Source organism: Prunus mume, linkage group LG3 (assembly GCF_029339155.1).
Source record: "Prunus mume cultivar Tortuosa linkage group LG3, ASM2933915v1, whole genome shotgun sequence".
NCBI lineage: Eukaryota > Viridiplantae > Streptophyta > Magnoliopsida > Rosales > Rosaceae > Prunus > Prunus mume.
The window spans coordinates 28,309,031-28,381,119 of record NC_142700.1 but is presented as its reverse complement, the minus strand read 5'-3'; the positions used below and the strand labels follow the sequence as shown (position 1 = coordinate 28,381,119).

The following is a 72,089-nucleotide window of genomic DNA, read 5'->3' as shown; positions in this document are numbered from 1 at the left end:
CTCACTTGTATTCTCCATCTTTATCCTTTATACTCTAGCACAAAAAATGTAATAAAAATAAAAATTGAAATGGTTATCAAACGGGGCCTAAGTTTTTCTATTTTTAATTTATTTTCTAAAGCATACAAATATATATATCTATGAGATAAATATTTCCCGATCAACATCTTAGATGGACTATTGTACCCTTGAAAATTAACAAAAAGAAAGACATTTAAGTACGAACCACAAATGTCATTGTTCATAAGTGACATGTAAACTACACAAGTCATTGTTAAAATTTATGAATTATTATGATCTAGTTGGTTGTTATAATTCATATATTGTCAAATAAAAAATGCTATGAACTTGGTGATCATAATAGAATATTTAAAAAGAATAAATTTAAGTGATTATGAGTAAAATAGAATAGAATAGAATATTCAAAAGAATAAAAAAATACGAATGCTACGAACTTTAAATTTATAAGTTTTTTATAATGAAACAGTACGTCGACTTCGAAACAAGCAGAGGAGTCATATTGTGGCCTTATTAAAACATTGCCTTAAAAAACCCCTAAATGAGAAAAATTCAGGTCAAGGAAAAAGAGTACCATGACTCCTCCCATAAAGGCAGAACAAAAGACTAGGTGTTCTCACAATCTATCGTCAAAGATGACCCTAACCAAGACAGAGCCACATCCTCCCACAAAAATTTAATCCCTTCTCTTTATCCAAATTTTGCCAACAAATGCGCCACCTGATTTCCTTGCCGTGGCTGGGACACAACATCCAAGACTACAGCATCTGCTATTAATCATCGCACATCTTCCACTATATTCCCAACATTACTCCACCATCCACCATTCCTTTAAGCATATACACCGTTTTCTGAGAGTTAGAAGCCAAAATAAAACTAGTATACACATAAGCAAACATGGTTTGTAACCCCTCTCTTATTGCTGCAAGCTCCGTCCCTAACACACTCAAACTCGGTGGACCATTGCAAGCAAACCCATAGATAAAACTTCTAGTAGAATCCCGAAGACACCCCCCAAGACCCTTGCTCCTTCCTTCCTTATCCAACGCACCTTCCTTCCTTGTTTGATCCACCGTACATGGCGAGGGACTCAATCGGTTTCAGCTCTAGTATTGCATGCTTTAAATTGCACATGCCACTCCAATGTTTTAAACACAAGATCCTCCATAAGGCCCAATAGTTTCCCATGTACAAGATCATTATGCAACTGTCAAACTCTCCATAAACAACAAGCAAAAATTTTCAGGTCGTGGGAAGAGAGAATCTCAGCTCACCGCTCAAAGAAATTAGTAAAAGAGCGCACCTTACCTAAATCTGAGAATGATGTACACCGCCAAAACTTGTTGCTATATTTACATCCCAAAGAGCATGCCCACTAAAGCAAACAGATTAGAGTATAAGCAACTCTTCGCCGGTATAAATTTTGGGCAGTCAGCAAAATGTCAGAGCATGCCCACTAAAGCAACAACTTCACTTTATTGGGCACCCCAACTTCCAAATAACCTTCCAAAAACCATGTTGAGGCTCCGAATTTGAAGCACCCACACCATCACCGCTGTTCTCCTCACACTGACGAAGAGCCACATGATACCTAGACTTCACAGTTTATTTACCATTTTTCAAAAATAACCAATAACTACCATCTTTCAAAGGGGCTGCGAAACCAAGATCAATACTTGCAATAGCATCACAATCCTCCTTACAAAAAGAAGTATCTAATAGAGGTAAATTCCAACTTCCTGAAGAAGTAAATAAATCTACAACCTTCGCATCCCAGTTTAACCCATTGTTCATCAACTTCTTGAAAGTAAACGGATTTGGTATCCATTTATTGTGAAAAAATCTGATTGAATTTCCATTCCCCACTCGCCCCACGAAACCATCATGAAGCACATCCCTACCCCATAAGAGAGCCCTCCAAATTAGAGAAGGAGAAGACCCCAATTCAGCTTGTAGGAAAGAACTAGTAGGAAAATATCTTGCTTTCTGTTTGAGCCTGGTCGAAATCCGACCATGCATCTTGGAAAACAAATAGGCCACAATGCAAATTGGCGGCTCAAGGTGCCTAACGGCCAAATCGAAACAAGAAGGCCGGACTTGGGGGGTCATCCTGCACCCTATCTCGTTTAATCTTCAGTAAAGTTTATAGCTTAAGATACATGATGTTCCATCATAATTCAAACTAAGATTTTAGAAGTTGAAACCTAACTTCCAACAATGACTTGAAAACATCTAACTTCCAAAGTCGAAACATCTAGAACTTCTGAAGTGGATCAAGGCCAAGTCATCTAATCAGACAAGGTCAAGTGCTCTGATCAGCCAAGATCAAGTCTCTGATCAGCCAAGGCCAAGTCATCTGATCAGCCAAGGCCAAGTCATCTGATCAACCAAGATCAAGTCCTCTGATCAACTAAGATCTTGGCCTTTGATCAGCCAAGTCAAACCCAACTCCAAGTTCGGTCAAGAAATTCTAAGTCATGAGCATCAATGAGTGTTTTAACCAAGATCAGAATTCCAAAAGTTACAATGTTTCACCAGATGTCAAGTTAAAGTCTCGAAGGTCCAAGCCGAAGGCACATATTAGAACCCATGATTTTCGGAGTTAGCGTGCACGTGATGGAGGGTTCATAAGGAAGGAAATCAAGGAGATTGACGATAATCTAGAGTATTCCAAAAGAAGAGAGGATCAAGCAATCCGAAGGTCTCCATCATTGTGATCCCATAGATTTGAAGGCTTCACAAGGAAAGGTTTTGAATGAAGTTGACCTTTGGACATTTAATAGCCAACCCATGGGCTGACGGATGCCTCTATATAAACCTCATCAGATGAAGGGAGAAGACACACAACATCAGACAGACAAATCCTATTTTTCGTCTCGCACTTTTCTTTTCCTAGACTTAGGATTTTACTTTTCATTCACTTAATGTAGCAAGTTCTTCCTTTTCTTAGTATAAATTTAAATTCTCGTTCAATTTATGTTTTCTTGTAATTTAAATTCAAGTTTATTTCAATTGCTTTATGTTTCATTGTTATCGCACTTTAATTAAGTTTAATTTCAAGTTCATTTTACTTTATCGTTCTTATCGCTTTCATTTCATTCTTCTTTACTTATCGCTTTGATTCATTTTATCGCACTTTAATTCTTGTCTTTTCGTTATTTATCTTTCGCACTTTATTTTATGCATTTGTCTTTAAATTATATTTAAGTTTAAGCACCTTTACTTTATGCACTTGTTCTCCGTTTCATTACGTTTCACCTTCCATCTACATCTCCACCCACTGTACATCATTTGGTCGCTCACATAAAGCCTTCACCCCGAGGTAGTGAAAGAACATAGGCCGTGAGAAGGTTCCTTACTCGGCTGAACAATCGTTTGATTAAAGTCAGATCTCGGACGCAACGCATCCATCTACTCACATTCCATTTAAGCCCAAATTTGGGGCTTGGTGGTGGCACACCCCGCATCCAAAAGAAGAAGGACCAAAAGTTCCTTCCGTCGGCCGCTGCCCAGGCAGAAAAGAGGGAAACACTTTCATCATCTGTGCGAGAAGAGAGGAAGGATCCTCTAGTAGTCTCAAAGACTGCTTGGCCACCATTGCTTTATTAAATGCTTCAAAATTCTTGAAACCAAGACCCCCAAATGACTTGGGTTGACAAAGTTCGCACCAAACCAGCAAGTGAATACTCCTCCTCCTAGATTTTCCCCACCAATATCAACTGATCATAGCTGACAAATCATGACAGAGTTGCTAGGGCAGTTTGAAAACACTCATAGTATATGTAGGTAGAGCTTGTGCCACAACCTTAATAAGCACCTCTTTTTCTGCTGCAGATAACAATTTCCCATTCCAAGTAGTAAGTCTTCTCCACAGATTCTCCCGAACAAATTGGAACATCTGGGTTTTATTTATCCTTGTCATCGTTGGCAAACCCAAATATTTTTCATGGAAAGCTATAATCTTTACTCCAAACAAATTCGAAATCAACTGTTTCATAATCGGATCAGTGTTAGGGCTAAAACGACTTATTAAAATTTATCTTCTCACTTGATGCCCTTTCATACAATTTGAGGATATGCAATAGATTAGAGCAATCAGATAAATGAGCGTTACAAAAAATAAGACTATCATTTGCAAAAAATAAGTGAGAAAGAGTAGGCGCTCCCTAGGGCAATAGACCGTCCTTTTATACATTTTCCTTGTAAAGCACGGGTAAGCAAAGTCGACAACCCTTTCGCACAAATTAAAAATAAATAAGGTGAAAGAGGGTCTCCTTGCCTCAACCCTCGAGAAGGGGTTATCATCCCTGAAGCAACACCTCTTACTTAGACAGAATACATAACAGTGTTTATATAATCCATTATTAACGCCACCCATCTAGCATTGAAACCCAAACATTGCGTCATTCTTTCCAGAAATAACCACTCCACACGATGATAAGCTTTTGATACATGTCCAATTTTAGCACCATCTTCTTCAGTCCACTCCTACCGCGACATTTAATTGCATGAATACTTTCAAAAGCCGCAATTATGTTATCTATTATCAACCAAGCGGAACAAAAGCACTTTGGTCATTGGAAATAATTGCTGGCATAATTTGTTTCATCCAGTTCACTAGAGTCTTTGAAATTATCTTATACAACACCATACATAAGTTGTTCGGTCTATACTCAGTCACCTATGCCGGAACACTCAGTCTTAGGGATAAGAGTCAGCAGGGTATGGTTTATTATGCACACTACCCCTTCCATTAAGTATATTCAAACAGAAATCAGTAACATCATCGCCAACTACCATCCAATATTTCTGATAAAATAATGCTAGCATACCATCCATCCTCGGGGACTTGGTGGGAAACATTTGCCCTAGTGCCTTCTCAAGCTCCTCTCGCTTGAAATGTAAAAGAAGTCGAGCATTCATCTCACTAGTTACAGCTAGTTGTACAACCTCCAGGATATCATCAAAGCCACATGAACCCATTGTCATGAACAAGCCCTGAAAATAATCGCAAAAAACATCTTGAATATCCTCCCTTGATGTATGCCACACCCCGCCCTCATCAAGAATCCCTTTGAGCCGATTAATATGTCCTTGCTATTTGGCTTGCCCATGGAAAAACTTTGTATTTCAATCTCCAATTTTTAACTAGGATATTCTTGATTTTTGCCTCCACATGACCTCCTTCTTCTTCAGCAAAAAATCCAACTCCCGAGATAAAAATCGATATTGATTATCAGTATCAGAATTAAAACTCCTTCGTTGTAGATCATCAATTTGACCTTGTACACGACGGATGTGTGAAGGAAGATACCCCCACACTGTCTTTATTCCATTGTTGTAGAGACTCTTGACAATCTTTCAACTTTTCCACCACAATCCCTATATTCCATGCCTATGCACTTATAATGGTTTCCTCACAACCTTCAACCGTAGACCATATCTCCTCAAACATAAAGCGTCGCTTTCCCGGCCTTGACTTGAAAGCTTCAAAAAGTGAGAATAAGGAGGTGATAAAAAATAATAGAGTTCAAGTGATGGGTATTGATCTCCGAAAATTGCAACCACAACTCTGCATTAGCCACCATTTGATCTAACCAAAGTTAAACCAAACCATCTCCCTGCCATCGGTTGGACCAAGTATACTTATATCCTTTAAAACCTACTATCGTTAGACCATAGCCGACGAGCATCTCCCCAAAATCCAGCATCTAAGCAGTTGGCCTATAACAACAGCCTAGATATTCATGAGCTTCAAGAATCTTGTTGAAATCACCTCCTACCAACCACGGACCCTTACCACCTTAAGCCAATCTTCTTAGTAGTTCCCAAGAATACTTCCTCAAACATGTTTCTGGATTCTCGTAAAAATTTGTAAAACAAAAACTAACTCGTTCCATACCACCAATGTAAGCATCAATGTGTCTAGCCGAAAAAGATCGGATGGTCACATCCACCCTATGCTGCCACAATAAGGATAAACAACCTAACCATCCATCTTGACTAACACTGAAACAACCTCCCAATCCTAACTGTCATCGCACCACCTCTATCTGACAAATTGTCTTCTTAGTTTCAGATAAGAACACAACCTAGGGCTTTTTATCTCTGAGAAGGAATCTTAGAGCACAGAGTGTTCGTGGATTGCCGAACCCATGAACATTCCAGCATAACAGCGTCATTGCTTGTGATGGGCCCTTAATCGGGACCTATCACGGTTTGTCCAACTATGCGAGACTTATTGATCAAATTACCCTCTCCACTTTTTTGTGAACCTCCTCTTTCTTTAGGGCTACCCCTAGCTCGAGCCCCTCTCACATGGAGCCACTTACCCTTTCGTTTATCCAGAGCGGCTGCATATCAGCACCCGCCTCCACCTCCACCATCTCCTTGATCACCACATGTTTACCTTTATTTCCAAATCCCTCATCTACATCTTCTTGACATTTATCCAACATCTTGTAGACGGCAGTAACTAGTACTTCACAAAACTGTACAGTTGATACTTCAGGGGCCAAGTTAATTGCAACCTCACTCCCTCCACCATTTGCCCTTCTCCGTTTCTTTGATAATGATCTTTTGGAAAAATCTTCCATATCATCTTCCTTTACCACATCCCTCCCCCCATCATCATGGACAGTGAAGGCAGTCTTGAAAGGCCTAACAACATCGGATTACCCACCCCTCTTATGCTCGAAACTGCACCCCTTATGGACGAGAGCCACCGAACTTGAGTTATCGTCACCCAAACTAAAACGTCTACCTTTTATTCCTTTCTCAGCAAAAATACTATAAACCTCCTTCACTGCTATTTTCCACTTCCCATATTGCTCAACCTCCAGCCCTCTTGATTTCAATGCACAATTGGTTCCCATGTGGTCAAGTCTTCCTAAAAAAAAAGAGAAAAATAGGAGTTGTTCATACTCAATTTCATATTGTTTTGCAAGTTTGTCCAGGGCTAGACGGAGCATCACACATCGCTTCAACAGTTCATTTATTTGCAAACTTACTTGAATAAGAAGGAAGCATCCTAAACAGTCCCCATTACGCCCCTGATCAACTATAATACAGGTGCCCAAAAAATTCCTATTTTCTCCTATTGCGGCGTAAAAAGAGTGGTGGAATCCGCCGAACCCTAATATAGAAACACTGGGTATCTAGTGGTACTAAGCCAGATCCACCCTACCATCCGTAGCCGCAAGTACCAGCAAAGCTCTGTCAAAACTCCAAGGGGATCCCTAAAAAAAAGTCCTGATTGAATTCATTTTTAAAAGAAAACAAAAACCATGACGCCTCATCCAAAGAAATCGCCGTAAAGTCTTCTCACGTATGCCAAATCTGTTTCAATGTCCCAAACAACACTTCCCCACCACAAAAAAGCGTTCCACCGTTAACGATGCTATCTCTTCAACCCCAACTTCAAGAGCTTCAGTGTCCAAAATTGCTAATGTTCTATGCATGCCAGAGACTATTTCATCAATTGCTTCCATCATACAATCAAGAATTTCGAACACCAAACTTGCAAAACTAGTGCCTAGATTGTGGAAAACCCTATGCAAATCAATTTTCCTATTCATAAAACACAAAAACTCTCCTTATCATGCTTCATAAGCAAGGAAGACTATGAAAAAACCTAGCATCTCCTATTGAAATACCGTTCCACTCCTGTCGAGGAGCCTCACTACCGTTCAGTTTTCTGTGTGTTTGGTTCCTTATACATGGATAGTTGCTTTGTTTTTATGTGTCCCTTGAAGCATATTTGACATGCTATCCAATCAATAAACATGTATTTTTCTTTTGTCGAGATCCACGAAAGGACTCTATTGTTGCTACAATTGAAGCTTCAGGCCAACCCATCAATTCCTTTTTCGACTTTTCTTCTTGTACCTACACAAACCAACCCATTAATCTTCTAAGCATGAGCATGGATGCTGCAAAAATAATTATATATGCAATTATCTCTCTTTAACAGCTACCTATACCACAATACCCACCGACATCCCAGCCATCACTCATTACTGCCCCATCTGCCTCATCCTTCTCTCTCCTCTATCTCTTCCCACTCTCTTCACCATCCACACCATAACAGCCATTGACCTCCCTCCCAGTCACCAAAAATTCAATTAAATCCACCTTGAAAAAAAATTTGAATCACAACTAGTCCTGCAAAACCCAAAAATTGAAAGATGAGATCTTCTCACTAGATTTGAGGTGTGGTGTTGAGTGGGCGTGCAAATTCGAAGGAAAATGAATTTCGACGAGGATGGGCAAGTTCGATCAACTAGCAGCTTTGATGAAAAGTCAAGGAGAGGCGGTGGGGAGTGTGGGTGGGTGTGGGTTGGGTTGCATTGGAGTGGGATGAGGAGGTAGGTGGGTATGAGTTTTGGGTTCAAACTTCAAACAAACCCCTTTCAGATTGAAGAAAGAGATAGGGGGAAGACATAAAAGGGAAGATAGAGAGAGATGAGGGGTTTTGGGTTCACTTTTCTCCTTGTACCTATACAAACCAACCCATCAATCTTTTAAGCATGAGCATGGATGCTGCAAAAATAATTACATATGCAATCCTCTCTCTTCAATAGCCACCCACACCACAATACCCGCCGACATCCTAGCCATCACTCATTACTACCCAATTTGCCTCATCTTTCTCTCTGCTCTATCTCTTTCCCCTCTCTTCAACAGCCATCCACACCACAACAGCTACTGACCTCCCTCCCAGCCATCACCAAAAATTCAATTAAATCCACCTTGAAAAAAAATTTGAATCACAACTAGTCCTGCAAAACCCAAAAATTGAAAGATGAGATCTTCTCACTAGATCAGAGGTGGTGATGTTGAGAGGGCATGCGAATTTGAAGGAAAACGGATTCCAAGGAGGATGGGCAAGTTCGATCAATTGGCGACTCAGATGAAAAATCAAGGAGAGGCGATGGGGAGTGTGGGTGGGTGTGGGTTGGGTTGCATTGGAGTGGGGAGGGTATGTGGGTGTGAGTTTTGGGTTCGAACAAACCCCCTTCAGATCGAGAAGAGAGAGAGAGAGAGAGAGAGAGAGAGAGAGAGAGAGAGAGAGAGAGAGAAGAGATAGAAAGGGAAGATAGAACCATTTAATTATTTTTTCTTTTGGTTCTTTTTTTTTTGCTTTGTTTTTTTAATTTAATAATTGTTTAAATGGTTAAGTTCCAATTTTGTCTCTACACACACCCAACACGTGTGTCTTAACTGACGGAGGAAGTAAAGTGTGATGACCAAAATCGAAAAAATTGAAACTTCGATGACCAAAATTAAATTCGACCCTAACCCCAATGATCAAAATTGTAATTACCCCTAATACCTCAAGCACAAGTGTGTGTGGTGTACACCAATCCCGAACATCCTACGGAGTCTTGTCTAAGTTTGTATGGTGATGGGGAAAAGATGGCTCAAGCAAACTATATGCAACAACAAAAGCCAAGAAACGACCTATTTTCTAATACATATAATACTGGATGCCGTTAACACCCTAACTTTAGATTTTAATAAGAATAACCAAAACGTGTAATCAGCCCCAGTTCAGCAAAATTAGTTTGTTCCTCAACAAAATGCACCAGCACCACCTCTTAGGCAAGGTAAGTCTTTAGAAGAGTTAATTAATTCTTTGACTTTTACCACTCAAGGTTTTATGTAGGAAACAAGGTAAACAAAAGCACAAATGTCCACAACAATCAAGAGTCTTGAAAACGAAGTTGGACAAATTGCAGCCTCCTTGAGTCAAATAGAGCCCGGGGAAGCTTCCGAGCCAATTAATTCCAAATTCTAATGGAGGCCATGAAATCACCAAGGTGATTGCTCGCCGAAGTGGAAAAGAGGTGGGAAATGATGACAAAGAGGAGGATGTGATCAATTTGACAAAGGTGGAGATAAATTCATTCAAAATTGTGGTTGCCTCCTCTCCCAATCCTACGGTCGCAAGTGACAACTCTAAGGTAAGTTCGCTTGTGAATCATTCGATTACTTCAAAAGTTCCCTTTCCTCATAGGTTTATGAATTCAAAGAAGGAGCAAGCTTCAAAGGACATGTTAGAGACTTTCCCAAAAGTTCGAGTGAACATTCTTTTGCTCGATGCAATCTAGCAAATTCCAAGCTATGCAAAGTTCCTCAAAGAACTTTGTACAAATAAGAGGAATTTCAAGGAGAATGAAACGGTGACCTTAAGTGAGGAAGTCTCTGTACTGTTGGGTACATTGCCTCCTAAACTAAAGGATCTAGGGAGTTTTACTATACCTTGTATAATTGGCAATAAAATGTTTGAACATGCTTTATTAGACTTAGGTGCTTCAATTAAGTTGATGCCGTTTTCTGTTTATGAATCTTTGAATTTAAGTGAGCTTTAGGAGACTTCTACGAACATACAACTAACGAAAAGTCTAGCTCATGACTTTAAAGAAGCGCTTCTTGGGAGGTAACCCAAGTTCCAAAAAAAAATTTATTTTGTTTTTTTGTTTGTTGTCTTGTTTAATTATTTGTTTTGGTTAATCATATTCCTTCTTTGTCTTAGGTTCGTTGGCATTCAAAGAAACAAGTTGTGGGTGCTTGAGTTTATCATGTTGTCTATCTTCTCTCACTTCGACAAATTCTACGCTTAGCTCATCCATACACCTACAAAAACCTAGGATGTTCTCACACCCTCTCTCTCTTTAATTGCTTTTGCATGACTTAGTTTTCTTAGTCCAATCTATTGCCCATAATGATTGAGTGATCGACTGCCACTTTACTCCCACATTGCAATATCAATGTTATAGTCCACCTTTTCAAGTTTCTGTTTCTCATTAAGATTAGCCTTTTGTCTTTACTTTTTAAACGTTTAGTTTTTATTTAATTAGTTTGTGTTTTATTTTTCATTTTCTCTTTATGAATTTTATATATAAAAAAAAGAAAAATTAAAGAAACCCAAAAATATGTTCTTTTATTTTGAGTCTTGTTTTTATTTGTTGTTAGTAGTCATTTCCTAGTTCTATGATGAGATTTGGTCTTTATTTTCAATTAACTTTCAAGAAACTGTGAGCATGTCATTAATTTTTTACATTATCTTTGTGTTAGCCATACTTTGATGACTAAACTTGGCAAATCATTTTGCATATAGCTGTGTTGATATGATTTTCGATTGGGGATTTCGCATTAATTAAATTTCCAAATAAGAATTAGTGTAACTCTCATTATGTGAGCTTTTGAGCCTATATGCTTTTCTTTCTTGAGCGTTACATGTTATTCTATAATTTTCTTGTCTACAAGTCGTTGTGATCTCATTGTTCTTTGTTTTGGTCAAGTACTTGAGGATATTCAAATTGTTTGCTAGAACTATTTTCATTATCTAGTAAAAGATATTACATCTACACATATACGATATACGTCACTTCATTTTTACTTATCTTGGGCAATGTGGGTTTTGGTACTACGTATGGTCAATATAATTCACCCATATTAGAGGTCTGGATGGTCCGACTCTATTACCAAATGACAACACATTTCTTAAAACATATATTGTTTGATTTGGACTCAGCTCTTGGGATTTGAAATACAAAATATATCTTACTATGAGTGGTCATTTTAGAAGATACTTGTGGCCAAATTGACAATTTTACCCCTCCCATAGACGTTCAAATTGAAGGAATTTGATGGAAGGATTGAATGTCATGAATAGGAGAGTTGGAAGACCAAAATAAAACTCTAGTATAAGTTTAAGGATTATTACGGTTTAAACCCCTAAAAATAAACAAATGTGGACAAGATTCAGTTAAACAAATATTAATTAAAGAAGTGAACACGGGCTTAGCAAAGTTGGTTAGAGCGGATGAGCTCTCTATTATGCACCCAACTTCGAATCCCTTATATGTAATTTAGATTAGATTAAAGTATAATATGGTTTGTATAAAAAAAAAATTAATTAAAGAAAAATAGTTATATCTTAGTTTTTTTTAGTACAAAAGATAGTCTAAATCAAAGGAGAGAGAGATTTCTCACACACACAATTATGATGCTATAGGGATTCAAACCTGAGACATTTGATATGAAAGTTAAGGCGCTTTCCCACTCGGTTAGACATCGTAGGCTATATCTTAGCTTGGGTGAGATTTTCATTTTTGTAAAAAAGTAATGTGAGTTTGTGTTTGTGCAAGAGGTCAAGAGCTCGTTTGGAACTGCTTTTCCAGAAAGGACTATAAGTGCTTTTAACAAAAACGCTTTTATTATAAAGTTGTTGAATATTTCATAAAGGGCAATGATTTCCTTCTATTTTATCCACTTACACTCCTTTTTATAAAGGAGTGTAAGTGGATAAAATAGAAAAAAAGAGTGAAATCACCACTCTTCATAAAAAATCAAAGAGCTTCCCAAAAAGCGCGTGGAAGTCTTGAAAAATCTTGACACACATGGCTAAAAGCACTTAAACTTTTTATCAAAGCGCCGTCAGAAACACTTTTTGCCCAACCAGAAGCCCTCCCTAACGTACCCCAAGTAATTTCAGCGTAATTAGGTGATACCGCGTCGGGTGCGATGAGTCAATATTTGAGGGGTGTCATTTGAACTCCCAACCAATGTACTAAAAACCCACCAAAAGAGGCAGGACTAAAGAGTAGCCTGTGTCTGTCTATACATACTAAGAGCGGGCAATTGGCAATCGGTGTCGTGCGGTGAAAGAAATGGCGGAAACATCATCGTCGTCGTCTTCAACAAAATCGGATGAAGAAAAAGTAGAGATGCTGGACCGCTTGCTCACACGTCTGGCTCTCTGCGACGACTCCAAGCTCCAACCCTTACTTTCCAAGCTTCTCCCCTTCACCGTTTCCTCTCTTTCTTCTAACTCCTCCGCCGTCCGCAACAAGGTCTGTTTTCTGATTGAGTTTGCTTCAATGAATTTCTTGAAGCTCCTGACAATAATTGCTACAAATATTAGTTTTACTTGTATATAGCTGAGTTTGGTAATTGGGTTTTCAATTCTATGAACTTAGGAATTAGGATACGGATTTAAATTTTGAAATTGGGGTTTTTTGTTACTTGGACAGGTTCTTGAGATATTGAGTCACGTGAACAAGAGAGTAAAGCATCAACCTGAGATTGCTTTACCCTTATCAGAGTTATGGAATATATATTCAGAAGCTAATGCTGCTTCAATGGTGAGGAATTTCTGCATCCTCTATATTGAGATGGCAATGGATCGTGCTGATACAAAGGTATCTATCTCCGTATTCTATATTCCATTTTTCTCCTCTCGTATGGCATGTTGGGTTTGTTTCAAATGACAGCTTTTGATGGTAAGACATCTTTCATGTTCTGTTATAGGAAAAAGAAAATTTGGCAGCTACACTGCTGTCCGGTGTTTCCAAACTCCCTCTTCAGCACCACGAAATTATACTCAGACTCGCTACCAAGGTATCTAAATGCATCATCTGCTTTTGACTGTCGTGTAGTTATCTAAGCCCCTTGTAGCTCAATTATGCTGTTTGAGCTCTGTCTGTTAGTTCTTAGTTAGTTGATGAGTGTGTTGGAAAGATATGCACATAATCCTTACTACTTGCAGAACATACTGGGCGTAATTTAAGAGGGATAATATGTTATGTTTTAGAAGAAACAGGAAGTTCACATAAATATATGGGGTTTATATCTTAGGCAACCAACTTTAATAGAAGTGAGTTCTGATTTTCTGTTGGCTAAGATTATACGTTGGGATTCAGAATCTTTTCATGTCAGGCTCTTACTTTCTTGGTGTGTTAAATCTTGATCGTTGGGCTGGAAGTAATATATCCAACGTGTTAGGCCAAATTAAGCTTTCAAATGATAAAAAATAATGAAAAGCATTAAAGAAAGAGGAGTGAAGTAGGTGAAATGGATGGGAAAATGGCCTCCCTTAAGTTAATAATGGGCACATAATAAGTGAGACTGTTTAAATCTGATGGTTCTTGGATGGGAAAAGCAAATCTCAATCCAAGGAATATTTTACAGATAGGAGTAGACATGACGTGTTTCTTAGAATTCTAAAAATAAGTTCATAATCTTGTTCCAGTGGATCATTAGTGAATTATTTAGCATTTTCTTGGTGTTCTGGTTCTGTCAAATGGAAACTTATTCAAGTTGAATGATAGAAAATGGTTTTATCAACCAGGATGTAGTTGGGATTTAGGCTTGTTAGAGTTGGGTATGCCAAAAAAAAAGTGTACATTTCGTATAGTGAATTGGAGAAGCTTTGAGACTTATCGAGCTATTAGTATCCAATTTATTTGACGCTCAATTTGTATATTGATATAATTTAAAACAACTAGTGAATTCATGTTGCATAATTTTGGGTTCTTTTGGGACATGAGTATGCATAACTATTGATTCTCATTTGATTACAGGTCATGGGTGAGTGTCACTCAAGTGGTGTAAATGATGAAGTTGCTGCAAAGTATAAAACGATATGTTATTCTCAGGACAGGAAGTTGTTTCTTGAATTTTGCCTTCATACAATTTTGTATCAACAATCATCTCAAAGGTGTGGAACTTGGTTTAGTACTGGAGCAGTATATAAATCTCACAGCATTTCTTTCTTCTCTTAGAACATTTCTTTTGTCATATCATACTTAAAGTACTCATGCTTCATAGCAGAGAATGCCCACCTGGACTTTCGATTGCTCAAACCCACCGTGTTACAGGGAAACAACCATTGAAAAGTGATATACTTCTAACAAGAAAGGTAAATCTAGTATGAGTTGGATTTTTTATTTTTTATTTTTTATTTTTTATTTTTAATCTTTGGATATTGTGGATTTTTTTTCCTCATAGGTAGTGTTTTACTGCCATTATTTTTTGGAGCTTATAGATGGTTTTTACTAATACTATATTTGTTCTGCGTGTTTTGGGTACGGGGGAGAAACTACAATACATTTGGTTCTTATCTCCTATTGTTTGGTGGGAGAGGAAAAGGATGATAGATAATATTAGAAAGTGTTGTTCCCTTATATGATTAGAAATAGGAGGAAAAGAAGAAAGGGGTAAATGTTTGATTTGATTTACTAAAATCCCTTTTCTTTTATTTTCACATATTTTTACTAGATTTGTAATCCTAAAATGGTTATGATGACAAAAACATTAAACATGCATCAAAACCTCTTCTGTTCTTTTCATTTCCAAAAGTATTTTTGTGGGCTGAAGGGAAAGGTTCCCCTCCCATCTCCTATATCCCCTCATACTTACAAATGTACGGAAGTACCCTCTTCCCCCTCCTCCTTTTTCGTTTTCCTTCCTTCACCTTTCTCTCCTCCTAAAGAGAGGGTCAATCTAAATTAGAACTTTTTTTTATTTTTTTTTATCACAGTTAATGCATATTCATGTGTATATGCATCCTTATTTTTGTCTATAACTACATTATTCACTTTGATTTTCTGCAAGCAGTTAGGGATCTTGAATGTTATTGAGGCCATGGAGCTGGCCCCTGAGCTTGTTTATCCTCTATATGTGGCTGCCTCTGTAGACTGGTACATTCTAATTTCCCCATTATTACTGAAATTTAGTCTTCTTATTTTGTTACGTATTTTATATGTGGATTTGTATTTTAATAATTGATTGATTCTAGTCAAGAGCCTGTTGTTAAGAAAGGGGAAGAGCTCCTAAAGAAGAAGGCTGCTGGAGCCAACTTAGATGATTCAGACCTCATAAACACACTTTTTTTGTTATTTAATGGTACACATTATAAAGCTCTTTTGTTCATTTTAATTCATTGACTGTGTTAGTAATTTATACATAGAGTAAGATTTTAATTCGTGGGTTCATTGTTCTATTGTTATTTCATTCTTGCAATAAATGGTTTACTGCCCTTCTATGGAGATAACCGTGTTCTACTCTACTACTGGTAGTCCTTATGATCAGAATACTAGCATACTGTGATGATATTTTATTGTTTCATGACCGTTTTAATTTTTACCTCTAAAAACTACAGTCTTGTTCTGAATATGGATTAACATGTATGTGGTTAAGATTATAGCTGCATTACTTAGCATATCTGACCTTGGATAGGTTGGATAACTTGCCTAGCTATCCTTTCTAGTGGGTTAGGGTTTAAGGAAAACTGGGTTTTGAAATATTGCGGTTTGAAGGGATAATAGGGTTTGGCTTTTAAGAGTATCTAGTGAAAAGATTTGAAGGACATTAAGAGTGCATGCCTCAAACCCAAGTAATGCAATATTCTGTTATCAGAAGCCTTACTTCTTGATTAATTTTGGGTTCTTAAGCTAGATGTTGTTTGTTGAATTAATTACTTGTCCACTTTACCGTACAGTTTCTTTTACATAATAAAATTTCTTCTTTTCGAATAAAAATTCTTAAAATGTGAAGAAACACTAGAAGAAATATTTTTCCAAACTTTGAGTTCAAAGAGCGAAACTTGGCTTCATAGTCATGTTGAGGTTCTGGGATGTTGTCACAAAGGGTTTTGTAATTGTGTATGTTTTTTAACTTGTAAATGAAATACAGCAAAGCATTTATACTGCCTTATTGTCATGCCTTCTTGCTTTCATAGTCATGTTAAAAGTTTCTATCACCACCTATACTTTGATGAAAGTTATGATTTTGTTTTACTTGATGGAAAAATTTGAGCACATCACTTATCCTTCCCCATTCAATGGGTAGTAAATATTAAAGGAATATTCTACTATGCTATTTGGCTTAATTTCACGTTTACCCCCCAAACAATTACACATCTCATTTTTTCCCTTGAAACATAATTTGCCTCACTTCACCCCTTCAACTTGTTCCTTGTTCAAACAGGATAAAACTGGATACAAGGGAAAGACAACAATAAAAAAAAGCCAGTTAAAGGTCTCTGGAACTACAATAGACATCAAACCCTATGCATTGTAATCAGATGTGATTATTTTCCTCAAATACTAGGAACTCTTGTGCTTTAGGGTTTTGTTTATTTTATTTTTATTTTTCCGGATTTCTCCTTTTAGAAAAAAAAATCTTGGCTCCAACGGTGGTTGGAGTAATATTCAGTCCTCATTTCTACAGTTTTTGTACTGTATTATCTCCATCAACATAAAATTTGGACTCTATTTATTTCTTTTGACAAGAATTAAATTTTGTTTTAACTTTTAACATTAAATTCATCATTTATAAAATAAATAACATTCAACTTATGTAGGTACTGCTGGAGCTCAAAATGTTGCTCCCGAATCTCGAGTCACTCCTGCAAATCCTGCTTTGAAAGCAAAACTTGTATCTATTTTCTGCCGGTCTATTACAGCAGCAAACAGTTTCCCTTCAACTTTGCAGTGCATTTTTGGTTGCATATATGGTATGCATATTATCTTCTTAGCATTAATTACACTTGAATTTCTATATATTTAACCCAAATTTCTATAATTAAATAGTTCTTGTGAGTGTTAAATAAGTATTCTATGAATATCTGGAGTGGACGATTTTGCTGAAATTTCAAGGAAATTGCAGTCATATGCCATGGTAGAGAGGTTTTTAGCAAAGGAGTCTAAGAATGTAGCAAGGTTGAGTGTTCCAAAAATCACACATGGCCAGTGGAGTCTTTCTCACATCAGAACCAACTCACTGTTCTCATCATCTAACTTTTATATGTGTCACGTCAGGCCCAATGGCTTATACCCCTCTCCAAAAGAAGAATTATTTCCATTTTATGTTATCTTAGTGTTGGGTATGCGATATAATACTCCACTGATTATTTATTTGATATGCTGTAATTTGGTACTTAATAGGAAGTGATACCACATCAAGGTTGAAGCAGTTGGGAATGGAATTCACCGTCTGGGTGTTTAAACATGTAAGGACCTTCTGATTTGGTTTTGGGTTGTGCTTTTTATTTTCGAACTTCTTTGTGACCTATGAAGGTGTTAAATACTTGCCGAGTGATGTTTAACACCTTATACAAGGGTTCCGCATACTTAACTTTGAACCCTTTCATGATTGGGTCCACTATAAGGGTTCCACATGTTAACTTTATGGTTGTTGTAGTAAGTAAATATAATGTGTTCAGCATTAAGGTTAGTTTTGTAAGTTGTCTCCTCTTTATTTATAGACCAAAAAGCTAAGTCATTTATTTAATTTTTTTTAGAAGAAAGGTAAATTATTTATTGAAAAGGAAATTACAATCTGTGGACAATCAGTCCACATCAACAGATATGAAACTAAAAGCACTCCTTTGACAAGAAGAGTCATTAAACATATGCTACAATGAGAGACAATTACGACTAAGCTACAGACCCAAGAATTTAACAATTCTAACCATCAACTCTAGCCAGGCCCCTTGCCAGTTCACTTTATGAGTATAAACAATGACTTAATCTTATACAATAATACTAGGGAGACTACATTTTGTACCACAATTTAATACCCTGTGATGTGGGCATTGAGGTTTACATGCCATGTCAATTTATGATTATATCTCAGTGGATATATCAATGTGGTACTAAAAAGTGGTACAAAAATGTGGCTACCCTAGCAATACTAAATCTTAAAATAAGGTTAAAAACCATCTTGGAGAGTGACCTGACATGGTGACTGGTAGAGGCTGGTATTACAATATTTTCCAGTTAATCAAATAATATGTTAATGATTCTTATACTTTAATAATTTATATAAATATATATGATGCAGGGATAGCACCAAATATTTTGTAGGTCCTGTGGTTAGTGTCTGCATACTTATGTTTGAGGCTTGGATCTCAAATTTGCAGAGACAAGATGACATGTGATACTAATTTTTCCATGCTAGTTAAATGAGCTCACAAGATTGCCTGAACTGGTCTAGGTTCAGTGTTCGTCCTGCTCCACTAGTGGTCAGAAGGGTTCAAAGTTGGTCAATTGTAAAATGGTTTAATGCAGAAGGATTTGGATCATGTTGATTGGGGTTTCCTAGACTTTGTTCTGGCTAGAAATTGTTTTGGGAGATCAAGGAGGACTCAACCAACTTTTTAGTTGTCATTAATGGTAGACCCGGGGGATAGTTTTGAAGTGTCACGGGCTTGGACAGGTAGACCCCCCTTTTGCTGTCTCTTTTGTGATTTAATGGTTGATCTCTTGACACTTCAGTAGGTTGGTGGGTTTGGCTAGTGAGTTCAATTTGATTCAGTGCTTTGAGGTTGGTGTGAAGTGAACTCAGTTGTCCCATCTTCTGTTTCCTAGATGACACCATTTATTCACTTCGGGATAATATGGTTAGATTTGTTAATCTGGTTGAGATTATTTTGTTATTTGGGATGGGTTTTGGTCTTTGGATAAACATGTCCAATAGTGGTTCGGTGGGTATTGATCATAGGATTGTGGAGTCCGAAATAGCTGGGCAGCCTTTGACTTATTTGAGGTTTCCTTTAGGTGGTAAGCTGTGTTCTTTGAGTTTTTGGGATCCTGTAGTGGAAAATTTCCTGAAGAAGCTGGATGAAGGAAGGCTTCTCTCTCTATAGGTGGTTGGCTTGTCTGGATTTAGTCAGTCTTAAGTAGTATTCATACTTCAACATATTTCATGGCTTGTAATGCTTTTGTGATTGATCACCGAAATTTGTTATTTTTCCATTATTTCTGTAGTGTTACTATTCAATTGACATTTGTTGTGCTTCACCTTTTATTTTATTTTATAGTTTTTATTTATTTATTTTAAAGATCTCTGTGTGCAGTCAAAGATTGATCAACTTAAACTCATGGGCCCTGTTATTCTGAGTGGAATTCTGAAGTCACTTGATACAGTTTCAAGTTCAGAATCAGGTTTGCTTCCTATGCAATGAACGTTCTTTAAACTTCTGTTCAGTTGCACCTTTTACAATTAGATGAAAATGGCAGAATTTCAATCTGATTGATATAGTGCACTAAATCTACCCAGATGTTACTGTGAGGGACTCCAAAACTTTTGCTTATCAAGCAATTGGGTTGCTTTCACAGCGTATGCCTCAACTTTTCAGGTTCAATATCTTCCTTTTTGTTTCTTCTGGTTCCAGTTTTTATATTCTTTGACTTTGTACATATTGTTCTTCTGATGTTCCTTTCATGCTTTGTATTAGATTTTATAGTGGAAAAATATTTGAATACATGTTTCCCTCCTTCCAGAGATAAGATTGACATGGCTGTGCGCCTTTTCGATGCATTGAAGGTGGAGACCCAGCATTTTCGCCTCAGTATTCAGGAAGCAACCAATTCCCTTGCCACTGCTTACAAGGTATGGCACATGTTTTCTACTGGTTGAAGCTATGATAATGTTTGTCTACTTCATGGAATCCTATTCATAAAGCTTTTGTTTGGCCCAGAATTTAGAAATACCAATTTGAACAAGTCGTTGAGTTAGGTTCATTTCCCCTTCTTTTTGATAAGGAACAAAAACCATTGATTTAGAAGCAAAAACAAAAAGAGGGCACAAGAAGTATGATCATTTTTTGTTTTGTATTGTTTTCCTTTCCACTCCTCTATGATATTCAATTGCAGGATGTGCTCATTTGGCATGGTTCATGGTTGTTCGTTGTATTCCTGAAAGAGTTGGGATACTCTGACTGCTTGTACTGCATTGTACTGTGAGAGTTATAAGCTTTGGGGAAAAAAGAGGGATATGGTGCTAGGGAGATGTCTGTGATGACATTTTTAGGTGGCATTGATCATATAAACAATGAAATAATAGAAAATACTTTGAGGGAGGAGTACTCACTCAACGTCTTTGGAGATTTTGCCCAGAAAGAAGGGCATTATGGCTTAAGGTAATAAAAGCAAATATGGGTTACCAGACAGATGTTGGGATGCTAACAGAGAGACGTTGGGATGCTAATATAGAGACTAAGGGGAACTTCTGGAATCCTTGGAAGGACATTTCTCAAGGATATAGATCATTTCAGAATATCTGGAAGTTGGTAGTTGGGAGAGGGCTTAAGGTGAGACTCTGCGGTGAAATTTGGATAGGGGAAAATTCATTGGAAAATGTTTTTCCAAGGTTACATAGGCTTACCAATGCATCATGGAATGTCCATTGCAAATTGAACAAATACATTCTCATTCCCTTTATAGCTGGGATTTTTGTTTTTGGAGAAATCTGAGAGAGAGAAATGGTGGATTCAATTCCCTGTGAAATGTTTTTCCAAGTGCTTTTACATGAACCTCTAATCACCAGATTGGAATCCCACCATGTCGCAGCAACATTAGCACAAATGTCAATGTTTGTTCAAACCAGTAGGACCGTAGAAACTGAAATTTTGGCAGTACTGGAGAGAAATTTTGTTGACACTTGCTGTCAGTGTTGTCAAAATGTTGTGAATATTGGAATGATATTCTCTTTTATTTGTATTTTTCTTCAGAATTGTTTTGGTTCTTATATAGATATAATACTTTAAGCTTTTCCAAATCTATTTCATTCCCAGTTTTATTTCACTTTCTCGCATTTGTTCTAATTACCAGTTCTGTATATTCAAATTATTGATACTGGTTGTTATCTGCCTTTAGGGAGCTCCATCAACAGTGTTGAAAGGATCTGGAGACACTTTTGCTGAAAAATTCTCAAGAGGTGTCATACTTTTGCTTTTTTTAGAGTATTGGCGGCACTAGTTTTCTTTCATTTATTTCCTTTCTTCATTTATTGGATTTGAATCTATTATTTAATTGGGTTTCATAAATTAATTTCCTAATGGAAGCCTGATTACGTGGTGCTTACTGTTCACCAGGAACAAAGCGAAGTACGATTCTGTGTAATGAGATGGGCAACTTCTTTATTTGATTTGCAACATTGCCCAAGTCGTTTTATTTGTATGCTTGGGGCAGCTGATGCTAAATTGGATATAAGGTATTGAAGTTTCCATTTTGCACTTATTATAGTATACTCAATACCGTCACATGCTGCAAGATGTATGTAAGGAGGAATCTATTGATCCTGCATCGGCATTTTAGCCTCTTTTTAATACATCAATCTTCATCTTATCTTTTCAATGTACTCTTAGGAATTTCTACTACTATTTATGTCGGTCAAAGACCTACGACCTCCCTCAATCATATTCTCTCTCTTTCTTTTGCCCATTAGATGCTGTAAAAAATAATGATTATAGGTTTCTTATTGGCTACTACCATTGGCCAACCAAATAGGCAATGGTTCCCTTGGTTTATGTTGCACACTACACAAATGTTAGTGTATTGTGCGCTTTGTCGGCTCAGCTCTAGTGTGCTACGAGCTTGAGCCTTTGTTTTCAATTGTCACTTAACAAGTTATATGAGGCTTGGTCAAAGGTTTTATTTATGTTATCGACATGATATATAACTTTTCCTTTAATGCAAGCCATTTGAATAAAAAATCTTAGTCCTGTTTCTTTTTGTTGGCATTTGGTCCTTCAGTGTAATATCGATTATATGTTAATGGACGGGACTCCAAAGAGGTGGTTATAGGTTAGATAAATGTGGTTTACCAGTGTAATTATGGTTTACATGTCAATGAGTGGGATTCTATAGAGGTGGTTAAAGCCTTTAATTTAAAGGTTGGATAAATCTTGTATACACCTGTGAAATTGGCAATTTTTTTATGGTTTTTATTTCTTTTATCTGCTTGGGTGGCTGGTTTTTTCCTGGTATCGTTTTGTTGGCCTTTTCTTCTGGTGAGTTTTATTGTTTGGTAAACCTCTATACTTGTGATATTATCTATCCCCATACTGGTGTGCGTTAGGATACATTGATGGAATGAGAGATTCAAAAGAAAAATCATATCATGCAACACTACACAATGGAGCAAAATAAATGGACAAAGAAAAATGGGGCTATGTTCAGCAAATTCCTGCCTGTGCCCGTTAGACATTTTTGTTCATCACTGTCATGACCAAGGAAGGTATTGGCCATGTGGGCACACCACTCATACAGCCAACACTACTCTAAAAGGGCTAGTTATAATAAGAGTCCAAGTATACAGGTGATGTGAGACTCAAAACTCTAGCATAACCCAGAGACTTCCCGATTTGAATCCCTGATGTTCTTATCAGGGGGCACAATCTAATCTCTGACAGGATCCAAACTTGTGTTGCAATGCCCTAAACCATAAACCCAAAATTTCAGACCTTCAAACCCCCCAACAAAGGTGAAGAAACAAACAGAGGACACCCATTAGGTATTTTTATTAATGGTTTTCCCACTTTCCTTTGCTGCCCTCCCTCCCTCCCTCCCTCCCTCATACATTTATCCTCTAAGCTAAAAGCCAAAAACTAAAGTGTTACCAATGGGCCCTTATTATATGTTACAACTAGGAGCGTGCTAACAGAATGGCACAATACCCATATAGGATTAGCCACTATTGAAGCTCCCATATCTTCCCAGTACATAACATGTGGAGTCACAATCCATGCCTGGACAATCCACACAAACTTGGGTGATGAGAAATATAATCGGTACAAGACACAGTTGAGTTAGATAGACATCAATCCAACACAAAGAAATCCCTTGTGTATCAACATCTCAAGGAACACACTCTCACAAATCACAATAGAGGTCTGGACTATTTCCTGCATTTTTTCAATGTAGCCAAACTACACAATTTATTAGGAGAAAGTCGTGGTGCTAATAGACTGCAACTCCAGGTCTTTCTTCTTTTATTGCCTTTGCCTTCCCAGCCTTTCCTTTCCAAGCTCTACCCAGAGCTTTGTTGAACAAAAATGTCTTGTACTTTTATTTTTCATGGAGTAAACTGCCATTTCCATTGAACTGCTCAGTTTTAAGCTGTGAATTGATTGTTGACTTCATGGTGAATAACACTGAGAATAATAAGGGGATGGGGATAGAAGTGCATGAGGTTTCTGTCTACCCTTTGGGCTTTCGTTTTGTCCGATTTCAGGGATGTACACTCTCCTCTATTTTGCTAGAATGGAAGGCAGCATATATGATAATTCCTTTGTTGTAGTCTTTGTCTTTGTCTTGTAATCAAATGTACTCTGTTTGTTGGTGGACTCCTTGTTCATATCTTTGTACTTTTCTTTTCTGTTATAAAATTTGTTTCTTCTCAGAAAAAGGAAAAAGATTAGGACTCTATTTGTGTCTTCGTATTTATGTAATTTTTTTATTGACACAATTTTACATTGCACCTTGTTTGTTCCTTTTTGAAGGGAGATAGCACTTGAAGGCCTTTTACTTGTTAAAGATGATGGGCAAAGTATGAGTCAGATGCAGGATCTGGTTTATCCAAAACTTGGAGTCATGCTAGATTTTATTCTTAGGCAGCAGCCAAACTTGTTAGAATCAGCTGAGATGAGGGAGCAGAAACTTCATTTTCCTTCAAAAACGTATCTAGTTATGATTGAATTTCTGTTGAAGTGCTTTGAGTCAGAATTGGAGCAAAGCATTTCTATTAAAGGATTATCTGATTTTCAGTCTTCAGTAGAAGCACTGTGTTTACTTCTAGAACATGCTATGGCCTTTGAAGGGTCTGTTGAGTTGCATGCCAGGGCTTCCAAGGCTTTAATTGCAATTGGATCTTGTATGCCCGAGGTTGTGACTGAAATTTTTCTTCTTATTTACTAGTGTGCTCTTTCGCTTCATGTTTGTGCATATCTGACAAATCTTACTTCTTTATAGCTGATAGCTTCACGCTATGCACAAAAGGTTTCATGGCTAAAGCAATTACTGAGTCATGTTGACTTGGATACCCGTGAAGCTGCAGCACGTTTACTTGGGTTTGCTTCTTCTGCTCTTGCTACGGCTGAATCATCTGCTCTTATCTCTGAGCTAATTGCCTCAGTTAGTGGAAGGCATAAGCTAAGGTTTGTAGCATATATCTTGCACAATGAAGGGTTCAACAAAATTGTCTTTCAATTATACTGTTTTCCTTGTGATGGTAATATAACCTCTCATTCTAGGGTTGGTTGAAATATTCTTCAGGTTTGAGGCTCAGCATGGAGCATTATGTGCAGTAGGATATGTAACTGCGGATTGTATGTCTCGAACACCTGCTGTAAGTTGTATAAGTTCTATTTTCTCTCTCATTATATATTTTAATTGTTTGATTAATATGTGGGCTTTCATTTAAAAAGTCTGTCGCCCCTTATTCTACAAAAAGTAATATAGAAAGATCCCACACTTCAAACATAAATATTCCTTTATTCCATTCATCCGTACTAATTCTTTCCCCAATAATATTTTTAGGGTTTGATGACATTCATCTCCTTGACTGTAATTAGTTGATCTAAGTTCAGCAATTAACCATTCACGTGAAATTTAGCATGAATGTTCTCCAATATTTATTGTTTGCTTTGTTTAGTTTTGTCTCTGATGTGGATCAGTTTTCAGTATCCTCATATTTTGAGGATTGGTCTTTTTCATGCAATTTTTTCTTATCGGGGTTCTGTTGCATTAATTTTTTCCTTGGTGTTCTTTTTTCTGTTTTTCTTTCTGTTTTTGTTGTTTTAAATGGGTGGTGTTGAACAAAAATTATTGTTTCCTGTGAAAGAAATGGTTCCCCTCTGATGTTGCAGACGTCTTACCAAATAATCTTGGGCTATTCTTTATCTTGGTGACCTTGCTTCAATTGAAAGTTAATGGTCACTAAAAATTTTCTTTCCTGTTCATATTTGTCTATAAATAATAAACTTGACTTGATTATGTTTTATTTCAGTTGGCTTTCTTCGCAATTTACTAGTGTCTTATTTTGATTCATTTTCTTTGCTCACAATTTACTTATGTCATTTTGTTGAACATTCATATTTCTGTAGATCCCAGACACACTGTTTCAAAGTACACTAAAGTGCCTTGTTGATGTTGCTAATAGTGAGACTGCAGCACTAGCCTCAGTGGCAATCCAAGCCTTAGGTCATATTGGGCTGATTGTTCCATTGCCTTCACTTATTATTGATTCGAATTCAGGTAACTCAATTGTTTTTGCACATTTCATGTACTGCCTTAACCAACTTATCATTTCTCTGCACCTTGGGTTGAGATTTTTACTAACCGAATCGTTAAACTGCAGTTGATATTCTGACGGTTCTACATGAGAAATTGAGAAAGCTACTCAGTGGTGATGATACTAAAGCAATTCAAAAAATTGTTATATCCATTGGCCATATGTGTGTAAAGGAAACTTCATCTTTGCGTCTAAATATTGCCCTCGACTTGAGTTTCAGTCTTTGCCGGTCCAAGGTTTGCGTGAAACTATTTTCTTATCAACTAATTTGCATGTATCCCGCATCGTACACTCTTGTGTTGGACCAAAATAAATCAAGGGTATGGGAAAATCTCTAATTCTTGCAACTCTTGATTTATACAGGTTGAGGATGTCCTCTTTGCTGCTGGCGAGGCTCTATCATTTCTGTGGGGTGGTGTTCCAGTGACTGCTGATTTGATTCTCAAAGCTAATTATTCACTTTCCATGGCTTCAAACTTTCTTATGGGAGATGTGAACTTATCTCTATCAAACAATAGCCATATTGAAACAAATGAAGCCGAGGAAGATCGTTATGCTATGGTTAGAGATGCAATTACTAAAAAGCTCTTTGATGATCTTCTATACAGCACAAGAAAAGAAGAACGTTGTGCTGGAACTGTTTGGTTATTATCAATTACAATGTATTGTGGCCATAACCCTGCTATTCAGAAAATGCTTCCCGACATTCAGGTTTGTCTTTGGTTCACTTGTAAAATTTTCCACTCGTATTTCTCTAGTTCCCTTTGTATTGGGTTCATTTTTTATTGTCACCATTGTTTGCAAATAGATGCGCAGTGGTTAATCAGAATCTCAGTGCATTATATTTTGGCACCTTGGAAGTTGTGGTTATCATTAAAAATTTATAAAGAACGGATTCCTCTTTTAAATGCTTAATTTCGAGTGATGGATGTTATAAATTGGAGTATTAGATTATAAATTTCCATATGCATGCAGGAGGCTTTTTCACATCTTCTCGGTGAACAAAATGAACTTACACAGGAGCTGGCCTCACAAGGGATGAGCATTGTGTATGAACTTGGTGATGCCTCAATGAAGGAAAACTTGGTGCATGCACTTGTTAACTCTCTAACTGGTTCAGGGAAGAGGAAAAGAGCTATCAAGGTGAGGTTCTGTCTCTCTCAGTCTGTCTGTGTGTCTCTCTGTCTGTCTGCCTCGCTCTCTCTCTCTCTCTCTCTCTCTCTCTCTCTCTCTCTCTCTCTCTCTCTCTCTCTCTCTGCATGTCTTTAAATTCTTAGGTTCTATCTATTTTTGTTATGTAGCTTGTTGAAGACTCTGAAGTGTTTCAAGAGGGAGTTATTGGTGAAGGTCTTAGTGGAGGGAAACTCAGCACGTATAAGGAGCTTTGCAACGTAGCGAATGAGATGGGACAGCCAGATCTAATTTATAAGTTTATGGATCTGGCTAATTATCAAGCTTCTTTAAATTCCAAGAGGGGTGCTGCCTTTGGATTTTCAAAGATAGCAAAGCAAGCAGGAGATGCTCTAAAACCACACCTACGTTCATTGATTCCAAGGCTTGTGCGGTACCAATACGATCCTGATAAAAATGTGCAGGTATTCATTCATTTACTTTCCTACATAAAGTAAGAAAGCAACACATTCTTAAACATTTATAAATTTGTAACTACTGTGTCATGTCTGCTACTTCTTCTCTGTCAAATGTTTTTTTCCTTTTCCTATTTCAATTGGTAATGTCGAAGTTCTGAAAGTTTCCATCTTTTCAATTAAGTTCATCTTTGCATTAACTTTCTCATTATTGCTTTCCTGTTATGTACTTAGGATGCTATGGCACACATATGGAAGTCACTTGTGGCAGATTCAAAGAAAACCATTGATGAAAACTTGGACCTTATTGTTGATGATTTGTTAATACAATGTGGATCCCGGCTTTGGCGCTCCCGTGAGTCATCCTGTCTTGCCCTTGCAGATATTATCCAGGGGCGAAAGTTTGATCAGGTGAGAAGCGTGTAATAGATCTCATGTTTTTGTGTTGGCAATTGAAACTCTGCAGTGTTAGTTGTAAGATGCTTCAAATTTCTCAGGAATAAAACTAGGGTGCATTTGAAATTTTTTAGATATAGATTCATCTGAGATTATCTCGTGCAAAGTAATGCAAGTCCGACTTTGCTCTACACCCATTTCCCAACACCTCCTTCCACCCCCTGGTATGGCAATCCCCTCAATGTCCTGTTCTGGAACTTAGCGCAGAGGGATCGTTCCTAGTAGATTATTAGATAGAATTAGATATTCATATTTCCTTGCCTTGGTTTGGCATTAATGTTGTTTTCTTTATGCTTTTGGTGGATTACTTGCGGTACAGTCCTGATGAAATAAAAATTCGTATTTTCATTTTCAGAAAAAAAAAAAAAAAAAAAAGCAATTACGTTTTGAAAATTCTCATGTCTGTATGTGTTTTGTTCATACACTCCCCTGGAACACGCCCTGCTTCTGTCCTGCTCTAGTATACTGTAGCCATATTTTGGTTTTCCCCTTCGGTCAAACCCTGGGTAGTAGCTTCTTTCCATCTCTGCTGTGTCATTGTTACTTTATTCTAAGATCAGTAAGCTTGCTGAGATTTTCCTTGTAATCCAACATTCTCGTGCTGTTATCTGTTTGTTATTTGGTAAAATCTTCTTTCTTTTCTTTTTCTTTACGCTTATTTTTTCTTTCTAAATTCTGGTACTCTAAGGTTGCAAAGCATTTAAGGAAATTATGGTCAGCAGCATTCCGTGCCATGGATGACATAAAGGAGACTGTTCGAAACTCTGGGGATAAGTTATGTCGTGCTTTAACTTCATTGACAGTGAGGCTTTCTGATGTCTCCCTAACTGGTGTATCAGAGGCACGCCAAACAATGGATATTGTTCTGCCATTTTTGCTTACAGAAGGAATACTAAGTAAAGTTGACAGTATCCGGAAAGCATCTATTGCAATTGTTATGAAGCTTGCAAAGGTTAGCATTGTGTTTATGTTTTTATAGGTGAAGAATAACTATGTACCCAATAAGGAATACTACCCATTACCATTGTGCTTTAGTTCATCCAATAATACGTAGTCATTTGCACAAAACATTATACATATTCACTGTTAGCACAACATTGGCCATGAAGTTTCTCTGGATACTTTAAAATTTCCAGAACAAGACCTAAAGTTGTCATCTTTTGCTAAATTAAAACATCCATTGATATTGACGTGTTTTCTCGTGAGTGGTTTGAAATTTGTGACTTTTTGTTTTCGCCTTATTTATAGGGTGCAGGGATTGCAATCCGTCCACATTTATCTGATTTAGTTTGCTGCATGCTGGAAAGTTTATCAAGCCTTGAGGACCAAGGGCTTAACTATGTTGAGGTTTGTCGAGATTTTATGTCCAGCTCGTGTTTAGTATTTAGCTCACACTTTCTTCCGACGCCTTTGCTAATTTTACTTTCCTGTTTCAGTTGCATGCAGCAAATGTTGGAATACAGACAGAGAAGCTTGAAAACTTGAGAATTTCAATTGCAAAAGGCTCTCCCATGTGGGAAACTCTTGATCTATGCATAAAAGTTGTGGATTCAGAAGCATTAGATCAATTGGTTCCTCGTCTTGCTCAGTTGGTTCGATCTGGAGTTGGCCTCAATACAAGGTTTGGTTTTGTTTTATTGTAATACAATAAATTAAGGAATAATGATTGGAATGACAGTTAGGCATAGTTTTCTTTGTAAAGATTAGATTATTCATTACTTGCAACATTGCATCTAATTCTAAAGTAGCAAATTTTACATTTCTTACCACCCTAAACCCTATATTGGTTTACTCCCAAAATATTAAGTCGTTAAGGTATGTGCCTACAGTTACCTTATATTTTAACAATGAGAAATGAAATGAAATGTTATACAGAGTTCCCCTTATGCTTTTTTATCTCCATGCAGTCTACACCTAAGAATATGTATGACTTTGTACTATGTGATTAAAAATAAAAAAATAAAAACAAAAAACAAAAAAGAAGTAGTATTACAAATATACATTATCTTTGATGGCAAGAATGATAAACTGAGAATCTTGCTTGGTGTCCGCGAGATATCTAAGAACTTTTTGGAAATTATATAACTGTTACTAATTCTCTGTATGGCCTTTATATTTTCTGTCACAGGGTTGGTATTGCCAGCTTTATTACATTACTAGTTCAAAAAGTTGGTGTTGAAATCAAACCATATACAAGCAGGCTACTGAGGCTATTGTTTCCGGTTGTCAAGGACGAAAAAAGTGCTGCATCAAAACGTGCCTTCGCCAGTGCTTGTGCAATTGTTTTAAAGCATGCAGCACCTACGCAGGCTGAAATGTTGATCGACGACAGTGCAGCTTTGCATAATGGCGATAAAAATGCTCAAGTTTCATGTGCAATTTTATTAAAAAGCTATTCATCCATGGCCTCAGATGTTGTGAGTGGATATCTTGCAGCAATTATTCCAGTTATTTTTATCTCAAGGTCTGAATCATACACTTGGCTCCTTTTCTGTTTTTCCTTTTCATTAAAGAAACATTTTTCAGAGCCTGTTATCATTTTAATGGTTGTATGTATAGTGTTAAACAATTGTGAGTTTACTAGCCAGAGATGAAGGCTGGGCTGCTATTTCATTGAGGATATGTTACTTATTAGGAATGGGGGAAGCCATGAATCAAGGAACTTAGATAGGGAATCAAGGAATTGAAATTGGATCAACTACTCCACCCTAGCTGATCCAATTATTGATTGTGATGGTATTTGATTATGAATTTTAACATGGAACCCACATAATTTTTGATTCCTTATGTGTTAGTAAACAGAGTTAAAATAAAGAATTGGAATAATCCCATACTGATTCCTGATAAGGAAACATGCTATAAAATGTTAAGATAAAGAAACCTGTTCAATTACAGTATAGGATTACCCCAAAAGTGTTGAATATATTCAGTTTCGTCCGCATAAACTATTAGCAACAGTGAGATTTACATAACAAAGATTTGATCAAACAATGAATTAAAAATTAATGAAACTCTACACCTTGTAATTTGCTCTATGTTACTCATCTTTCTTAAAACCATTATCCTGGGAAGTCCAAATCAAGGAGTCGGGCTTAAAGTATCTAACTTGGTCATCACTTAACTTTAGGTGAGAGTTTTTTATCGAGAATTTCTCACTAGTGATATCCCCATTGAATAAAAGTCTGATGACCATCATCATTAAACCACATAAAAGATATGTATTTAAATGAACTTGTATCCTTAGGAATCTAATGGTTCATATGCAGATTCGAGGATGACAAGTTTGTTTCTGGCCTGTTTGAAGAGTTGTGGGAAGAGCATACAAGTAGTGAAAGGGTAGCCCTCCAGTTGTACTTGGAAGAAATTGTTTCATTGATTTGTGAAGGCATTGGATCATCATCGTGGGCAAGTAAAAAGAAGGTATGTGCTATCTTTTTTCAATTTACACTTTAGTCATTGTAGGTCATATTCTTGAGATTATTCTTAGTGTGTCAATTCTCAACTTACAGTCAGCCCAGGCAATCTCCAAGCTCAGTGAGGTTTTAGGTGAATCCCTGTCTTCTCACTATCATGTCTTGCTCCAATCTCTTATGAAAGAGATTCCTGGTCGGTTATGGGAGGTAAGAATTTTTATTTGTGATCTTTAGTAAACAGATAGATAAAAAATTAAATAAGCAAAGTGTAGATCATCTGAATAAATTCCATTTTATTTAATGTGACAGGGAAAGGATGCTCTATTATATGCAATAGCTGCTCTTTCTGTGTCTTGCAATAAAGCAATTTCAAGTGATGATCCTGCCACTATGAATGAAATTTTGAGCGTAGTATCTTCTGCATGCACCAAAAAAGCAAAGAAATACCGTGAAGCAGCTCTCTCTTGTCTTGAACAGGTAAGCATTCCATCATAAATTGCTCCTTTTTGAGTTTTTATTTTCTGGGAAGTATATTGATCTTGCTGTAACCCTATTATCGATTGCATGTTCTTGTTATGCTTAAGAAAGTAGAAGTTCTGGTTCTATCGGCTTTTATTTGTTGATGGTTGTTGATTACGTGGGTATTGTGATTAATAATGTGGTTGGCCTATTTTTGGATTGTTGGATGGGTAAATATAAATAATATTATTTTTCAGGACAAGGAGGGAGACAGGAAAGATTTTTAGAGGAAGAATGAAGTGTTGCAATCCATATAGGCTACATTGTCAAAGAATTTTAGACAGTTTTCTTTTGGTTAAATTTTCGAAAGAAATAGGATGCCTGGGTTGCTGATGCATTAAAATTCTGATTGATTTTCCTCCCATCAATCAAATCATTCAAATATATGGATCATCAACATTCTTGTCAAACTAGTTTATTGTACAGAGTCTAGGTTCAGAAGTTAGAAACTACTTTATTGAAATCTAGATGACAAGAGTGCAAATGTCAATCTACAGTGTACTTCTTACTGATTGTCCTTGGCATTACCATGAAATCTATGCTTTGATTCATGTTACTTCTTTTACTGTTTTTAGGCTTCTGGAATATGATCTGCTTTTATTTGTACTTCTGTTCAGTTGCCATCATAATGGTCTTATTTTGACACATGTCCTGTAACCAAGTTTTCCTGCATGAATTTGTTTTCAGGTTGTAAAAGCCTTTGGTAATCAAGAGTTCTTTAATGTGGTTTTTCCGTTATTATATGAGATGTTCACTTCTGGCACTCTCACTCAGTCTGGGAAAGCAACTTTGGTTGTTGATGCTGCTAAAGCAGGTTGGTAGATAACACTTTTTCTTACTATATCTAAGAAGTTAATTTCTAATTTCTATAGTAAGTTAGATAAAGTATTGGGTATCAGTCCACTGCTACTGGTGTCCTATTGATATACATGGGATGCTTAGTGTCTGAGAATAAAAATGAAACTCACTTTATCAACATCAGTAAACTCTCATAACCTTGTTATAAAGTGATTTCTTTGGAATATTTAGTGCGGACCAGACCAGAAGGCAATTTTTATGAAGTTATATATTTGTGTTTATTGTTTTCTATGTTGTTGGTTGTGGTATGCCAAAAGATCGTAATAATGGCTTTGCTGTTACTATGTTGTATGGTGACATGACTCATGATGTTGTAGGTACTTGGCATGTTTATGGCTGACTTAAGGTACTATTTAGGAATCTCTTATTCTACTAGGAAGTGTAGAAAGTAGAGAGATTGGATTTAGTTATGTGTTGTCCTAACTTAGATTTTGAAAATTCTGCTGGATCCATCTATTTTTAGGCTAACAGTATGATCATATCTTTAATGCTGGTGCGATTGCCTTAAAATGTGTAGTGCACTTTTAAAAAATATGAAGTTAACTAGGGCTGCTGGTGTGTAATTGCTTGCTTGCCTTTTTTGAACATCCTTGTATAGCTATTTAACGCCTCTTATCAACAGAGAAGAATATACTGAATATAATCTAAAAAATAACGGTTTCTATACAGAAGAAGATCAAGTTGAAAAGTTTTCTGTTCCGCACAACAAAGTTTTGGACTGCATGACAGCCTGCATCCACGTGGCACATATAAATGATATTCTTGGGCAACAGAAGAACTTAATGCATGTGTTAATTGCCACCATGTCATCTGGACTTCCGTGGACAGGTACCCTCTTGTGGCCCTTTTCCCCCTTTTGTTTGTGTACTACTCTCTAAGATCTTGTATCTTGTTGATTGAACTTTCATGGCAGTCAAAATATCTGCACTTTCATCAACAAAGGAACTTTGTTCAAGGCTTCAGAAAGTTCTGGATGACTCTCAAGAATCTCCCGCAAATGCCAACATAATTTCTTTAGTTCAGGAGGTAATCAAAGTTTATTCATCATTATAATTTTTTATCAAACTTGCGTAACACGTTTTTTTACCTGTGTTCAGTTGTTTCTCTCAATGCCACCTCAAATAGTTGAATGCATAAGCACAGTTAAGGTTGCCCAGGTATGTTGCCTTTTTCCTTCTTTGGTATCCTGTGCACACCATTTTCTGTTCTACTGATTGTTCATTGGGTGACCTTATCTTATTCGTGTTCATGGTTTTGAAATAAAGCATCAGGAAACCAGATGTAAATGGTTCCTGATGATCCCTTTTACAGAAATCATCATAATACATACGTTTAATGAATACAAGTTACCAACAATAACCAATCAACGACATCCCCTTTGTAGCATCTACTTTCCTTTCCACAATATACGATCCAAACAATATTTTGGTGATAATGATATTTTGCAACATTACATGTGCCCTGTCCAAATTCAGCAACAAAGGTTATGACTTGTGAATAAAACAATAATTTCATTTTAATTTCATCTAGATCGTTGAAATTCATTTCAAACTGAATGAAGATATGTTTGTTGACCTGATCTTATTATATCACAATTAACGCACACTCATTCAAACTACCTGCACATTAGCCCAATTGTCCCTTTCACAGTTTTCACTTCCCCATCACCATTTTAGTTCTTGTTCGTCCAGAGGCAAATTTCTAACATACATTAGTTCTTGTTCTTCCTTAGGCAAAATTCTAGCATACATGGGCTCATATCATCTATACTATTATAGAAAGTCAACAGCTATTCTGGTTTCTCCTTGTTTTTTTTTCTTTTGTTTGTTTAATACAAGAGATATTGGGGGAGCGAGAAATTGAATCTAAGACCTCAGGTGCATGGGTAAATGCTTTTAACCACTTGAGATGCAAGCCCCTTGCTTTCTCCTTTTCTTCTCTACCTTCTCTATATCCCACCGATCCACTTTCAACTTTGTCTCATCTACTTTTTTTGATTAACTCTTATTTTAGCAACTAAAAGTTCTCCGAGTTATATCTAATTTTGAGCACAAGTTTATAAATAATGCAAGAGGAGAACTTATTTTCTTAGATTATAGACATTCTTGTCCTTCAGGTACTAGTTAATTTATCTTGAATTTTGTGTGCACAAATTCAGGTTCACGTCACTGCTTCAGAGTCCCTTCTTGTGATCATCAAGCTGTACCAAAAGCTCCAACCAATACGTTGTATAGATGTACAATTTAAGGATGAGCTTGTTCATCTGTACGAGGTAGAGAAGAACGGTGAAGCGAAGTCCTTGTTGAAAAAATGTATCGACACGCTTGAAAACCTAAAACAAGAGAGTGTTCAAGATGACTCAATGTGTATGTCATAAAATTTTAGAGCAACGATAGCCAATCCATAGTTGTGGCTGCATATTTTTATAGTGAGTGGATTAGGAGAAATGAAAGTTGAGTCCAATGTGTAAATTTTATCAAAACAAGGATATTGCATTTAACTCCGGAGAACGAGTTGATATTCCTTCTATGTTGCATTCCCGATTTATGCGGTAATCGTTTCAAAGTTAAACAATTTATCTTTTACAAATGCTCTTTTATGCAGGCTTTTATTTGTTTGACTGGTTGTAACCGAAAAAAATATATATTTCGGTATGGCCAAAAACAACCATGTCAAATAAAGATTATTAAAGGGAACTGATTTTCTCCCTTCTTTTTGGGTCCACTTACACTCTCTTATGTTATAGTAAAAAGTATTAAAAAAAATAAAAGAGTGTAAGTGGACAAAATGGGAGTAGGAAAATCAGCACCCATATTAAAATGCCTTAAAGTTTCAACAATCATATATTTTTTAGGACAAATGTTTCTTTGAGAGATGCACGGGCTTTAAGAAACTATAGAAATAAAAGATGAACTACCATTAGATTATGAGAGAAATTCGTTTTCAGCTAAAGAAAATTTTAGCTTTCGTAAAAGACCACAAACAAAATTAAAAAGAAAAAACTTTTCATCTTTAGAACTAAAGACATGCAGGTTCCTTCAACTAGAAAGCCAAGAGACAGCATGTGAAGGAATCTCTGCTAGCACAAAAGGCACTCTACCATCAGCTAAGCCATGCAAAGAAGTGCCATCAAACAAGCCATGCAACCAAGTGCCTTGTCCGTTTATTGTACATGCGAAACCTTTTCTCTGTTTTCATAAAGCCATGTGAGGTCATGTGAAGTATAAAGTCGTATAGGAGAGAGTGTGTGCAGACAAGAAAGACATCTCTTCAGCAGAAAGAATAGAGTCGGTAGAAGAAAGATATCTCTTCTCATCCCAGCCTTTCTCAAGAATGGAGTCGGTAAACTCATGTATATAGCTTGCAGCTCCGAAGAAGAGAAGTACACCAAAGAAGAAAAAATCTCAGTACTTCCTCCTTCAGTTTCCAATAAAACTCCCTTTGTTCATATACATTCTCTTATTCTCCATATACTTCAAGCATTGTTAAATACCACCAACGATAGATTAAGGGCAATGATTTCCCCACTCCTATTTCATCCACTTACACTCCTTTTTTAGTTATAAAAAAGGAGTGTAAGTGGATAAAATAGGAGAAAAAGGAGTGGGGAAATCACCACTCTAGATTAATATCCAGTGCATAGCAATTCCAGCAACAACAATTAAGTAAGTCTTTTTTCTCTTTTATTTCTAGTTTTCTTAGAAGACTTCTTGTCCAAAATAGGGATACACTTTTATAATTATGTTGTTATCTTGCTAAACTGACGATCAATACTTTGTTTGAGCACTTTGTCATTTTTGATATTTGCCATAACAATAATTGGAATGTCTGTCAAGAACCTCTGAGTTCAGAGGACCTTTGAGTTCTGGTCCATAGCCCTTTAAGTTGGCGTTTTTGTAGTTCCATGTTCTAGGCATGGTGTCTGGTTGTTATTTTGGCTTTTAGAAACCTTGACCGAGGCCTCGCTTAAAAAATGGTATCAAAGCTTTAGTTTAGCACCTTAATAATATAATTATATCAGTAAAGTACCTTGAGGACAAAAGTCAATCAACACAACTGATAAACACCAACGTTTTATAACCTGTTAAAATTTTGTTAATTACCAGAATTACCAGTTAAGAATAGTAAACCCTTTGCATGTTTGGCCCTTGGTGGACACCTATTAGAATAAAAGAAAGGTTACAAGAATTAAAGAAACAGAAAGCAGAATACCAAATAGAAATTAGAAATCTAGAAGAATTGATAAGATCACCAGAAGTAGATAATTATCCTAGAAGAAAATTAGAAGTACAGAATAGCATAACAAGAAATCAGTATCATTTAGAAGTTTGTAAAGAATCCATAGAAGCATTTCAAGAGCATTTAGGCATCTTAAAAGAAAAAGATAGACTTAGATAAATTTTAATTATATTATAGAGTACCTTAATTTAGAAATCAGTGAATGACAAAAGAAAAAATTAACTTTAGATAATAATACATTAGTTTGTTATTTTCCTCAAAGAGAACACAAACATCTTTTACATAGCAGTAATAATCCCTTAGAAAATAGTATTATTGACCTTTTAATTAGTGAAGCAGAAAGTGTAAAATTTGATCGTAACAAAATAATAGGATAATTCAACAGTTACTAGAATATTTTCAGAAAAATTCATTAAAAACAATTAGACAAAACTTATGGCCAGTTTGGCATTCTTTGTCTTTGTGAAAATAATTGTTGTCAGATTTGCTGTGAGAGAAATTAGCTGTGAGAGAAAGAAGTTTGGCATTTGATAAATTTTTTGTTAAAAGTGTTGTTGGTATTGATTTTACGCATAATCAAAAAATGATTGCCGCATAATCATTAAACCCAACGCCTCTTGAAATTGATTTCTGCATAATCAAAAAATGAAAGCACCTTATTAACGCTTTCCCTTATAGCTTTCTCTCACACCAATTTTTAACAATAAATGATTTTCTCACAGTTTACTAAATGGGTTGGGCTTTTCTAATTTTTTTTAAAATCACTTATCACCCCAAATAAGCAATGTCAAATTGGCACTTAGACTATATAATATCCCAATTACAAGATAATAATCAGAATATCCAAAGATTTCCTAGTAAGAAAGAAATCAAAGACCTCATAGATCTTATAGACAATAAGCTATAAAAAAAATAGAACTCCAGTAATTAGAAATTATTGAGCAATTAAAATTAGAAGTGCAAAAAATACAATTAGTACAAAAAATATTAACTGAACAAGTAGAAAAGCTACATAGTAAAATAGATAGACTTTTAGTTTAATGACGTATTCTAAAATTAATAATAAATATATCAAAGCATTAGAAGAAGTTGGTCAACTAGATAATGAGCTGGTAGGTCTTGCAGACTTTACAACATCTGTAGTAAGTACTAATATCCCTATAAGACAAAATAATTTAATTATCCAATTAATTTTAAATCTAGCTGAAAAAGTAGATCAATTAGAATACCAAATAATAGAAATTAATCAAGCAATGCATAATACTACTTCTACACTACCCAAAGACTTAGTTGATAAATTAGAAATTTTAACCTTAGGAAATAATCCTCATAGAAGAAAAAGTAGAATAAATCCATTTGATAATAGTAAATGGAACTCTTTAGAAGAAAAGGAGAAGAAATAGTTACAATAGAAGATATATACCCTAGTGAACGAGAAGCACAAGAATTTCTTAGAAAATGCTTTGAAAAATCTCAGAAAAATAAATATAATTTATATCAATTATGAAGATTAGAAAATAGGCATAGTATTGTAAGTAGCACCAGTCAACATGAAGTTAGTTGTATAGATAAAGAAGTAACTCTTAATTTACTTAGTAACACAGCAATAGAACATCTTAGAAAATCACACTATCAAGAAATTCATATAGGAACAATTATGATAGGAATAGCTGGACTCACTAGAGCACAAGTAGGAAGCACTAGTATACATATATGATGACAGATGGGATAACCATCACCAAGCAGCTATAGCCACAACAAAAGTAGATCTTAGCACAAACCTAGCAGTTATAGGATGTATTCCTAATTATGTCATGAATATTAGAGAATTTAGTAAACATATTAAAATTAGCATAAGAACAAAAAATTATAATATGAAAGGTGAGTACAAAAATTTAAACATTAGTCCTATGTATGTAGGAAAAATATCAGAGAATTATAATTATAAATTTAATGTAGAATTTCAAAATTTAGTACAAACTTTTGGTAGTAAGCATGTTAATATAATAGAGGCAAAACCAATAGATAATAGTTTTTTAGAAGGAACAGAATGGACTTTACCCAATTTACAAGTAGCGAAAAATAGACAACTTGATAAAGTACAAATTTTTGAAAATCGTATAGGTGAAGCAATAGTAAGATTTACTAATTATAAACAAATAAATGATATAGAAGACTTAGAAAGTGAATTAGAAGAAAAAATACACATGGCATTTGATAACTTAGAAATAAATATGATTGAGCATAATTTTGATAATATAGTTGATAAACTCATAGATGACGTAGATAATTTAGATGAAGAATAAACTAAAATATGAAAACTATGAGAGAATATTTGTTTGTGGGAATTTTCTATGTATTCTTCTCCTTGTAGGAGGTCATATTTATAATACAACAAAACCTGAATGGGCAAGTAAATAATAAATTCCTAAATCTATTTACAGTAGGAAATCAGGAATTAAAGTAAATCAATTACAAATAAAATAGGAATCCTTGGTGTGTAAGGAAAGTAAGTCAATATCCACAAGTCACGCCAACACTCCCCCTCACGTTGGTGCATAGATGTCGCCAATGCCCAACTGATCCAGTGAATTGTGGAATGCTTTACTGGAAATCGCTTTTGTCAAAATATCCACCAATTGATCCTCGGATTTCACAAAAGGAAACTGAAACACTTTAGCCTCAAGCTTCTGTTTGATGAAGTGTCGATCCACCTCAACATGTTTAGTATGATCATGCTGAACTGGATTACTGTGCAATGGCTATAGCAGCCTTGTTGTCACAAAAGAGATTCATTGTAGATGTAGGTTTATACCCAAGTTCAGTAAGCAACTTTCTTAACCAAAGAAGTTCACAAATCCCTTTAGTCATGCCTCTGAACTCGGCTTCTGCACTGGATAAAGCTACTACATTCTGTTTCTTGCTCCTCCATGTCACCAAATTACCTCCCACGAATGTGAAGTAACCCGATGTGGATTTTCTATATGTTACATTACCTGCCCAATCTGCATCTGAATAACCATCAATATTTAGATGACCATGCTTTGAGAACATAAGTCCTTTTCCAGGCGCAGACTTCAAATATCTAAGTATTGAAGAGTACTGCATTCATGTGGTCTTCACTTGGAGAGTGCATAAATTGAGTGACAACGCTCATCGCATAAGCAATGTCAAATAGATCAATCTTCCCACTAACCTTTGGTATCTTTCTTTGTTAGTTGGAACTTGATTCAGGATATTCTCCAAGATGATGATTCTGAACAATAGGAGTGTCCGCAGGTTTGCAATCTAGCATTCCTGTGTCTGTCAACAAGTCCAAGACATATTTCCTTTGAGAGAGAAATATGCCTTGCTGCGATCGAGCCACCTCAATTCCCAAGAAATACTTGAGTCCACCTAGATCCTTCATCTCAAACTCTATAGCCAGATAGTCTTGTAGCTGTGATATTTCCTGTTTATCATTCCCAGTAATAATCATATCATCAACATAAATTATTAATGTTGTTACCTTCCCTTTCCGATGTTTCAAGAACAAAGTATGATCTGAGTTGCACTGTTTGAAACCATTGTTCTTCATTGCCATGGTGAACCGTCCAAACCATGCACGTGGTGACTTTTCAACCATACAATGCTTTTAAGTAACTGCTGTTCCGGTCTGAGTAGTATTATAACCGGGAGGAATGTCCATGTACACCTCCTCCGTGAGTTCGCCATGTAGAAAAGCATTCTTCACATCAAACTGGTGTAGTGGCCAATCCAAATTAGCTGCAAGGGACAATAAGACTCTGACGGTGTTTAACTTTGCAACTGGAGCAAAGGTTTCTTCATAGTCTATACCATAGGTCTGTGTGTACCTTTTGCCACAAGTCTTGCCTTGTATCGCTCGATAGATCCATCTGCATTGTGTTTTATAGTAAACACCCATCTACATCCGATAGTCTTTTTTCCTTGTGGTATAGTCTCCAATGTCCAAGTCTGATTTTTCTCAAGAGCTTTCATCTCCTCTTTTATAGCTTGGACCCACTTAGGATCTTTCAATGCTTCAGAGACCTTGGTTGGAATATGGATAGCAGACAACTGATGCACAAAAGCCTTGAGTGGTTGACAGCTTCTCAGTAGATACATGATTTGCAATTGGATACTTGGATGTCTTGCCAATATCAGGTGAATAGCGGTTTGGTGGCTTCCCACGATTTTGCCTGAAAGGTAATTGATATCCAATAGTTTTATCCTCTAAATGCACAAGTCTAGTAGGAGTAGTTACCTCAAGGATATTCTCAGGAGATTGGTCTGTTGGTACTGTTGAGTTAGAGGGGGGTCTTCATCTTGTTGTTCTGTATTGTCTGTAGGTGTGAGACTCGGATCAGAAATATCTTTGTATGGATCAGGTGGGTCATGTAATTGATCGCTATGAATGGGCGATTGGTCGCTTTTCGGCAGAGAGTAATCTTGTGCTCCAGACTCGGGATGATCAATCATTTCTGTACATAGGAGAATTTCTTCGTTTTCCAAGTTGCTCCAATTCTGCTCTTCATTTCGTATCTCCCCCTGAAGCGTAGAATTGGATGATGGGTCATGGAAGAATAGCTCAGATTCCAGAAAGGTCACATCCAAAGTGACATAGGTACGTCGGGTAGGAGGGTGATAACAACGGTAGCCTTTCTGATGAGTGACATAACCCACAAAAACACAACGAAGCGCACATGGATCAAGTTTGCTACGTTGATTTTTGTGGAGATGAACGAAAGCCACACATCCAAAGATTCGGGGTGTGAGTACCAAAATAGAGGCGAGGTCGTGTTGCGCAAGCACCTGTAAGGGAGTTTTAAAAGTCAATACACCAGAAGGCATGCGGTTGATTAGGTGAACTGCAGTGACAATAGCATCATCCCAGTGATGGCGAGGAACATGAGCGCCAATCAGAAGTGCTCGGGCGGTTTCAAGAAGATGTCGATTCTTTCGTTCAGCAACACCATTTTGTTGCGGTGTCTGAGGACAAGTCGTCTCATGGATAATTCCATGTTGTTGGAAGTAAGTCTGAAAGTCATGATTGACAAATTCTCCACCATTGTCGGAGCGAAGAATCTGGATTTGAGCATTAAACTGAGTTTTCATCTGTTTGTGGAATGACTGAAAACGGGAAAACACTTCGTTTTTATTCTTCACAAATAAAGCCATGTCATCCGTGTACAATCATCTATGAATGTGACAAACCATCGAACACCAGAAGGAGCAGTGATAGGTGAAGGTCCCCAGACATCAGAGTGAATTAACGTAAATGGAGTAGTACATTTGTTCGTACTCAACGGGTAGGGCACACGGTGACTCTTAGCCAAAATACAAGTATCACATGTGAAGTCGGAGTCCTTGAAACCTGAGAATAAATCTGGTATGAGATGCTTCATATAACTAAAAGATGGATGTCCCAATCGATGGTGCCACAACCAAATTTGCTTTTGTTTGCTATCGGAGGGATCGTCTGTATTAGCCATGCCAGGACTGAAGTCATCACATAATATAGCCCCCCTCTCTTAGTACCACGACCAAGAATCTCCTTAGTGTGAATATCCTGAAGCAAACAAAAACTCGGGTAAATGAGTACACAACAATTCAATTGTTCAGTAAGCTGACTAATGGACAACAATTTAGTGGATAAAGATGGAACAAGTAAAGTATTAGACAGTGTGAGAGAGGATGAGAGTGCAACAGTGCTAGCCCTTGTCACAGGATAAGTAACGCCATTGGCATTTGCAATCTGAGGTTCGTCGAGGTGTAGTATTCAGAAAATCATCAGGATCAAGCGTCATATGATCACCGGAATCAATTATCCTCCTGGAATCAATCTTATCGGAAGTATGGAATCCATAACCAGTACCATTACTAGTCGTATTGCATTGTCCTCGATCTTTAAGAGTAGCCCACCAATCGGGGTAGCCATGCAATTTAAAACAAGTCTCACGAGTGTGTCTCGGATCACCACAATATGCGCAATCTAGTCCATGTATAGGTGTCATTAGTCAAGAAGTCATAATCTGTGCAGCGGAAGATGCATAGGATACAGGTAGAGTAGGAATTCGGATCGGGATCTGAGCTGAGTCGGGCTGAGTCGAGTCGAAATCGGATCGAGTCAATCATAGACAAATTCGGGGTTGTGGTCATCATCGGAGTTGGGGTCGAGGTCGTCTTGGAGTCGGGGTCGGGTCGTCGTCGTCATAGTCGAGGTCGGGGTTGGGGTCGTCAAAATAGGATCCTGATTCCGGATCGGGTTCGGGGTCATCAAAATAGGATCCTGATTCGGATCAAATTCGGGCCAAAGTCTGCATCTGTAGGAGCTGAGCCATTTGGGCACTCAACTCAGGTATGGTTGGTTGAGAATGAGAGAAGGAGTCGGTGGTGCTACCTCCATGAGGGTTGAAAAAATCATCAACCCCCATAGCGGCGGCGGGGGTTTGAAACTAGAGTCAGCAATTCCAAGATCGCCGCTCTGATACCATGCTAAAATATGAAAACTATGAGAGAATATTTGTTTGTGGGAATTTTCTATGTATTCTTCTCCTTGTAGGAGGTCATATTTATAATACAACAAAACCTGAATGGGCAAGTAAATAATAAATTCTTAAATCTATTTACAGTAGGAAATCAGGAATTAAAGTAAATCAATTACAAATAAAATAGGAATCCTTGGTGTGTAAGGAAAGTAAGTCAATATCCACAAGTCACGCCAACAGAATAATATATAGAAAAATATAAAACTTATGATTTAGGATTACATAGATTATCCGACAAAGAAATGAAAGATTTAATTTTAAATATAGGGGATTAGAACACATTTTAGGAGCAAAAGAATATCAAAATATGTTAATTAAAGTAGAATGCATGCCAGTAGAAGATTAGTATAGTTTAACTGGATCATTTGTAGCCCCTGCAAGTAGAACAGACCAGCAAAATCTTAGGCAAACTAATGAACCATATATAGAAAATGATGAAGAAACTAGTAGGAGTGCTTTCCAACAAGAAACATTTGGAATAAGAAAAAATAGAATCCCTTATAAAGGAATTGAACAAATTAGTTTAGCAAAAAATATATTAAATTTAGATCATGTAGACCCACAAGATTGGGAAAAAACAATAGAAAGATGGGAAAAAGGATGTGTACATGCAGCATTAATGTTAGACTTTAGTAATAATAAAGATATGTTAGATTATTTTAAACATACTTTAGATGGAATGGTTTTTGATTACTTCCAAGCATGGAAAACTAAAAATCCAAGAGAACATCAAGCAACAAAAGAAATATTTAGTATAGATGCTTTTGTTAAATTAATCAAATATGAGTTTTTAGATTATAATAGATTTGATGGTAGAAACTAACAAGAGCAAATTAGAGCCATAAGCAATTTAGAACAATTACAGATTTGTGATTTGCAATATATTAGTGAATATACTTAAGATATTTTTAAATATTTAGGTAGAACAGGTAGAATTGATGACCTTAATTTGCTAGATACTTATATGACAAAAATTAAAGGACCAATAGAAGAAAGAATTTGGAATGAATGGCAAAAACATCCGAGGAAACTAGATGTATCCATAAGAGCAAGAATACAACATGTATGTGATATATTACGATCAGAATGTAGTCAAATTAAAGCAAAAAGACAAATTAGAAAATAATTTTACATGAGCTGTAAAAATATAGATTTACCAAAACAATATAGATGTCATAGGAAATTTAAGTAGAAAGAAGCCATATAGAAAAAGTTATAGAAAATATAGACCTTATAAACAACAATATAAAAAATTTAGAATTCAATTTTAGTCGTTGGTAAGGTTTTCATGAATAAGACTATTTTAATAGTTCTATCGTTTTCCTACTTATCTAAGATAAGTTAATATAAATATTTGTATATATATATATATGTGTATATATTTATATCGAGCTTTATGTGAGTTTCGAAGGAAAGATTAAAAGTGTCTTCAGAGTTTGTTTGTTTTACTTTTATCTTTATCTTTATTATACATATAATAATGTAAGTCCGTATATATAAGTGAATTACAAATTAGAAGAAGTTTAGTGAGTGGACTTTTGTTTTCATAAATGAATTTATGAAAATCAATTTCATTATTTGATCTTGAATAAGTATTAAATAGCTCGAGTTTTTCTAGCATATTTTGTTGAGGTTAAATATTTTATTTATATGTGGCCGAGTTGAGAACACTTAAAGAATATGGAAAATAAGAATTTCAGAAAACTATCAAATGGGATGACAACAGAGTTTTAAGATAAAAAGAATTCGTTTTATTTATTCCAGACCTTCTAGAAATTTATATGTTCTAAAGACCACCCTAGGTACCCAAATATAATAAGTGTTGCCTTCGGTATTTTTGTTGCCTTTTGTTAGGTCAACATGCTTGACTTTGCCCCACAAGTCTTAGGGATATTTGGACCGTGTGGAGCGAGGATTACGGATCAGAGTGACTAAACGTCTCCTGAGTCCTACGAGGATTGCGGCTCAGATCGACTATGTGTTACCCAGGCTTGCGAGGACGTGTCACAAACTGTGACACGAGGAAATCAACGGATAATGATAAGTACACCTAGGTGGAAGAAAATCTTTATTTTACAATGTGTTTAACCGGTATGAAAACTTATGCAAACGTATGAATTGTTATATAAATATAAACTATGCATGTTCGGTTTCTGTTCGAGTATAGAAAATGCAACATAAAAAGAAGAAGAACTACGTGTGGCTTGATCCCTTATTAAGGGTACGTAGGTAACCTAGAATTCTAGGTGCAGCCACGAGGTCAAGTGATTGACAAGCAGTCCAGTTAAGTTATTTTGAAACCTAACCTTGTTTTGGGAATGTTCTAAAATTTAGAATCAAATTTTATTAGCAGAATGATTTATTTGATTTGTTGAGGCCTAAGGCCAGAATGATATGATGCTTGATTGCTTGGATATAATTTAGTGCATGCTGAACGATTGGGATATATAAATGTTTGTTGACATGTGGAAACTTTTGGGAAACGAACAAATTACAGGGGAGACTCTGCTGAATTTTCGGCAGAAGTCTAACTGATAGTAAAATTGGTTTCTAGTTAGAAGGGCAATTTGGTCATTTGTGCCCGGCATTCGCCAAATGTCAAACAAGCACATGGTTCGGCTCGAATTCCAAAATGGAATTTGGGTTGGGTCTTGTCAATTAGGCAAAAACTAGCTACACCAGTAAGAATTATACAGTTTAATACAAGACCTATATACTTAACATACTGTATTAATAATATACCAATTAGGATAGAAAGAGAACAATTTAATTTACCCTTAACCTTTATATCCCTAGTAGGATCATATCTCTTTATCTTATGATTAAATTTCTTAAAAATTTTACAAGGAGGATTTTTATATACACCTCCAGACATTACATTTTTTAAGAAAGGTATAATCACAACTGATCAAAGTAATATATTAGAGTCTTATAATAGTATTAACATAGAGGAACAAAATTTTAAATATAATATTGAAGAATTAGAATAAATAAGTGAAGAAAAAATAGATGAACAAAATAATCTAGAATATGTGATGATATAATATTTGATCATGAGTATCCAATTATAGAAAACGTAGAGCCTTTAGAAATTATGCAAATAGATAGACCAAAGAATTTAGAAGAATTGTTACAATTAGTTGAACAAACTAGTATTATATGAGAAGATCCCCAATTACATTGGCATAAGAATAAGATATTAGCAAAATTAGACATTATCAATCAAGACTTAACAATTAAAATAGCAATATGCCCTATAACTTGTTAGATAAGCAAGAATTTGAACAATAAATAAAAGAACTTTTAAACCTAAAAGTAATTAGACCTTCAAAATCTAGACATAGATCAACAACCTTTGTAGTTAGAAAACACTCAGAACTTAAGAGAGGTAAAGCTAGAATAGTGTATAATTATAGGAGATTAAATGATAATACTTATGAAGATCGCTATAAACTACCAAATAAAGATGAACTTAGGAATAAAATTCAAGAAAGTAGATATTTTAGTAAATTTGATTGTAAAACAGAATTCTGGCAAATTAGATTAGCAGAAGAATCAATCCAATGGACAACATTTACTTGTCCCAAAGGACATTTTGATTGGCTTGTAATGCCATTTGGATTAAAAAAATGCACCATTGATCTTTCAAAGAAAGATGGACCAAATCTTTAAGAAGTATGATAATTTTGGTAATGTACATGTAGATGATATATTAGTTCATAGTAAAAATAAAAACGAACATAAAAAACACTTAGAAATTATTTTAATAGAATTTATTGATAATGGTATAGTTATAAGTAGGAATAAAGGAGAGCTTGAAAAACAAGATATAGAATTCTTAGGTATGTACATTAAGTCAGGAACTATACAATTACAAGAACACGTATCTAAAAAAGTGTTAGAATTTCTAGATAAACTAGAGGATAAAAAACAATTACAAACATTTTTAGGTTTATTAAATTATGCTAGAAGTTTTATCCCTGATTTAGGAAGAAAGATTGCAACATTGCATAGTAAAACCAGTAAAACAGGTCAAAAATATTTTAATAGTGAAGATATTAAATTAGTTCAAAACATCAAACAAGATATAACTCAACTTAAACCTTTAGCATTACCATTATACAATAATTATAAAATAGTTGAGACAGACGCATCATCAATAGGATGGGCTGGAATATTATATCAGAAGAACCAAAATCTGAAGAAAAAGTTTGTAGATATGCATCAAGAAAATTTAATGATATACAGGCTAGACTTCCAGCTACTGACTTCCAGCTATTGTTTTTATAACAAAATTACTACTAATAAACAAGCAGCCCGAAGATGGGTCAATTTTGTTGATTCTATTACAGGAAATGGATTTAGACCGATATTTGAGCATATTAAAGGTATGGACAATACTTTAGCAGACATCTTATCCCCTATTATTTATTAACAGGTATGCCAATATTTTGGGCCATCATCCTCTAGCAGTAAAAATAATGGTACACCATCACCAGGTGGTAATCCATTAAGCATGAATAATCAAGCAAGACCAATAGTGAATACTTATTTGTATAATGGAATTTCAATACAAGAAGTTAGAAATCCTGCTTTAAAATATCGTACTCAAGCATCATTAGCAGATAAACAAAAGTTCTTTTAGACAACTTTTGAAACATTAGAACTAATACTGAAAGTATGAGAAGAGGGCATGAAAAACTTATTAGAGCCATTGAGCAAGAGTTTTTAGCATATAATTATTATTATAAAAGAGCAAAACAACGACTTTTCTTTTTCCAGGAGAAACATGCAGAGCAAAAGAAGGAATATGATACAATAGTAAAGCATTTTAGAATCATTAATTTAAGATGTCAAATTCTACAAGAAAAAGAGGCTAATCAGCCCAACTTACTTGAGCATAATAGAGAATTTTCCCTTGAACAAAAAACTAAAAATTCATATTTTCTTCAAACTCTAGCTAGTGAAAGGTATAGATTTTTACCACAAGATGTTAAGAGTCATATAATTAGATTAGAGTATGAGCAAAATACATATTTTCGACTATATATTCAAGCTTTTCTTTTCAATTTAAAAAATAATCCACATCCTGGTATCAAAATTATTACCAAAAGCGGTTCTCATTATACTATTCACTTAGCTAGTATTAACATGGTTGAATATAGAGAACTGCATTTAGAGCATAAACAAAAAACTATCACAATTACTCCAGCATTTTTAGCAGAATATGGTTATTTAAATCAACTTTATATTGAAAATAGTGATCATCTAGATTCATTTTCCTCAAAATTAAAAGAAGTCATAAGTTTTTATCTTCCTCTTTGGAAAAACATAAAGTTAGATTTTACCAGCATACCCCCAGAATAGTTTGAGGATAGTATTTACCCAGACATAGCACAACATAGTATTAGTATTTCTCATAATGAATTGCTTAGTACGACAGAATCAGCAAAAACAGGGATTCCTACCAAGCATGACATTCAAAAACATAGAGGAACAACCATAGCTGAGCAACAATTGTTCAATGATGATCGTCTGGCCCTTCTTCACCAATCCAAGTTTATCAAGATTTATTCAGAATCTACATCCAGGAGACTAGATGATGTTGGAATTTTAAAAAGGTTTTAAAAATTTAACCATTTTATTTATTTAATTATTTTGGCTGTTTTATTTTATTTATTATGGGGGTTATAAATATTTAATATTCGAGTTTTATTTATATATTGAATGCCTTAATTTTCTGGTTGGTGAAGGTTACATGTTATTGGATGCCTATAAAATGCCACTCCTCCACATTTGTAACAACCACAATAAACCATCAGAATATCACATACCACAATCACCACCACAAACTAATTCTCTCCTTTTCTACTTTTGTATATATTCTCTATTTTATATTATTATTTTGGCAATGGTTCTGTGACTTGGATACCTATATCTGTCCATGAACATGCTTATAACGGATCTTGAGTTTGTGTACAAGGGGTCGTATCTTGGAGTCTTGTAGACCATCAGTACCTGCAAGTAGGGAGGCTACAAAGACTTTAGGACAGTGTCTTTGACATGCTTCACCGTACCAAACTCACCTTCTTACTTATTATTTATTTTGCTTTTACTTACCTATTATTTTGTTTTCTTCAATTTCATTGTACCTTAAAAGCTTTCCAATTTGTTTATAAGTTATTTATAATATAAATGTTTTTGTATTTGGCTTTATGGAAAAGGAAAACTATATTTTTTTCATAGCAGATGACATACATGAATTCAGGATAAGCACAACAGGAGCAAGCGTTTTTATAAATTTTATAACGGATAGCAGAACAAATTGCAGTAGAAGACTATGACAACGCATACTGGAATAACTTAGGAGAAGAAGAGCTACACAATATAGACAACATGATGGGAGCATGAAAACCATGTGAAGCTAAGTATCATCAACCTCATTTTCACGTGAACAGATCATCCCAGTAGATGAAGAATAGTCGCCAAACTATTTGGCTCCATACGACTAGCAAGAAGCAACATTTATTTTGGTTCCATACGGCTAGCTAAAGTAAAAAGATTCCTTAGGCAATCTAAAACTACATAAGGGCATTCTTGTCCAAATATAAAATATTTTGGCTTCTATTAAACTATTTCCCTGACCTTTGGCCTTTTCCAAAATCTCCCCAGATTATGTGGAGAAATGCGATGTGAACAAGTTTTCAGGTAATCCATTATTTTCTTCCTTATTCTATCTAATCCTTCCTTCTTCCTCAAACCAACACCAGGTAATTCCCATATATTTTCAAAATGATCCATTTGTCATATCTTGACTGTATCACTTGCGTATCCAAGACAAATTGACTGGTCAACATTCCATAAAAACCGACGATACATCAATCCGAGTATTCGATAAGTATTTGCACATATTGTATCGATACTGCTTAATACTTGCATACCCTTGGGGCGTATCATGCAACATAGGTTTGGGCCTTAGAAAATTCAAGATCGATTATTAACGTAGTTAACCAAAAAAAATATATATTGCAAGTGGTTAAGAGCATTTAACATGCAAACGATATCTTAGATTCAATTCGATCCCCCTTCAATATCGCTTGTATTTATAAAAAAAATTGTAATAAGGCCCCATTTCAGATTGAGTTTTTTTGTGCCAAAAATCTGCTTCACTTTAAAGTTAAGCAGTTTAAGGTGTTTGATAAAAATAAAATAACCCTATTATTTTCAAAGCAATGGTCTTTTGACATCAGCTTTAAAAAGTAGGCTCTGAGTTCCTTTTCAAAGATGCTTTCAAAAGAAGCAGAAAAGCCTTTAATGATTTTTTTTAATTCCCAAAATAGCATCATTAATTTTAAAAAATGACACCACCTTCACCACAATCACCACTGCCACCACTGTCATCACCACCACCACATCCTCCCCCTCCTCCACTACCACTACCACCACCTCCTCCTCAACATCCACCATCTCCACCACCTCCACCTTCACCACCACCACCACCTCTTTTGTTGGCGTGACTTGTGGATATTGACTTACTTTCCTTACACACCAAGGATTCCTATTATATTTGTAATTGATTTACTTTAATTCCTGATTTCCTACTGTAAATAGATTTAGGAATTTATTATTTACTTGCCTATTCAGGTTTTGTTGTATTATAAATATGACCTCCTACAAGGAGAAGAATACATAGAAAATTCCTACAAACAAATATTCTCTCATAGTTTTCATATTTTAGCAATGGTATCAGAGCGGTGATCTTGGAATTGTTGACTCTAGTTTCAAACCCCCGCCGCCGCTATGGGGTTGATGATTTTTTCAATCCTCATGGAGGTAGCACTACCGACTCCTTCTGTTTGTGCCTAATAAATCACGGTCATAAACTGACCGAAGGGACCTCCTCTCGTCCTAGCACTTACTCATAAACTGAAGCGGCCACGTTTCGTTAGGCATTCGCCTTCCTAAAAATAAAGAAAAGCTGCAAAGCGAGAATCCTCTCGGCCTCGCGACCGCGGTATTATGGGCGAAACCGAAGGCCGTAAAAGACACGGCCGAAGATACTGTGGTTAAATCACCACGTGGCCTCAGGGTCCCACGCCCCATTTAATGAAGTAATGCCTCTGACTATCGCAACAAACCCACTAGTAGCAAGAAGCATTTAATGCACGAGGGAAGAAGAGAAGTGGTGAAGTCAGGATTTGGTGATGGAAATCAGAGTAGTTAGGCGCAAGCATTCTCACAAGTATTCTTACAACTTGAGGTCAGATCACCAACCACCAGACCAGGGCATTAAATGTGTTCCCAAGGCCAAGAGGGCAGAACCCACGATCAGGGCAGTGGCCGAGATTTACCTAGATTTATGGGGGTCACACCACCATTCTTCACGATCCCAAATGCCGATTTGACTACCCACTTACCCCGATCATACTCCACCACGCAGATCTTTTCAGCCTCGATTGTCCCTCCAGGACTCCCCCTATAAATACTAAACTCAAGACTACATTCAAAGGGGTTCAAACACCAAACCAAATGCCTCCCACGGAGCAAATTATTTTTTCCTGTAATGCACTTTCAATACCTTTATTTGCTTTCCTAGGAGTAGTGGTAGATTGTAAGGAAAATCCATTCATCAATATATCATACGACCCTTGATTTTCAAGGCGCCAGAGCACCATCTCTGTTATCATCTCATTCACCCCATATATCATACGACCGTCGCTCTCTGAGCAACGCGCCGGAGCACCGCCTAAAACCCGCCACCAACACCACCACTAAACGGCCTTGTAGCTCGGGCCGTGAACACACGGCCGAGATCGGTTCCTCTCTCGGCCACAATGTCGTTTGATTATGAGTTGAACTCAAAACAGGCGCATCATTTAACCATCTTCTACCCAAACCTCATCACCATCTCAACGCACGGTAGACCGTGATGGCACGCCCACGCACAACCGCACCGTATCCAAAGAAGGGCGTCATGTGTTAACGCACATCCCCTTGGCCCGGAGCACAAGGCCGTGAGATTTGTGTAGCCAACACCTTCTCTCCTTCTCAACCAACCATAGCCGAGTTGAGTGCCCAAATGGCTCAGCTCCTATAGATGCAGACTTTGGCCTCGAATTTGATCATGAATCAGGATCCTAATTTTGATGACCTTGAACTCGATCCAAATCAGGATCCTATTTTGACGACCCGACCCGACTCCAAAGACGACCTCGACCCGACTCCGATGATGACCACGACCCGAATTTGACTCTAATTCAAACCTCGATCCCTATTTTGACTCGACTCCGGCCGACTTAGGCTCGGATCCCGATCCGAATTCCTACTCAATCCTATATCCTATGCATCTTCCGCTGCACAAATTATGACTTCTCGACTAACGACCCCGACACATGGACTAGATTGCGCATATTGTGGTGATCCGAGCCACACTCGTGAGACTTATTTTAAATTATATGGCTACCTCGATTGGTGGGCTACTCTTAAAGATCGAGGACAATGCAATACGACTAGTAATGGTACTGGTTATGGATTCCATACTTCCGATAAGATTGATTCCAAGAGTTGGATAATTGATTCCGGTGCAACTGATCATATGACGTTTGATCCTGATGATTTTCTGAATACTACACAACCTCGACGAACCTGTATTGCAAATGCCAATGGCGTTACTTATCCTGTGACAAGGGCTGGCACTGTTGCACTCTCATCCTCTCTCACACTGTCTAATACTTTACTTGTTCCATCTTTATCCACTAAATTGTTGTACGTTAGTCAACTTACTGAACAATTGAATTGTTGTGTACTCATTTACCCGAGTTTTTGTTTGCTTCGGGATATTCACACTAAGGAGATTCTTGGTCGTGGTACTAAGAGAGGGGGGCTATATTATGTCAATGACTTTAGTCCTAGCGTGGCTAATAGTGTGACGCATCCCTTTGATAGCAAACAAAAGCAAATCTGGTTGTGGCACCGTCGATTGGGACATCCGTCTTTTAATTATATGAAGCATCTTATACCAGATTTATTCTTAGGTTTCAAGGACTCCGACTTCACATGTGATACTTATATTTTGGCCAAGAGTCACTGTGTGCCTTACCCGTTGAGTACGAACAAGTGTACTACTCCATTTATGTTAATTCATTTTGATGTCTGGGGACCTTCACCTATCACTGCTCCTTCTGGTGTTCGATGGTTTGTCACATTCATAGATGATTGTACACGGATGACATGACTTTATTTGCTGAAGAATAAAAATGAAGTGTTTTCCTGTTTTCATCCTTCCACAAACAGATGAAAACTCAGTTTAATGCTCAAATCCAGATTCTTCGCTCCGACAATAGTGGAGAATTTGTCAATCATGACTTTCAGACTTACTTCCAACAACATGGAATTATCCATGAAACTAATTGTCCTCAGACACCGCAACAAAATGGTGTTGCTGAACGAAAGAATCGACATCTTCTTGAAATCGCCCGAGCACTTCTGATTGGCGCTCATGTTCCTCGCCATCACTGGGATGATGCTATTGTCACTACAGTTCACCTAATCAATCGCATGCCTTCTGGTGTATTGACCTTTAAAACTCTCTTACAGGTGCTTGCGCAATACAGACCTCTACCCTCTGTTTTGGTACTCACACCCCGAATATTTGGATGTGTAGCTTTCTTTCATCTCCACAAAAATCAATGCAGCAAACTTGATCCCTGTGCGCTTCGTTGTGTTTTTGTGGGTTATGCCACTCATTAGAAAGGCTACCGTTGTTATCACCCTCTTACCCGACGTACCTATGTCACTATGGATGTGACCTTTCTGGAATCTGAGCTGTTCTTCCATGACCCATCATCCAATTCTACGCTTGGGGGAGATCGAAGTGAATAGCAGAATTTGAGCAACTTGGAAAACGAAGAAATTCTCCTATGTACAGAAATGATTGATCATCCCAAGTCTGGAGCACAAGATTACTCTCTGTCGAAAAGTAACCAATCGCCCATTCATAGCGATCAATTACTTAACCCACCTGATCCATACGAAGATATTTCTAATCCAAGTCTCACACCTACAAACAATACAGAACAACAAGATGAAGACTCCCCCTCTAACTCAACAGTACCAACAGACCAATCTCCTGATAATATCCTTGAGGTAACTACTCCTACTAGACTTGTGCATTGAGAGGATAAAACTATTGGATATCAATTACCTTTCAGGCAAAATCGTGGGAAGCCACCAAACCGCTATTCACCTGATATTGGCAAGACATCTAAGTATCCAATTGCAAATCATGTATCCACTGAGAAGCTGTCTGAACCACTCAAGGCTTTTATGCATCAGTTGTCTGCTATCCATATTCTAACCAAGGTCTCTGAAGCATTGAAAGATCCTAAGTGGGTCCAAGCTATAAAAGAGGAGATGAAAGCTCTTGAGAAAAATCAAACTTGGACATTGGAGACTATAGCAAGAGAAAAAAAGACTATCGGATGTAGATGGGTGTTTACAATAAAACACAATGCAGATGGATCTATCAAGCGATACAAGACAAGACTTGTGGCAAAAGGGTACACACAAACCTATGGTATAGACTATGAAGAAACCTTTGCTCCAATTGCAAAGTTAAACACCGTCAGAGTCTTATTGTCCCTTGCCGCTAATTTGGATTGGCCACTACACCAGTTTGATGTAAAGAATGCTTTTCTACATGGCGAACTCACGGAGGAGGTATATATGGACATTCCTCCTGGTTATAATACTACTCAGACTGGAACATTTTGCAGGTTACGAAAAGCATTGTATGGGTTGAAATAGTCACCACGTGCATGGTTTGGACGGTTCACTATGGCAATGAAGAACAATGGTTTCAAACAGTGCAACTTAGATCATACTCTGTTCTTGAAACATCAAAAAGGGAAGGTAACAACATTAATAATTTATGTTGATGATATGATTATTACTGGGAATGATAAATAGGAAATATCACAACTACAAGACTATCTAGCTACAGAGTTTGAGATGAAGGATCTAGGTGGACTCAAGTATTTCTTGGGAATTGAGGTGGCTCGATCGCAGCAAGGCATATTTCTCTCTCAAAGGAAATATGTCTTGGACTTGTTGACAGACACAGGAATGCTAGATTGCAAACCTGCGGACACTCCTATTGTTTAGAATCATCATCTTGAAGAATATCCGGATCAAGTTCCAACTAACAAAGAAAGATACCAAAGGTTAGTGGGAAGATTGATCTATTTGTCACATACTCGACCAGACATTGCTTATGCGGTGAGCGTTGTCAGTCAATTTATGCACTCTCCAAGTGAAGACCACATGAATGCAGTTCTTCGGATACTTAGATATTTGAAGTCTGCACCTGGAAAAGGACTTATGTTCTCAAAGCATGGTCATCTAAATATTGATGGTTATTTGGATGCAGATTGGACAGGTAATGTAACAGATAGAAAATCCACATCGGGTTACTTCACATTCGTGAGAGGTAATTTGGTGATATGGAGGAGCAAGAAACAGAATGTAGTAGCTTTATCCAGTGCAGAAGCCGAGTTCAGAGGCATGACTAAAGGAATTTGTGAACTTCTTTGGTTAAGAAAGTTGCTTACTGAACTTGGGTATAAACCTACATCCACAATGAATCTCTTTTGTGACAACAAGGCTGCTATAGCCATTGCACAGAATTCGGTTCAGCATGATCATACTAAACATGTTGAGGTGGATCGACACTTCATCAAACAGAAGCTTGAGGCTAAAGTGTTTCAGTTTCCTTTTGTAAAATCCGGGGATCAATTGGCAGATATTTTGACAAAGACGATTTCCAGTAAAGCATTCCACAATTCACTGGATCAGTTGGGCATTGGCGACATCTATGCACCAACATGAGGGGGAGTGTTGGCGTGACTTGTGGATATTGACTTACTTTCCTTACACACTAAGGATTCCTATTATATTTGTAATTGATTTACTTTAATTCATGATTTCCTACTGTAAATAGATTTAGGAATTTATTATTTACTTGCCCATTTAGGTTTTGTTGTATTATAAATATGACCTCCTACAAGGAGAAGAATACATAGAAAATTTCCACAAACAAATATTCACTCATAGTTTTCATATTTTAGCATCTTTCACTAGCACTTTAACCTACATCTCTTTCACCACCACCACCACTACCACCACATGATTAATGCATAATAGTTTCAACATCATGTCTATTTTAGTCATTATTCACAGTTATAATAATTTTATATTAAAATTTACCAAATGGTTTTGACATTGCTTTTTGTACTAACAGCACTTTAACAATAGGATAATGTTAGGGACACCAAATTTGTGCACTAAATTTGAATCCCAAATGACATGGAATGTGCCACGTGGATAATTACTTAAAAAATAATTAATGATTTTTAAGAAAATTAAAAAATAATAGCCAAGGGTTTACCTAACCCTAACACTACCAATCTCACCACCACACCATCCCCACAAATCTTACTCCACCACTGCCATTCCTTGGCCTTTCCAGAGTGCTGCCATTCCTTGGCTTGGCTAGATGTCATATTTTTACTGTTATATGTTTATAATTTTGTTCTTGAACATGTTCATATTCAAGATTCATGCTTTCTGATTTGATACATGCGTTAACTTGGTGACTCAAGAAACAACAATCCTTTGGTTTTCAAAACCCGTACAAAGAGAGATGCAAACCTATGGATTAACAATTTTAGTAAGAGAATCTGACTTATATATCCAGACAAAACCCATACCTCCAAAAACAAGAATAATCATCCCCATCTCTGAGCCCAAACTCAACTCTCTCTTCCCAAAATATATTTTCTTGTTTTAGTCTGGTTCCATTTGCTCAAACTCAAAGCCAAGGCCAAATCAACCATAGTCATGGTCGATTCCAACAAATTATTGTTCTACGAGTTTCTGGGCATACATGAAATCGAATCCATAACCAAAATCAAGCAAATGCCCTCAGTATCACCTGGACGTGTTGCCCAACATGACAGCATTGTAAGAAGGCCAATGGTGGCGTTATTATTAGATATATGCCCTAGAAGCCAATATAAAAATGTAATACTCTAAGGATATAATATTATTAATATAATCAAAGGGTTGTGAATGTTACTTTAAGATACATAATGAACACAAAGTAACAAGTCCATGGATAAAGACATAAATGGAAAGGAGTCTAAAAAGTTAGATTCACGAGACCTTTCCATCATAGAAGTATCATATCCTAAAAGGTTCCTGGTCATAGGATCACCAATAGGACAATTGTGAACCGCAAAGACTGGTACGCACTATGTTTGCTTAATTGGGAGGATGACTAGTCTTAAGTCTTTCGTGTATAGACACTGAGAAAAGTGTGTAGGTTCTCTATAGAGATGAAGCTCACTGAATGCAATCAACTCAAGAATTCTTATTATGGAAGTCTTATTTACAAGTGTCAAACAAAGAATTCTAAGTTATGATAATGCAAATTAGTGATCAGACATGAGACATCACGGTTGTCTTGTGCATGAGTTGTTTGTCTTTGAGAGCACCATACAATCATATCAAAAGGATGTGACTTAAAGATGTCCTTCAAGATACTCAACATGTATGCAAAGGCATGTGAATGTACAACAAGAAATCTCTACTCTTAGTAGGAAGAGAGAATACTCTAAAGATATGATTCGTTGAATCTTTAGCCTAAGTATAGGACGGGAATTGAAATAAGAACATTTGCAACTACATCCAAATGAATCATATAACCTAGAGGATGTCAAGTTAGGGATTTGACACAAGTTAACAATATCCCAACAACATGGTATAAAGTGTTGTAATCACAAACTGATTAGGTTCTCTAAATGAATTCTATTTAGCTTAGATAGCCATGACCAAGAATTAAAATATCAGCCGTGCAGGTAATATCGGGCCTCTAATTTAAGGATATTTCAAGGGATATATCGTTATCATTTTAGGTATCGGGAAAAAATCAAAAAAATGACAAATGTAGGCATTGAAACACATAATTTTTGTGTAAAACTTTTGTAGATGTTATGTACATTATCAATGAATGTATTGAACAAATAGAACCCAAAATTTACTAATAGTAAGATATACATATGATGAAATATAAGTGGTATGTAATGCGGATTAATGAAAAGTTTGAAATAAAATGCTAATTAGAATGAATAAACCATGCATAAATCCATAGTTTGTTTAAACATTGGATTACAATTTAGATAAGTGTCCATCTACATAAATGAAGAGCTCCTATGAGGTTCAAACAACGAGGAACAACCATCCAGATTCATACAATAGTCATACCAAGTCATGTAACCCGAGCAGTTTGTAAGCCATGTGTGAACATGGTGCACATATGTCTCTCTTGAGCTCCATTCTATCTTCTCCCATATATGGGATAGTTAGGATTAACCTAACTACTAGTTCCACTATAATCAGACATGACATAACCGTAGCCATCATAAGATTTATTTGAGTTAGTACTAGGTCTCGTTCCTATGCTCATAGATCCAAAACTGATCGCCATGTCCTCTTCGGATGGATAGATTGGTTGGCTTCTTTTCCTTCAATATTGCTTCCTAATTGCTCCAATGCTTGGTCCAGCTTCTCTGCATCCATGATCATTATCTTGAGTGTCATGAGTAAAATCACCTTCGACCGTAAATGGGCTATATTGTCTTCCTTCTTCATTACCTCCTGATCCAACATTACTTCCTCCATCATTATCTAACGAATTGGATGAACTTTCCTTTGTACTAGTATTGGCATTGTCACTCAAGGGACGTCTTTGAACTTGCCGAGGTCCAAGCATATCCCTTTCAAATGATGAAGTATCTCCACTCCTAACATCTTCAGATATGACTCTATCAACATCAACTCCTTCTTGGGCAGCATGTTATGCTATAACGAATCAGGGTTGCCTTGTTCATCATCCAAGTGAGTTGTCATAATCCATTATTGCATTGGATTATTATCATCATCAGATGGTTACCTTGCAATGTCAAGAAGGTCTATGTAGTCCTTTTCTCCGACCTCATTCATTTTGGCCTCTTCATCACGTAGCTTAAGTTTCATATTATAATAGCAAAAGACAATCTTTTCTAGCCTAGTGTATGGGAGACGATTCCTTTGTTTTGTGTAAATAAGAGTAAATGTACTCCAATTTCACTCACATGTAGATGATGACTATGTCTGTGACAATATACGCATAGCAATTTTTTGCAAGTTCGGTGCAGAATCACCAAGAATATTCCACCATTCTGGAGGGGGGATCGATTTTCATGATTTGACGGCCATCTCAGTGCGAAATGTCTTTCTACAATATCTAAAACTTATCACCTGTAAACTAAACTTAATGAGGAAGACATTGCTTTGTGTTCACTTACCTCAACCCCAAATGCTTGCAAACCTCTATCCTCAGTTGGGTTCAACCTTTCAAATATGCGTTGGAGTCCATAAATTAAGTCTTTATTGTGGCCAACCCCTGTTTCATATTGATATCTAGGGTTCAAGTAGTGGGCTACAAATATGAAGATGAGTTAATACCCGTTGTATAAATTTAAAAATCGATGCACTTTTTTCTAAGGGATTAAAACATACCAGCTTGATGTAATGGACGAGATAATGTGACATCCCATCTGTGATTGATGATTTTGAGAATCCATTTTTTTCCCTTCGTTTTGGAAATCTTCTCTTTCATTATGTGAAACATATCATATAAGATAGGCATGGTAGGAATTACCTTTGTGTCAACAATTCGCAAGATGCTATACAAAGGCTCATAGATGGATTGCACTCTTCCATGGCATCCCAGAATCTATGATCAAGGACTCGACTTTCAATTCTCTTCCCATCTTTTGATTCACTGAATCGACTTTCATTCCTCACTTGTAAAAAGTTGCCTCAACCCAGCTTTCTTATTTAAGATACTATTGATGATGATGTAGTTTTGTTGCAAACTGGGTTGCATTGGGTCGGACCAAATCCCCTTGTCAGAAGATCCTCACCTGAGCCAATAGCCAACCATGATTGTAAATGTAGTTGATTAATTTCGTAGCCTTATTTATGACATTAGCCACCAACTCTTGCTTCCCAATATCTTCAAATAGTAGATCTATGCAATGTGCAGCACAAGGAGTCCAATAAAATAAGGTACCGCTCCATCATCATCTCTCCAGCCTTAATAGCCTTAACAAAGGCTGAACCATTGTCGGTGACAATATGAGCAACATTCGACGACCCAACCTTTTTTATGACATCCTTCAACAATTTGGGGTGTACTTTGCATCCTTGGTTTTATCTGAAGCATCCACTGATTTTGTTAAAAATAGTTTTCCTGATTGAGAAGATCATGAAATTTATTATGGTCCAACCTTGTCGGGCCAGTCCATCCATCACTCATGATGGTGCATCTATACACTCCCCAATTTTCCTTTACCTTTTCCACATAGGCTTGCATGTCTGTGTGTTCCATATCTAAGTTCTTATGCTTTATTTCATATGGTGATGGTGTGGCTATGCCTTGACCTAATACAATTGATTTGTACCACTTTGCAAAACCCAAGCAAAGATGTCGTATAGCGGTGTAGCTCGGAAGTCTAAGTGTCGTATCCACAGAGAGCGGTGTAAAGAAAATAACAGAGTTGGAAAAGAACAATTGTGATTAAGAAGTAGATTTAAGCAAGATTTGATTTAAAGAAAATTTAATTGATTAAAACACTAAGGCATTGGGGGTCCACTTTTAACGTAAGCATGCTACTCTTATTAATTTGATCCAAAAATTATTTTCCATTGTAGTTGTTCAAAAAAATTAAAGCTCTTTTTAATTTCCTTTAGAAGTATTCCAAGCATAACTTGTACCATTGGCAACAAACTATCAAAAAATAATCTTCGTCGAAATTCTATTAATCTTAGTAATTATCTCCTCTTTTAAAAGCATGAAAGTTTTTACTACACAATGGAAAAAACATGATTGAACCCATGAAATAGATTATCAAACATTCATCAATTAATTAAAAATAAAAACTACAAATCCCATTTGAACAAAAAATACAAATTCACATTAAAGCTCAAGTTTGGATCAAACTAATAAAAATTACATACTCATATTAAAAGGTTTCTCCCTAGCCTTAGCTAAGGAGTTAGTTTCCCATAAAATAAAACTAAAGAAATTAAAACTAGAAGAATTGGGGGAAGGAGAGAGAGCTCAAGAGAAGATTGTGACCTTGGTGTGTGTTTTGAAGTTTGAAGACTTCTCTATTTATACGGCTAAGAAGTAGAAACATCATGATGGATTCTAACACCACCATTCCTATTTTAATGCAATACCTAACTCCCACTTCATCTTGCCTATGAATTGGCATTGAATTTGAGCTTCTTTGGAGTGGATGACACCTCACAAGCATGTGAATTCAATTTCTTCTTGTTTGCTTCCATCCCATACTTCTTTTCCTTTCTTCTTTTGGCATGGGTGTGGCACTTCATGCATTCTTTTCAATTCTTTTCTTCTTGTGCTACTTGCACTTCTTCCTTCATCATCATTGCTTCATGGATATGTTGAAGTTCTTTAATTGGCCACTAGCATATTATCTTTGGGTGGCACACTTCTTGGGATGCAAATTGAGTTAGGTTCTCATAGCACACAAGTCTACATAGGAAGTCATTGATCAAAGTTAATAAAATAACATTAAACCAATTTGACCAAGTAAAAATATAAATGCATAAGATTATTTAATTACCCTTTATAATTGCTTTTAAAATTAAATGTTTAGGGAAATAAACATGTATTATTGTAATATTATCAATAATAGAACTCATATTAGCAATTGGTGTGTTTAAAATATTGAAGTTCAAGAAAGGGAAGTCATAAGGAATAAAGCAAAACCTTCTTGTTGGGCTGCAGCAATCATGTTCTTGAAATTAGGGGAACTTGCTTTTTGAGGAGCCACATTCTCAAGTATGAAGAATTTGCTGCAATATCTTCCAAGTACCTCTGCTAAGTTTCTAATCATGCCTTTGATTGTTCTCTGTTTTGCTCTAGTGTTCTTGTGTGGCATTGGTACCGAAGGAGATCGGAATGGGTCTCGAAGGCTTTGAGTGCAACGGTATTGTGGTTGACTAGCACCACTTGCTCCCCTTGCAAATCGTTTGCTTTCCATTCGGTAAACTCCTCCTTGTCTAAACCGTTCTTCTTGCTTCAAAGCTCTAATGGCAGCAAGGTAATCTTCTTTCTCCGCAAGGTGCATGTATGGAGGATCTGCATATCCATCCTCATCATCATCATCATCATCATCATTAACAGGATTGCTACTTTTATCGCCCATGTATCCCCCTCTTGCTGTAGATCTTATATTTTCTTCAATAGATTTCTTATGTTGTTTGCTAGACTCTTTATCCTTTATGCATGTAATTACCTCCTTCTTAATATATGGTGGTACTTCTTTGCACTTCTCTACACTCTTATGTAGATCAAATCCGGCCAACTGATACTTTAGCCGTGTAATTTCACCACTTTTAAATGTGGATTCAAAAAATGTGCATATTGTACCATGCTTATTGCGTTCTATTGGACGAGCATATTTCCATGCCACATCAAGACCACCAAGCACACTACCTCCATTCATGCACTACCACTTGCCATTTTTAATCTATCACACTTAAATATATTAAATTAACTTACAATATCAAATCTATCACAAAAATAATATAGACCATGAGGGAGAGCCAAATACCTGAAACAATAATCAAAGAGAACTTGCAAATAAGGAAAGAAGCTCACAAACTAAATAAAAATTGAAAAGCTAGCAAAGAAAGAAGATAGTGAAGATTTGGTGCCCCAAAAGAAGCAAAACAGTCTCTAATTTAAAGAGGGCTTCTCCCATGATAACAGTGGGAAGTTTTGGGGTTTGGGGGACAATGGTATATGGGCTTTGCAGACTTTATTTTATGGATTCCAGTTGGATGATTCTCTGGTTTTGATGGAGCTAAAGGTAGTCAGATTTTTTGAAGGTATGTGGGCAGTGAATTGGATATTGCCAATTGCCTAAATTCGATATTGCCAAATGATTGTGCATAGATTCTTCATATTAATAATTAATGGATACTCCAAAAAATCTTCTGAATTGGATATTGCCAATTGCCTTAAAAAATATCTAATCACCGACCACATACCTTCAATTTAGTAGACTGTGTCAGTATTTTGGGTTTCAATTTGCTTCAAAATTTTGAATTTTTTTGGGTTTTGTTATGGGTATTGGGAAATATCGATGATATTGACAAAATATCAGGGATATATCGTCGATACATGGGAAGATATGGCATTATCCCCCCAGAATCGGTGTCAACAATTGAAAATACCGATATATCGATGTATCGGCCGATATTTCAATCCTTTGCCATGACATACTGCTAAGTGTCATTCATGGTTTGTGAAAGCCTTGTAAGGACTAATTACAATTAGCCTTCACCAATAGGGAGAATTGTATAGAGGGATACAATCCACATTCGATTTAGAAGAAAAACCATTCTTATCTATGGCCTCACTAATTAGAACCTATAAGATTGCACACTAAGAGGGTTGTTAAATATATGCTCTAGAAGTCCAATATAAAATGGATACTTCTAAGGTAATAATATATAATAATCAAAGGGGTAAGAACGTTGCTTTAGATACATAACGTACACAAAGTAACAAGTCCATGGATTAAGATATAAATAGAAAGTAATCTAAAGAAGTTAGATGCACGAGACTTTTCCATACATATAAATATCATATCCTAAAATGTTCTTGGTCATAGGATCACCTATTGGACAATGGTGACCCGCAAAGGACTGGTACACATTATGTCTACTCAATTTAGAGGATGACTAGTCTCAAGTCATTCGTGTAGAGACATGGAGACAGATGTGTAGGTGCTCTATAGAATATGGAGTCCACTGAACGCTATCAACTCTAGAATTCTTGTATGGAAGTCTTACTCACAAGTGTCAAATAAAGAATTCTAAGTTGTGATAATGCAAATTAATCCTTAGACCTGAGACATCACAATTGTCTTGTGTATATGTTGTTTCTCTTTGAGAGCACTATACGGTCGTACAAAAATGATGTGACTTAAAGTTGTTCCTCAAGATTCTCAGCGTGTATATAGAGATAGGTGAATGTACAACAAGGAATCTCTGCTCTTAGTATGAAGAGAGAATACTCTAAACATATGGTTCATGAATCTTTGGCCAAAGTATTGGATGGAAACTGAAACAAGAATGTTTGCAATTTCATCAAATTGAATAATATAATCTAGAGATGTCATGTTAGGGATTTTGATACAAGTTTACCATATCTTGAGAATATGACATAGAGTACTGAATTAAAGAATGATAGAATTGCATTGTAATCACAAATTTGACTAGGTTCTCTAAATGAATTCTTTTTAGCTTGGGTGGCCATGACATACTGCTAGGTGGCCATGTCGCTCCTTGGTTGTGGAAGCCCAGTAAGGACTAATTATAATTAGCCTTTGCCAATAGGGAGAATTGTATGAAGGGATACAATTCACACTTGATTCAGAGTGAATCATTCATACCCACTTCCTTGCTAATTAGAACTTATAAGATCGCACACTGAAAAGGAATTGATTGGAAAATTAAGAAGAGAATGAATGATTTTGTGACTTGGTCAAAGTCAATGTGAAAGTCAAAGGTTGAAGTCAAAAGTCAAAGTTCAAAGGTCAAACAATTGACCCGACACTTGACATGGTCAACTAAGGATGACCGGGACAAACTCGTTAGACAAGTGAGTGATTAAATTAGTTAAGTCACTAGAGTAATTAAATTGGTTAGATAAATTTAATTATTCAATTAAAGTTATGAAACTTTAATTAAATGTCCCATATGGGGAATTCAAAAAGGGTTTGACCATATGGACTTTGGCACATATGTGACACATTATAGGATTAATGTGTTGGACCAAGATAGCAAAAAGATGACATACAAAATGGGGTGTGGCTACACTAGGGCTTGGGGGTATTTTTGTCACTCTTGTGACATTTTTGATCCTATAAGTGTGTAGCTATGGTATCCTATCATCCTAGGATTTTCAAGTTGGTGAAATTGGAAGAGAGAAAACATCAAACTCTCTCTCCCTAACCCCTTCAATCTATCACATCAAGTGAGGGTGCTAGCACCGCTCCTCACTTGTTGTCTACTCATTCTCTCATCCTGTTCAATCCTTGGTGAAAAGCTTTAGGGAGGTGCATATCTTTGTACCTATTTGGAGAGCTACAAGGTTGAGAATCAACATCAAAGGGAGAGCCAACAACGAAGGGACCACTCCCTCTACTTGAACACCATTCTTGGTTTCAAGATTCGCTCCAAGGGTATGAACATCTTATCTTTCTTTCAAATAGGATTTAGAGAGTCTTTGGTGCACACTTTAATAGACTTATAAAGATTGGGACCAAATGAGACTTGCATAAATCCCTAGTTTATTTAATGCTTCCGCTCTTACTTTGATTTCATATTAAATATGGCTTGCTAGGTGATTTATACTCTCAAAGTTTGGTTGTAGAGTTTTTAGAAATCTCTACACAACACCATTCCCACAATATTCCCTTCAAAAGTATGGATCGATAATTAAAAAGAGAATAAATGATTTTGCGGCTTGGTCAGAGTCAAAGTCAAAAGTTAAAGTCAAAGGTCAAATTGTTGACTCGAGACTTGACGCGGTCAACATACAGTGACTAGGACCGATGCTTGTTAGACAAGTTAGTAATTTAATTTGTTAAGTCATTAAACAAATTAAACAAATTAGATTAGCTGAATCAATTAATTAAAGTTATGGAACTTTAGTTTGGGTCCTACCTACGTGACTTAAAATATTTATCGAAATGGACCTTATAGACTTTGGCAAAGTATGACACGTTATGGGATTAATGTGGTAGACCAAAGTAGCCCAAAAAGGCCAAGGATAGGGAGGGTGCTGCGCATGGGCTCTTTAGGGGCACATGTGTGACAATATGTGTCTATATATTCATAGCCATAGCCCCTCACCTCCTTAGGGTTTTCAAGTTAGACATTGAGAAAGAGAGGAAACATCAAACCTCACTTCCTTGCTCTCTCTTTGCCGGCTACTTGAGGAAGAAAAGGCTAGCACCCATCTTCTCCTCAAGCTTCCTTATTCTCCTATTCCGTTCCATCCTTGGTGAAGATTCTTTGGTGGTGCACCCTTAGTGTGCCAATTTGGAGACAAGTGTGGAAAGCCAACATCAAGGGACCAATCACTCCACTTGAACACCATCCTTGGTTTCAAGATTCACTCCAAGGGTATGTGTTCTTAATCCTACTTGCAATAGTTGTCTTAGAGAGTCATTAGTGCTATTTTTATGAACCTATAAAGATTGGGACCTAAGATGAGACATGTATGAATCTCTAACTATTTCCTTGCTTCTGCTTTATTTGATTTCATATTTGATATGCATATGCTAGATGATTTGTTTTCTCATAACTTCATAGGATTTTAGAAATCCGTACACTATAATTTCCCTTCAGTTATACGGTGGTAGTGTTGTGGGATAAATTTTGTGACTTATTGAATTTTAGGTTAACACTGTGTTATTTTATATTAATATTCATTTCAGAAAAATTTAAGGATTTTTTAGTTAATTAAGCCATGTTGGTTAATATTAAATGAAATTGATGATGTGGCACATGTCACAGCATTTGGACTCAAATTTGATGTACAAATTTGGTGTCCCTAGTATTATTATTTTAAAAAAATATTGTTTACCACATAAGCCTCGTCAATGGACATGGGCCTGGGCTGGGCTTGAAGGAAATATATGGGTCGGTGCGAGCTGAGCTTTCATTATAAAATTAAAGCCCAAGCCCTCCTCATGGGCTAGGATTTCATGGGCCACACTAGACAGGGCCTGGGCTGTGCCAAAATGGGCTAATTTTTGAAAGTATAGAAAAAAATAAAAAAGTTAACATAAAAATAGATGATTTTCATTCAAAGTCTGAAAGTACAATTAAAAGTATAGTATGATACAAAAGCCTTGTGCAAATAGTCTATTCAAGCCCCTTCCAAACGAATAGTCTATTCAAGCCCATTCCAAATGAATAGTCTATTCAAGCAAATAGCCTATTATGCAAAAACAGAGTGTGATACAAATTAAAATTAAAGTCTTCTAAACCAAAAAGATTTTTTTTTTTTTTTGAAAAAAAAAACCAAAAAGATTTTATCTTTGAATTGTCTCATTTTCAGATTCACTTTCAACCTCTTCACTGGCTGCCATCCAATCTGGTATTGATGCTCTAATGTTCATTAATTCTTCAGCGTGTTGCTCATCTTGTGTTGCATCTTGCATCCTTGAATTTTCTAAGGCCAAATCTTTCAAGAAAATTAATTTTTCAATTGTATTTGGACTCAAACTAGCCTTCTTCTCGGATACAAATCTACCACCTGCATTAAAACATGATTTTGATGCTACAGAGGGAAAATAATTACATACAAGATAACAAAAACTAGGCGATGAAGCAAAAATTGAGAGGAGAGGCAAGGGATTTAGAGGCATACATACCTATTGGACTTGGATCATCTTTTAAACCCTAATTCGCACACTAGGATTGTCTATTGGACTTAGATCTACAGTGACATATTTGAAGAGTGAGGGGGGAGAGAGAGATGAAAATAGAGAGACGGAGAGAGATGTGGAGACTAGGGGTGGGTACGGTTCGATTTGGACCGGTTTTTGCCTCAAATTGGAACATAATTCGGTACTATTTACCTGTTCAGTTCGGTCCAATTTTAACAAATTTTTTTATAAAATTGTCCAATTCCAGTTGAATAGATTCTGGTTTAGTTTTGTACCAGATTATTTTCAAATTATTCTTTTATACAAATTTCAACTGAAATTTATTTTTTTGGCTTGAAAATTAACAAATTATCCAATTTCATACAAAAAAGAAATATTGATGCTAGAAAAGAGAGATGTTTTGAATTTGAACTTGCGTAAATATTAATTATGAGCTTAAAAATATAGCATTGGATATAAATAAATATTAAAATTATATAATTTTTTTTAATTTGGCTGGTTCGGTTTGGCTTGGTTTGATTTGTTGGGCTATAGAACCAGAATATGAACCAATTAGAATCGATTTGGTTCAGTTTTTTGAATTGGGTTTGACTTTTTGGTCAATACAATTTTTTTCGATTTTTTCTGATTTGGTTTGGTTCGATTGATCAGTTTTTCGGTTCCGATACCTACTCCTAGTGGAGAGTGTCTAGCGGCCAGGGTTAGAATCATTAGATGAGCGCGTGATACCTATTTTATATAGAGGTATTGAGCCTCTTTTCCACACAAAAGTAATCGTTACTTATATATATAATTATATATGTAGTTGGCTTGTGGGCCAGGCTTTAATGAGCGGGTTGGACTAGGCCTTTGTAGGTTGAAGTGGATCGGGCTTATGAGTTGGGTTGAGCTTTAGACACTCTAGCCCAGGTTTAGCCCATTGAATAATGGGTTAACCGTGCATTTTTCTTGGGCTGGCGGGCCCCATCGCTCATGGGCTCGTGAGCGAATAATGACCGTGTCAGGCGTAAGTAACTTTTTAAAAAGTGACAGATTCAGCCCAAGTACCGGAGAAAATTGCGTACAAAAGAAAGATCATAGTGGAGTATGGAAGGGAAGGTTCCCGCCCAGCTTACTGGAACAAAGACAGAGCTTATAATTAGAAGATAATTTCAAAAGGAACGCCAGGCCATTACTCAAATTTCAATACTCGTTAGAGAGAGAGCAAGAGAGAGCGTTTGTGTGGCGGGAAATTAAGAGGAAAATGAACTCGCCGTCGTCGTCGGCAGAAGAAGCCCCTGATCTGCTGTGCCAGCTCGACAACGTCCAGGGTATGGTCGATGCCCTCACCACCGTCCGATGGAAACGCCAGCAGGTGGGTCGGTGGCTCCCTCCCCAACTTCAAATTTTTCACATATGCCACAGATGAATGTTGGTTAATTTTTTATGCTTTGTAGAAGACGAGTCTGCTATGATATCTAGGGCTTTTTCATGACTTACCATTTTCATTTTGCAATTTAGGATGCGGTCATGGAATTATCAGAACACGGCGTCGTTTTAATTGTCGAGGAAACCGGTTGTCTTCAGGCCAAAGTTTATCTCCAGCGTGAGGTACTACAAATACTACTGCAAGCACTTACTTGATTTTTCACTTCTTACTCACAGTATATACAAAATGCTTAATCACTCTGTTTCTGTTTGGCTCCCAAGAAAATGCCTTTTTTAATTTTTGACATTGCTGAGAAAATTTCTGTTGGTTGGTTGGTTGGGTGTTGGTTTGTAGCTTTTTACTCGTTATGAATACAACGGGCAAGGTCGGCCCAGGTTTGGAGTCAGTTTGGGGCTCTTTGTGGATTGTTTGAACACATTTTCAGTTCCTGGACAATCAAGCATTCTAGAAATTCGATATCCGGGGCCTGACATGCAGCTTCTTCTCAAGTATCTTCTTCTTCTTCATATGCTCCATTTTTCACTAAATTACTTAAATCATCTTTGATTTTGCACCTCATTGTTGTGTACCTTTTATCACGTGAATTACATGAAATATTGTGTTGTCATACAAACTCTCTACGGTGCTCCACACCTATATTTGCTTTTCTGCTGCTTTTCGGGTTCGAAATACATTTGGATTTTTTTAATCTTCTTTTACTCTTCCCCTTCTCTCTTTTACAATTGAATATTCCTTGTAGATTATATGATAGTAGATAAGATTGTGTTCATTTCGGGATGCTTAAGTCTACAATTGTAATAGTAATGCACTAGCTACTTGTTCATGATCCTTGTATTTATGCTTTTCAATCCATGACAAATCAATCAAATCTTTTCATGACAGTGTTTTTCTTACATGTTTTGTTAGGTCTGTTGATTCGTTGGATGCTTGCATTTATGCAGAGATCAGGACAAGAATCCCAGATACAGTTTCTTGGGACTACAATTTTGAACCTGCAGGGAGCACTCCACTCACTTTCACTGTTAAGGTATGATAATTCATATATACTTGTATGAAGAGCGCACAAGCTGCTCTCTCCTTCATCATTCTCTCCCTCAATGATTAAATGGTTACATACGAGCTACTGAAATTTCTATGTAATGGGGATAAAATAGAAATCAGACCTGGTGTGACTTTGTTATAGGTTCACAATGCCCTTTAGCATGCTGCTTCAAGTGCAACAATGTTGCAACTGAAGCGTCCCCTGAAAATCTTCTTATACATTCTTCACATTGTATATTTCCTATTTCCATCTGGCGAAACGACTTTCTACCATATCTGCTAGTTTTAAAAGTATTTGTTATTTCCATCTGGCCAAAAGATTTTCTATCCATATCTGCTTCAAAAAACCAAGATTTGTGTTTTAAAAGTATAAAGAACTGGTTAGTTACTGAAAGAATCCATATTATCTTCAATTTAACCTCTTTTCCATTTAATGAGTGGGTACCTTCTCCAAAAGATCTTCAAATTAACTTCTATTGATCACCTTATTTTCAGTATCAGTTTTACCTGCCACTATATGTGTTGTGCATCATATTTGTCATAAATATAAAGTTTGAGGTTAATGAGATTAGAATGGTCAAGGTGTGTGATAGTTTAATGTAATTGAAGTATTTATCTGGACATCATTTGTTTGTGTGTCTGTGTGTCTGTCTGCCATCTTTGAATCACGAGTCAAATTAGTTCTTTGGGCATATATATAAATATATAAGATAATGGATATGCATGCATTACAGTTGAGGTGTGCCATTAGAGTATGCTGTATCCCTCGGTGCTCTTTAAGGTCATCAATCCAGAGTAATAAACGAGGGTAATTTATGATATTACCCTGTTGTTGAAAAGGGCGTAATGAGTGCCACAAGGAAAACCAAAGGGGGGTCCTCTAACCCAAGGGGACGTTATCTAATTTTAGCCCTTTAACCGAAAAACAAAAAAAGAGGGAGAGAATGCCAATTAATGATACTTGTGGAGGATGGGTTCATGTATTCACTGAACAATATGTAGTGAGTAGCATTCAAATATAAATGTTCTTGATATATCGAATATGTTCTTGACTCATATTGAAGTTCTTTTTACCTTATTGTTGTTTGACATCTAATCTAAACAACAGTCTGCAGCGTTGAAGGAAGCAATTGATGATCTTGAGTGGCCTGGATCAAGCATCCAGATCAATCTACAACCAGTTCCTCCTATCGTTACCTTCAGAGGTGAAGGCCATGGGGATTTGCAGGTAAATATTGTTTCTAACTTAGAAGCAAGCATTTACTGTGATGATTCCAAATTCTAGAGTTCTAAATCTGTCTTTATTGCAGATAGACTTGATGTATTATGTGAATACTGATCTTTTGGTTGCATTTCACTGTGATCGTCAAGTATCTTACAAGTATGTTTTAAATATGACTTTCGAACATTACATCCACCGCACCACTTCTAGTTTCTTAATTGTGTTGGTTCTGACCCTAATGTTCTTAGGTACAAATACAAGTTCCTTCGAGCTACAACTTCTAACATTC

At 36.4% G+C, this 72,089-nt stretch overlaps 2 protein-coding genes across 2 annotated transcripts in view; both read left to right on the top strand.

Moving 5' to 3' along the window:
• Positions 1–12,595: 12,595 nt before the first annotated feature.
• On the top strand, positions 12,596–35,287 carry LOC103327148 (ARM repeat superfamily protein). Its single transcript, XM_016793220.2, is given in 36 exon segments — positions 12,596–12,878; positions 13,059–13,226; positions 13,336–13,425; positions 14,388–14,524; positions 14,638–14,725; positions 15,424–15,506; positions 15,605–15,711; positions 17,171–17,323; positions 17,754–17,818; positions 19,667–19,754; positions 19,870–19,948; positions 20,094–20,202; positions 21,468–21,488; positions 21,490–21,528; positions 21,686–21,804; positions 24,095–24,476; positions 24,564–24,748; positions 24,867–24,939; positions 25,697–25,847; positions 25,951–26,120; positions 26,248–26,595; positions 26,860–27,027; positions 27,186–27,479; positions 27,705–27,881; positions 28,615–28,878; positions 29,175–29,273; positions 29,363–29,547; positions 30,055–30,390; positions 31,193–31,346; positions 31,436–31,546; positions 31,649–31,816; positions 32,546–32,672; positions 33,386–33,544; positions 33,630–33,742; positions 33,814–33,873; positions 34,875–35,287. Coding segments are annotated over 36 exon segments (5,472 nt in total). The 5' UTR covers positions 12,596–12,695; the 3' UTR covers positions 35,094–35,287.
• A 33,930-nt stretch (positions 35,288–69,217) lies between these two features.
• Positions 69,218–72,089, top strand: part of LOC103327147 (PCNA domain-containing protein) — a 3,356-nt gene continuing 484 nt past the window's right edge. The window contains exons 1-7 of the mRNA XM_008229432.3: positions 69,218–69,462; positions 69,609–69,698; positions 69,871–70,025; positions 70,444–70,564; positions 71,687–71,806; positions 71,889–71,959; positions 72,049–72,089. The exon at positions 72,049–72,089 is cut by the window's right edge and continues 484 nt beyond it. Coding sequence (XP_008227654.2) covers positions 69,352–69,462; positions 69,609–69,698; positions 69,871–70,025; positions 70,444–70,564; positions 71,687–71,806; positions 71,889–71,959; positions 72,049–72,089 — 709 coding nt within the window. The 5' untranslated portion in view covers positions 69,218–69,351. The remainder of the gene's footprint in view (positions 69,463–69,608; positions 69,699–69,870; positions 70,026–70,443; positions 70,565–71,686; positions 71,807–71,888; positions 71,960–72,048) is intronic.